The sequence below is a fragment of the Nuphar pumila genome, chromosome 11 (assembly GCF_984573655.1).
Source record: "Nuphar pumila chromosome 11, dmNupPumi1.hap1.1, whole genome shotgun sequence".
NCBI lineage: Eukaryota > Viridiplantae > Streptophyta > Magnoliopsida > Nymphaeales > Nymphaeaceae > Nuphar > Nuphar pumila.
This window is the reverse complement of record NC_143259.1, coordinates 56,824,932-56,897,020: the sequence shown is the minus strand read 5'-3', so window position 1 is coordinate 56,897,020 and position 72,089 is coordinate 56,824,932. Positions and strand designations below refer to the sequence as shown.

The 72,089-nt window shown below is 37.0% G+C and overlaps 1 protein-coding gene across 2 annotated transcripts; it reads left to right on the top strand.

Moving 5' to 3' along the window:
* The first annotated feature begins 20,775 nt into the window (after positions 1–20,775).
* Positions 20,776–69,839, top strand: LOC149822381 (serine/threonine-protein kinase PCRK1-like). 2 transcript variants are annotated; one of them, XM_089980730.1, is made up of 5 exons: positions 20,776–21,033; positions 21,639–21,790; positions 50,458–50,718; positions 67,488–67,610; positions 69,142–69,839. In XM_089980730.1, exons 2-5 carry the CDS (start codon positions 21,677–21,679, stop codon positions 69,520–69,522), a joined length of 879 nt encoding a protein of 292 aa, XP_089836856.1. In that variant the 5' UTR covers positions 20,776–21,033; positions 21,639–21,676; the 3' UTR covers positions 69,523–69,839. The 2 variants fall into 2 exon arrangements, with proteins under 2 accessions (XP_089836856.1, XP_089836855.1); XM_089980729.1 differs by having other exon boundaries at positions 20,776–21,790.
* The last annotated feature ends 2,250 nt before the right edge of the window (positions 69,840–72,089 follow it).

Genomic DNA, 72,089 nt, shown 5'->3' with positions numbered 1-72,089 from the left:
CACCATTGACATTTGGACATTGAACCACGTACAAAAACAGTCCTAACTGAACCTAACCTACTGTTAAAATACATAAAACAATAACAATTAAACTAAATTATAAAATCTAAGAAATAACCTAACCTAAACTCACTAATACCCTAAATAAGATATCTAACTGAATATACACTCTAATTAAACATAATGTATAATATCTAATATCACTAACTAAATTAACTATCTACTCTAAGATTAATTCTAACCTACTAAAACAACTACTAACCTACGGTTAGGCTCACTAAGCTAATAACTAACTAGGTTAGTTATCTAGGGTTAACTAATTAACTACGATCAGTCACTAACTATTGTTAACCTGATAACTAGGGTTAGTCGACTAAGGTTCACTAAGGTTAACTAGGGTTTAGTTGGAAATTCGACTAGGGTTAATTAGGTTAACTAATTACCTAGGGTTAGTCTAACTAACGAGGGTTAGTTAACTAAGGGTAGGCTAACTACTTTTGGTCTACTAAAGTTGACTATAGTTAGATAAGGGTGGTTAGGGTTAGGGTTAGGGTTAGGGTTAGGCTAATTACTAGAGTTAAGGGAGGAGCTAGGTGGCGGTTTTGGATATGCTTGAATAGGGTCCACGCCACCTTAGGGTTACTTCCTAACTAACTAAGGTAGAGGTAACTAACTATGGGTAGGTACCTAGGGTCAAGCACTAACTAGAGTTAGCTAGGGTCGACTAGGGTTTGCTATGGTTGACTAACTACTTAAGGCTAGTAACTAGCTAGGCTTAGGTATTTAACTAGAGTTAACAACTTAACTATGATTAGCTAGGGTTAACTAATTAGTACTAAATACTAACTAAGGTTAGTTGAGGGTAAACTATAGTTAGACTAGGGGGTCGGTTAAGACTAACTAGGGGTTTGACTAAGCTAGGGGCGACTAGGGTTAGTAGTTTGACTATGGTTATTCGAGGTGAACTAATTAACTAGGTTAGTTACCTAGGGTTAGTTAGTATTAACTAGAGTTAGACTAATTAAAGGGAGTTAGGGTGGCGATTTTGAATAAGGCATTGACTACACGCCACTCTAAATTAGGTTAATAACTAATTGGTATTTCCTAATACACTAAAGTAAACCTAGATTAATTCCTAAATTAAATATACACTAGAATTAACTCCTACCTAAATAGGTATACACGGTTTTTACAAATCTACTTTAATTCAATAACTTACTCTAATTAAATACACACAATTTTCTAAAATCTAATTCTAATGCTACATTACTAATTTAATTAACACCTAATTAATGCTAATTCAAATAACGAAAGTAGTAAATAGGGCTTTCAATGATAGACCATGAATTTGGTATGAGTTACCTCCTCTCATTATTACCTTAATTGCACTTAGGGAAAGTGTTTGATTTCAAAAACCGTCCAACCATTTAAGACCCACACGTTTTTCCAAATTGGCATTAAAAGCTATTGAGTCCTTTTTGAAAACCTTCCAAAATCACACTACACGATTTTGACTAGTCTTAAAAGAAGAGATAGCATTTAACTTCTTGCCAAAATCGAGTAAACCATTTTGGAAACCTCCAAGCATTAAATCATCTTTTTGAAAACATTTCTCAAAGCATTAAAAGCTAAAGATCCTTTTTGAAAACCTTCTTCAAAGCCCTCTACACGTTTTTGGGTTAGCTTTAAATGCACATTTAGAATTTCAAATCTTTCCCCAAAAACGTGTAGACATAATTAGAAGGACCTTTGGAATTCCAAAGGTTTTCCAAAACTCATGTAACCCTATTTAAAAGGCCCTTTGGAATTCCAAAGGGTTTCCAACTTTGAAAGTATAACTCATTTATGGTTGGGTTGGAAAAGATAACCTTCTTAAGTGCTATTCACGAATTGGGAATAGGTGTCTTCATACCAAAATCGAATTTCAAAACAATGACTCAATTGCCCTTCTAAATTTCAACTCCATCTAATTATTTTACTATGCTAAACTATAATTAATCTAACTAACCTAATATATATACAAATCAAACAAAGGGTATGCATAAGAAATCACGAATTTGAAAAGTCTATTGAATTAAACACTACACAAAAATCAAAATACTAAACCAATACTAAATTAACTAAAATGAAAATCGAGAATTGTAATTACTCTAACCTATGACTTAAAGCTAAAATCAAATATGAAGTACCTACTTCACGAATTAAAGAAATAAACTAATGTACCTAGTACACAAAAATCGACAATCCTAAATTAACATGAAAATAACTAAAATAATTATAAAGAATCTAAACACTACATTATTACTAACATTAACCTATGATTAATCGTAATATCAAATACGTCTAACTTGAACCTAACCTACAGAATTTTAATCAAACACAATTAAATAAAGTACTTCATGGAATCTATACAAAAATAACTACTAAATGAATTTGAACTAACATCATAAGATGAATTAAAAAATCTAATTACACTACCTAATACACGATTAAACTGGACTATTTTTACAACCTTGTTGGACCTCTAATGGCTGCCCTAAATTTGAAGAAGATGACTATACTCACTTGAATAACTAAATATCTAATTTAACTACTAACATAACACCAACTATAAATCTAATTTAAACTAAGCTAACACATGATTATGACAATCTAAATTAAGCTAAAAACACACAACTAAACGACTAACATGATGGGAAGTAACTCAAAACAGAAAACGCTGAACCAGAAAAACGATAACACAGAAATTTATTCTAATCCATTAATTAAAACTAAAACAACAATGAAAACTATAATCTAAACTAACTATCATAATAAATCAACTTAGATCTACACAAGGAATTAACTAAACACCTAATCTACCTACATAAAATTATATAGAAGGCATACTACAGCAGATTGAAATCTAATAAGCTAACTACATAAATCGCTATTTAGGAAAATCAAACAATTAACTAAGAACTCACACCCGACATCAACTATGATAAGACCTACATAATCTACTGCTACTAAAAACACTTTCAGACCTATTACTGCTGGGAAACATGATGGAAACCGTAGACACACAACAACAAATATTGGATTACACGCACACACCCAAAAGCCATCGATGAAATGAAAATCTATTTTAAACAAAGCAACCCACCTAAACACACTACGTGCAGGCTTTTGCACGACAAAAACGCTATACTAAGGCTGACGAAAATACAGAAAATGCAGCACACATAACTCACACACATGCTAGGTTTTAGCTAGAAGAGAAGATAGAAGAAGACCTACCTTGAGGGTGATCCGAAGACTGAGGGGAAGAAGAGAAGAGCGGACTTTGCTTGGCTTCGCACCGTTCGGAACCTCGTTGATGCTGGAAATACACCATGTCACCATGTCCTACAGCTGCAACACGTTGGAAATCCACCGAAGATGGAATCTGAACCGATTCTCGATCGGGGGGCGTAGAAGACCGGATGGAGGTAGAGCCGGCCCTTCTCGTTGGAGTGTTTCGCACTTCCAAACGAAAATAGATGTTTTCCACCTCTGCTACACCTGCAAAACACAGTAACAATGGAGATTAAACAACATGGAAGATAAAGAAATGAAAAGAAAGGAAAGGGAGACAAGGTAGAAGGCTTGGATCTCAAGCTTTTCGCCCTGTCTTCAATGGAGATGGAAGGAGATGAGGGTTGAGAAGGGGGCTGGAGTTAGAATCGTGCCCCTAGGGCACGAAAACCAAAGCAAAGACAGGGCTGGAATGGGTGCCCCCCTCCTTTTGACGTTTTGGCTACTTTTGGTCATTTTACAAAAACAGGATTAAAAACAGAATATTTGTTGGGCGCCTCTTTCTGTAGGGGGTTTTTAGAAAATGTTTTTACAAAACTTAAGTGGGCTGGAGCTGGGTTAAATCTATGTAATTTGGTCCAGATTCAAGGTCCAAATGGGCATCTGGATCCAGATCTTCTAATTCTGCTTCGAGATTTGACCCGTTACACTGTAAATGCCATAATTCCTTCGTTTTAAGTCCGATTTTGTTGAAATTCGAACTTGAACTTTCTAACATCATTATGCACCTAAGTGTATGCTCTTAACCTATAGATGATGCATTTATGCAGTGAAAATATGTTAAGAAAACGTATAATATATGCATCATCAAATACCCCCATGCTAGAATAATTGCTAGTCCCTAGCAATACACTCTACCATGCAATGAAAATATGGACTACCCATTTAACATGAAAGCTCTTATTAAATAAAATAAAATAAAAAAAAAAAAACTAACTCACTTTCGTAGGAATCACGGTTGCATTTAGCTTATGCAACAAGCCCTTTAAACCCCTGGGTTACCCCAGTGGACGAGTAAGGTCTCGTGAGGGTTTGCAGAGATGCTACCCACAAACATCAAAATCATGCATGAATAATTTTTCAGAAATGCTAGACAATTAAGAATTTATTGCAAACAAATATTTCATGTAATCTACATTTTCAAAACAAATTCAGAAATTTCTATGCCACCATAGTAAAAATCATTTTTCTTTCACTTCTCTAAACTTGTAATTATTTATGAATTTTCTCAGAAAATTAAGTACTATCATGTTTTACTCAGTTATCCTCACCTGTATATTTTCTGCACAGTAATTCAGTAATTATTCTTAAGCATTGAATTTCTCTCTTTAAGCTCATTCTTTTTCTTTTGATATTCTATTTTTTACTCTTTTTCATTCTTCTAAATTGAGCACTATTTCGAATATCCAGCTTTCGTGACCCATGTAGCAAGCTTTAGGTCAATGACTCCCAGACTGGCCAGCCTTAGAGCACCAGATACAAAGTATCCCTCAAACTTAATTGCTCGAGTCACTAAACCTTCAATTCTAATAGTTACGTATAGTTTTCCTCTCATCACGTGCAATGTCTCTATCTCTTAGGCTTTCTATGCAGTCCATGTAACAAGTTTTCGAATCGATGACTCCCAAACCAGCTGGCTTTAGGGCACAAGGTGTAAAACACCCTTCAGACTCTACTTACTCGAACTACAAAGGCCACAGATGTCGACTAGATAAGAGAATGATCTCCTTCGTTATCCATTTCGTAAGAGACTCAAACATTTCATCTCGTGTCTGAGTTCTACTACTTGGATTCACGAACTAATCAACAACTAAACGTAGCTCTATTCTATTAAGCTTATTTTTCAAAAACATAATTCAATTGCTCACTTCTCTCATAAAACACACTGTGCATACTTATACTACAGTGATTCAAAACTTTATAACATGTAAATACTATCTTTTCTTTAAACTATTTCATAAACAACTACTATATTTAAATCAGATAAGAAAAAAAAATTCACATGGGGCTTATACATTTCTAAATTGTCAGATCATGCAGAAATACAATCATAAATGCTACAACTTATTCTTAAAGACCTACTTTTATGAGTTTTATGCTATCAGACATAAAGAAAAATTTTAAAATTTGTGTATCAAAACCATCCCTCCATGCTTGAATGACACTGTCCCTAGTGGCATACAGAATAATGCAATCATGCAATGCAGATGCACACTACAAAACAATAAAATGAATAAGGAGAAAGGATTGATACAACCTAGCATACTCAAACTTCTGAAGTTGTCGATTGACTGGACTCTGCACCACCACTATGCATGTACAAATGCATAGCTTTCTGCTCATTTGGTCAATGTTCTACTCTTGAAGGCTTCTTCATATCCGATTACTTGAACTCATACATTGATGGATCAATTTTCATACATGTAAACAATGAAATTCAAATGAAATCAAAATAAAATTCAGAATAAAATACATGATGACTAACTACTTTATTTTAATATACATATGATACATCCAATACTATAGTTAATAATCTAAGAACACTAATACATAAAACAACTAGACTATGTTAGACTTATTCTATCAATGCAATTAATAACCTAAATCTAGATCTAAATCAGTAAAACACTAAACAAAATAGCAGCTAACCTATGTTAGAATTAAACTAAGATAATCAATTTAATCTAAATCAACAAGTTAGCAATTACTCTACTTTACTCTATGTCAGACTAATCTAATTACTTTACGAAATAAAAGATACATCTACTCTAAATCAGAAAGTTAAACAACTAACTGTTTTAAACTATATTAAAGCTATTTAATTAATCTATGAAATGAAAGACAATCTAAATTAAATAACTAAGTCAATAAACACAGGAAATCACAACTATTTCTCTAAGAATCACCTATCTAATTGATCATTGAAGCATGGAATTAAGTGAATCTCAGGAAAAAATAGCAAGTGAACCTATATTTGTTTAACTATGTTAATTCTATACTAACTAAAACAATTAAAACAAACTAAACTAAACTAAACACATATATTAATAAAATGATATCTCAGAAATAATCAGAATAAATCGCCGTTCCCCGGCAACGGCGCCAAAATTTGGTTGTTCTTTTGGAGATGATATTTTTAAAACATATTTTTGCACTAAAATCAAGGGAAAATCGTCAACCAAAGATATAAAACCGACTTTCCACCGAAGTGGCGAGTATGGGTCGAATCCACAGGGAACGGGATAATTCTGAAATACTTCTAAAATAACACTTTATTAATCAAACAAAGTTTACAATTTATGTCAATGTTTACAAGTTACATTAAACAACAATCTAACTATGAAAATAAACTACAATAGGCGGCTAAGTCTTCTGCAGGTCTCCAGGGGCAAAATTGTCTTTTCACATCAAGTGCAGTCGCATATCACAATGGAATTGCATCTGTTAACCTGTTTTAACTTAACAACCTACATAATAAAAACAAAAAGTCAGTAACTAAATCAAGAATTCATCTAAATTACATCTATAACTAATTCTAAACTATTTCTACATTAAACTACAGTTAATTTAAATATATAAAACTAAAATTATACTATCTAAGTGAACTAACTAAGCTAAGCAATTCTAATTACTCTAAATACTGTTAATATACTAACTACAATGTTAGAAAACAGTAAAACTACACGAAATCAGACAAATAGTTAAAAGACTGTTTTGTCCCTAAAGAAGGCAAAAATGGATTCTGACAGCTTTTCGCAAAACGACTGTTTGAGGGGTCAAACGACTTACAAATTTCGTCAAATAACTTCTATTCTGTAAAAGACAGATCCAAGAAACTGACACATTTTACAAAAGTGAAAAATACGTTCTGGATCTCCAGAACAAAGCGTTTCAAAATTGGGATAATTTGGGAAATCGCAGGACCCGAAATTTCAAAATCCGAAAAAGCTGTTTTCATAATACGCTTAAAACACAAACCAAATCAACTTGGATCGAGCTGAAATTTGGTCTGCAGACAGTTAACACGCCAAAGTGGAGAATAGAACAATATTTTTCAGAAAACTCACGAAAAATCCACATGCGATGACGAGTGCACGATCGGGTAAAAATTAGGGTTTTGGTTCAGTGTACTATTGATCCCTTTGAATCCACCATTGACATTTGGACATTGAACCACGTACAAAAACAGTCCTAACTGAACCTAACCTATTGTTAAAATACATAAAACAATAACAATTAAACTAAATTATAAAATCTAAGAAATAACCTAACCTAAACTCACTAATACCCTAAATAAGATATCTAACTGAATATACACTCTAATTAAACATAATGTATAATATCTAATATCACTAACTAAATTAACTATCTACTCTAAGATTAATTCTAACCTACTAAAACAACTACTAACCTACAGTTAGGCTCACTAAGCTAATAACTAACTAGGTTAGTTATCTAGGGTTAACTAATTAACTACGATCAGTCACTAACTATTGTTAACCTGATAACTAGGGTTAGTCGACTAAGGTTCACTAAGGTTAACTAGGGTTTAGTTGGAAATTCGACTAGGGTTAATTAGGTTAACTAATTACCTAGGGTTAGTCTAACTAACGAGGGTTAGTTAACTAAGGGTAGGCTAACTACTTTTGGTCTACTAAAGTTGACTATAGTTAGATAAGGGTGGTTAGGGTTAGGGTTAGGGTTAGGCTAATTACTAGAGTTAAGGGAGGAGCTAGGTGGCGGTTTTGGATATGCTTGAATAGGGTCCACGCCACCTTAGGGTTACTTCCTAACTAACTAAGGTAGGGGTAACTAACTATGGGTAGGTACCTAGGGTCAAGCACTAACTAGAGTTAGCTAGGGTCGACTAGGGTTTGCTATGGTTGACTAACTACTTAAGGCTAGTAACTAGCTAGGGTTAGGTATTTAACTAGAGTTAACAACTTAACTATGATTAGCTAGGGTTAACTAATTAGTACTAAATACTAACTAAGGTTAGTTGAGGGTAAACTATAGCTAGACTAGGGGGTCAGTTAAGACTAACTACGGGTTTGACTAAGCTAGGGGTGACTAGGGTTAGTAGTTTGACTATGGTTATTCGAGGTCAACTAATTAACTAGGTTAGTTACCTAGAGTTAGTTAGTATTAACTAGAGTTAGACTAATTAAAGGGAGTTAGGGTGGCGATTTTGAATAAGGCATTGACTACACGCCACTCTAAATTAGGTTAATAACTAATTGGTATTTCCTAATACACTAAAGTAAACCTAGATTAATTCCTAAATTAAATATACACTAGAATTAACTCCTACCTAAATAGGTATACACGGTTTTTACAAATCTAATTTAATTCAATAACTTACTCTAATTAAATACACACGATTTTCTAAAATCTAATTCTAATGCTACATTACTAATTTAATTAACACCTAATTAATGCTAATTCAAATAACGAAAGTAGTAAATAGGGCTTTCAATGATAGACCACGAATTTGGTATGAGTTACCGCCTCTCATTATTGCCTTAATTGCACTTAGGGAAAGTGTTTGATTTCAAAAACCGTCCAACCATTTAAGACCCACACGTTTTTCCAAGTTGGCATTAAAAGCTATTGAGTCCTTTTTGAAAACCTTCCAAAATCACACTACACGATTTTGACTAGTCTTAAAAGAAGAGATAGCATTTAACTTCTTGCCAAAATCGAGTAAACCATTTTGGAAACCTCCAAGCATTAAATCATCTTTTTGAAAACATTTCTCAAAGCATTAAAAGCTAAAGATCCTTTTTGAAAACCTTCTTCAAAGCCCTCTACACGTTTTTGGGTTAGCTTTAAATGCACATTTAGAATTTCAAATCTTTCCCCAAAAACGTGTAGACATAATTAGAAGGACCTTTGGAATTCCAAAGGTTTTCCAAAAATCATGTAACCCTATTTAAAAGGCCCTTTGGAATTCCAAAGGGTTTCCAACTTTGAAAGTATAACTCATTTATGGTTGGGTTGAAAAAGATAACCTTCTTAAGTGCTATTCACGAATTGGGAATAGGTGTCTTCATACCAAAATCGAATTTCAAAACAATGACTCAATTGCCCTTCTAAATTTCAACTCCATCCAATTATTTTACTATGCTAAACTACAATTAATCTAACTAACCTAATATATATACAAATCAAACAAAGGGTATGCATAAGAAATCACGAATTTGGAAAGTCTATTGAATTAAACACTACACAAAAATCAAAATACTAAACTAATGCTAAATTAACTAAAATGAAAATCGAGAATTGTAATTACTCTAACCTATGACTTAAAGCTAAAATCAAATATGAAATACCTAGTTCACGAATTAAAGAAATAAACTAATGTACCTAGTACACAAAAATCGACAATCCTAAATTAACATGAAAATAACTAAAATAATTATAAAGAATCTAAACACTACAATATTACTAACATTAACCTATGATTAATCCTAATATCAAATGCGTCTAACATGAACCTAACCTACAGAATTTTAATCAAACACAATTAAATAAAGTACTTCATGGAATCTATACAAAAATAACTACTAAATGAATTTGAACTAACATCATAAGACGAATTAAAAAATCTAATTACACTACCTAATACACGATTAAACTGGACTATTTTTACAACCTTGCTGGACCTCTAATGGCTGCCCTACATTTGGAGAAGATGACTATACTCACTTGAATAACTAAATATCTAATTTAACTACTAACATAACACCAACTATAAATTTAATTTAAACTAAGCTAACAGATGATTATGACAATCTAAATTAAGCTAAAAACACACAATTAAACGACTAACATGATGGGAAGTAACTCAAAACAGAAAACGCTGAACCAGAAAAATGATAACACCGAAATTTATTCTAATCCATTAATTAAAACTAAAACAACAATGAAAACTATAATCTAAACTAACTATCATAATAAATCAACTTAGATCTACACAAGGAATTAAATAAACACCTAATCTACCTACAAAAAATTATATAGAAGGCATACTACAGCAGATTGAAATCTAATAAGCTAACTACATAAATCGCTATTTAGGAAAATCAAACAATTAACTAAGAACTCACACCCGACATCAACTATGATAAGACCTACATAATCTACTGCTACTAAAAACACTTTCAGACCTATTACTGCTGGGAAACATGATGGAAACCGTAGACACACAACAACAAATATTGGATTACACGCACACACCCAAAAGCCATCGATGAAATGAAAATCTATTTTAAACAAAGCAACCCACCTAAACACACTACGTGCTGGCTTTTGCACGACAAAAACGCTATACTAAGGCTGACGAAAATACAGAAAATGCAGCACACATAACTCACACACATGCTAGGTTTTAGCTAGAAGAGAAGATAGAAGAAGACCTACCTTGAGAGTGATCCGAAGACTGAGGGGAAGAAGAGAAGAGCGGACTTTGCTTGGCTTCGCACCGTTCGGAACCTCGTTGATGCTGGAAATACACCATGACATGTCCTACAGCTGCAACACGTTGGAAATCCACCGAAGATGGAATCTGAACCGATTCTCGATCGGGGGGCGTAGAAGACCGGATGGAGGTAGAGCCGGCCCTTCTCGTTGGAGTGTTTCGCACTTCCAAACGAAAATAGATGTTTCCCACCTCTACTACACCTGAAAAACACAGTAACAATGGAGATTAAACAACATGGAAGATAAAGAAATGAAAAGAAAGGAAAGGGAGACAAGGTAGAAGGCTTGGATCTCAAGCTTTTCACCCTGTCTTCAATGGAGATGGAAGGAGATGAGGGTTGAGAAGGGGGCTGGAGTTAGAATCATGCCCCTAGGGCACGAAAACCAAAGCAAAGACAGGGCTGGAATGGGTGCCCCCCTCCTTTTGACGTTTTGGCTACTTTTGGTCATTTTACAAAAACAGGATTAAAAACAGAATATTTGCTGGGCGCCTCTTTCTGCAGGGGGTTTTTAGAAAATGTTTTTACAAAACTTAAGTGGGCTGGAGCTGGGTTAAATCTATGTAATTTGGTCCAGATTCAAGGTCCAAATGGGCGTCTGGATCCAGATCTTCTAATTCTGCTTCGAGATTTGACCCGTTACACTGTAAATGCCATAATTTCTTCGTTTTAAGTCCGATTTTGTTGAAATTCGAACTAGAACTTTCTAACATCATTATGCACCTAAGTGTATGCTTTTAACCTATAGATGATGCATTTATGCAGTGAAAATATGTTAAGAAAACGTATAATATATGCATCATCAGTAAACATCATAGTACGATTTAGCAAACTCAAGTATAAATTGTGGTAACTTCATAAATCATAAATACATATGACTACTGCTTCAAACGTATAAATCGTTATTGCATCAAACGTACAAAGCGCCCCTTCAAACATACAAATCGTTGTAGAAATTGAACCATTCATAAGTACATATCGTTGTAAATCATAAATCGCTACTACATTAAATGTATAAATCGTTGTTGCTTTAAATATATAAATCATGAATCATAAATCATAAATCACTACTGCTTTAAACGTATAAATCGTTGCTGCATCGAACAAATTGTTGTAGAAATTGTAGCTACTGCTTCAAACTGTATTAAATGTATAACTCTTTGTTAATTTCAAACTTACACATCATTGTAGAAATTTAGCCTTCATAAGTACATATCATTGCCTTTCATGACTCTTGTTTCAGTATGAAAATAGGTGTTATTTCGCATGTATAGTACAACCACTTGTAAGACTTAGCATTTGGATTTACAAATCGATTTGTTTACATAACGAAAACTTACACAAAACTCACCTTCTAGGACATAAGTTTTGCTAATTGGACAGTGGAGGAGAAACACCTAGAAGGTAGATGCAGTCGATGGTGGCAACGATGCTCCGACTATGCTCCGACGGCAGCATACGACGGCAAAGGGTGCTCCAGCGACAGCAGACGACGATAAAGGCTGCATCGTCAAAGGGAGCTCCTGATCTGGAACATTTAGGGCGACATATTGCGAGGAGATCCTGTTAAAGCAGAGGAGTTTACTCCTTAGGGCAAAAATGATGATGATTTTAACCCTTTCTGGAGGGAGGACATTTTTGTCCTTTACTCAAAACATCATTTTATGGCGCCAATGGCGGGAAAGGGTACTTAAGTATTTGCAAACTCTGGCGGGAGGACATTTTTGTCCTTTACTCGAAACATCGTTACATGGCGAGAAAAGTCACTTAAGTCTTTGCAAACGCACCAGACTTTGATGCTAAGTGATGCAGGCACACATGGGGAAACAAGCCCCACGTGCTTACATACATGGCGCTCATTCAGACCTGAGAACACGCACCTACGTGTTTCGGGGGGGGAACATATAACCTGCTTCGGCTCCTTACCCACGGGGATATCAAACATTTTATCTATATAAATATATATATATATATATATATATATATATATATATATATAGAGAGAGAGAGAGAGAGAGAGAGAGAGAGAAAGAGAGAGAGAGAAAGAGAGAGAGAGAGAGAGAGAGAGAGAGAGAGAGAGAGAATATAATAGTGGACGTGCAAGTCATCCATTGTTGTCTGACGCTTTTCTGTTGCTGATTCCACACAAATTAGCAGCGATGATTTTTTTCCATTACAAAGAAAATTAGTAGTGTTCAACGATAATTCCTATTTTTTCACCTAGGCAGCTAATGACCTTATATCTTACAATATCGACTCGTGTCGTCGATCAAATCTTTAACAATTGTGAGAAGCGTAAATAATACTTTGTGGGATAAGGACCCATAGACTTTGAGTCAAGCTGAATTGAGACAAAAAAGTAAGCTATTAAATGGCTCAGTGGGCCGTGTATCAAATCAATCAAGAGGCCCAACTTTGTTGACTATCATTGATTGTGTTCTGGTGCAAATGGGATGGAAGCAGGCTGGATCATCATATCGCCAAAACTGAATTCAAACCCAAATTTTAAGCAACACCAGACTGAACTAAATCTGTTGAATCGATTTATGGATTTTAAATAGTGGTGCTGGATTTCAGAGAAAAATAAAAGAGTTGGAGAGAAGGGTTTTGCTTGAAGAATATGCAAACACGTTGAAAATGTCTGTTCATATAAGCATAAACCTATATTAGTAACTCCCCAACATTTAAACCATAAAATATACACTATTTTTTTTTTAAATGGAGTGAATAATGTAAACCTTTATCGACGACAATGCTCCAATCACACTAAGTGTTAGGGGACTCGTCTGAGCGCAAATGCGAGCGTATATTAATCCACTAGAACGAAGTTCGCAAATAAATCAACCAAGGACAAGAATTCTTTATAAAAAAATATATAAATACAACAGAAACATTCATTTTGGTCTCAGTTGGAATTTTGATTAGGTTACAGGTACTCTAACTCAATTTAGAACTGAATTCATTCCCTGTAAGAGACTTGGGTCTAAGTCCAAATCGTGAATCAGTTTCAACTGAAGGTGCCAACGGGTCGGGTTTGGTTCAGACCCAAGTAGAATTAGACTTAAATCAGATTTTTGAGTATGGTATCAGGTCCTGACCCGAGTCTAATCAGGTCTACTATAAGAGAAACCATACTCGAAGACGATAAGAACTACATGAACTAGACCTTGACCACACCCGATAAAATAATATTTTTTTTATCATTTTTACATTAAAAAATTATGGGTCTTAATCGAAAATTGGGTTGGGCCCATGTCTATTATAAAATTTTACAAACTAGACTCGGGTCCTTGTATTAATCGAACCTTCGAATCCTCTTATTTGTCACCATACTCGGGCCTTATAAGGTTTGGTCCAGGTAAGGTTCGGATAAACCCAACCTTTTGACACTCCTAGTTCCAACTTAAAAATTCGAATTCAAGATAGAAACAAACATTTGCAAATCATAAACCAAATTAAATCCTTCATCAATTAAATGAATTATTTGCAAATATTAGATTTGAAGGCTCAAATATTTTCAAAACACATTAACATATCTTAGTAAATCGTAGGTTATTGTCTAAAACAAATCTCGAATATAAAATTGTTGGTTCTTAGTGCCACTTGTAACATTCTGTCATCGTCAGAGCTCGTTCACTTATCACTTGAATGTGTATGATATAAGAGTCAAACTCATCAAGTCTCAGTAGGATCACAATAGCATTACATGTATATACAAAGACAAGTATACATGTAATCATACATCATTTCATAGCACATACAACACAAGTCATAATCAACATACAATCAGAGTAACAACTATAGCAATTAAATTCATGCAATATGTTATAGAACAAGCACATATCCATGACTAAGCATTTGAATTATTAAGGGCATAAATCAAACAAACCTCAGCCTTAAAATATGTTAAAGTATATAAATCAATTCATATATGATTGCAATCACACATGATACATATACAAATGCATAATGCATGAGGTGTCTTTTATCTTTCTTTCTGACACCCACTTTTAAATGTATGAACATGCTACTTGCAAATAATTTAGGTTTCCTTCTAGCCCTTTGTGGGTACTATCAGGTAAAAACCAAAGTACAAAGTAATATTAAGGGTATTTTCACTAAAACAAAAATTGTATTTTATTAACTTGGTGTGCACATGTTTCTCGAGCCATCATTGGTATCATCACCTTAGATAACCACTGTCAAAGAATTATCACCTTGGACGATGCTGCTTTCTTGGCATCATCACCCTGGCCAACACTTGGTATATCAATAACGCTAACAGTTGAAGCAAAGCACACCATTCATGGGTGTCAAATGGTGGAAAAAGTCCTCTACTACTGTGGATGATGACACGAACCTCAATATCGAGCTCTTGAGAAAAACATCATGAAATTCAGTACCACCCTGTTCCTCGTGATAATCGTCCAAAGATCCCATCTTCTTAGAGGGCAACCAAGGAAAAAATTATTAGCACATTGTTTGAGTATCCTTTTATATCTTTAACTTTTTATATGTTCTTTCCACGTAAAATGATTTTAGATTAATAATATTCATAGCATGCACTCTTGCTACATGAGTTATATATACAACTCAAACATGCATATCATTTTATACAACATTTGATTGAGGTATATTTCTGCTTAGATACAACAATATACCTATTATGTGTCAATATGTGCAAATATGTGTCATTCATCATATGCATCATGATAAAATTAAAACTTTACATTATATATATTTTTTCACAAAATATTGTACTAGCACACAACCTCAATAGGCCCACACGTTGCTCAACAACATGCCACAAGGTCCATATGGTTTATTTCTGAAACCATCTCATGTATTCAAACAAAATAATTTCTCAAATCAGGATTGATAACATAGAATTTACCTATTAATATAAATTCTGCCATAAATTATATAAAATGATCTAGGCTCTAGGAATTTAAGAGAAGATTTTTACATATGTTACATACATACAGTAAAAACCCAAACCTTAACTTATTACAGATCAAGAATTATTTTTTTTGTAAATTAGGTTATTTTCTGTTTACAAAACAGTCTTGTCTAGTTCTGACTTTTTAATAAAAAATTAGTCATAAATCATTCAAAACAAATTAGATGCTGATATTTTTATTGTGAGTGGATTGATATGTCTGATTGAAGCTCACAAAAACCCAGAATTAAATTTTATTTCCATCATAGAGCTAACAATCTCGTAATATTTGTTGTTTCAGTTATTTGACAAAACATGTTCTCAAATATTATAGATTTTAGATGAACTTTCATGAATTTTTATTTTCAAACCATGAGGAATCAACCTTCAAGATTTTAACCGTGTGTTCTTCCATATCTAGACTAATGGACCTTAAATCTCAGCCTCAAATATTGAGTATTCTGAAATATTTACAAAAATGAGTTGTCTCCACAGACTTTATGTCATGATAAGATTTTCTGTGCTGACTTGCAGATGACATATCTCTTAATCCATGACTCATCTTAGTCTGAGATTTTAATTGAGATTAATTTGATGTGTATAAAATAATTTTACAAATTTTTAGAATTTATAAGTTTGCGGTTTGGGAGAACCAAAATTATTATTCTGATTGATAAGATTAAATACATAGAACATAATACAAGAATCAACCAAGAACTTCATGCTCTCAACAAGAACATTAAAAAAACTCATTCAACAATTTTTAAATATACTAAGAACATATCAGATTCATGCATACAATCATGAAATCATGCTGTAAATATATAAATGAACCCAATATCCAAAATTATACATTTTTCAAAAGAGAACATATTTTCTATTTACAAATCAAGATCAACTTTCGAAAAAGGATTTTGGGTTTTAAAACCTTCATACATGGTACAATATCAGTTCTTACATGAACCCAAATTGATATATGTGCTGATATATATCCAAAAATTATTTTACGGTGTGCTTATGTATCCTAACACTATACACACATGCAAAGTTATGGTGTACTTACCTTAAAATCGATAAATCTATGAATACTCTCCCAAAATAGTCTTCACTGAACCACTTCTTCCCACTGCTGCACACTTTAATGGAGGTATAGCAACTCTATACCAGCTTCTATGGAGCCCTCTCAGAGACTAAAAAAAGAAAGAGAAATAAAGAAATATGGCCAAAATGTTTTAGGGAGAGGAGGAAGGCCTCTCTTAAATAGTTTCCTTATGTGGTCATCTAACTAAGAAAGTCCCATGTAAATCTTAGCTGCATTTAAATTTTATTTAATTTTAATATTAATTTATGAATCCTAGATAATTAAGATTCCTAATACAATAAAAAAATTAACTAATTTAGCTAACTAGGTATTTTAATAAAATAAAAAAACTATTAATAAAGATCTAGATAGGCTAAAAAAGGAAGTAGGTGGGGACGTCCCACCTTGTTGACTTAGCCTTGAATCCATGTTAGTTTGGACCCCATGATTCAAGAGAGCCCACCTAAGGGTCGTCTCACTCTATAGATTCTACTTACCATATCTAAGATCCATGCAAGTATTCAAATTGAAATTCAAATTGCAATTAACCAAATCTAAATTAAAATTCAAACCGATGAATTTCGTGTTTATTTATAAAAAATTATAAAAGCCTTAAGGTGTTACAATATCTAAAGAGATATATTTAGATCATATTTTATGATCCATGTCAAACACATGTAATAGTTCAGATCAAGCATAAAACACCTAAATTATAAATTTTGAAAGGTTTTAAAGGTGACCGACCTAACATAAAAAGAAACAAGATGATCTCCATTTTTCATATATATATATATATATATATATATATATATATATATATATATATATATAGAGAGAGAGAGAGAGAGAGAGAGAGAGAGAGAGAGAGAGAGAGAGAGAGAGATAATTTGCTATGCCTCATGGGTAAAGAACACCCTAATTAGAACTCATAGGGGAGGTTGGTTTGTCCAAATCTGACCTCAAGGATTAAGCATGGTCACAATAGTAAAAATCAACCCTTGGACCATAGTTTGTCGAAGTAAAAATATGCTTTTTTTTTATATTTGAAAATTTGGTACAATATAAGCAATTTATTTTTAACCTTCTTGAAATCTGACATATATGTCAAAAAAATATCATCCTAAGGACAATTTATACTAAACTCAATATGTAAATTACATGAGATGGGTTATATGTCTAAAAAATTTAAAAACATAAAAACATTATATTTTTTCACTAGAGTATTCCTGGACCATGATGATAACCAACATTACCTCTATATGTATATTGTCACATATTAAAGAAACAACTAGATTCATTAAAACGGAAGGGGTTTATTTATTTTTTTGGTAAAGCATACAAATGCCAAATAACTACTAACAACAAACTAGGAATTCATGGATGTTTAGGCTGACCATCAACCAGTAAAGTGAAGAGATCCTCTAAAGGGATCATCAACTAGTTACATCATACCACCCTGTGACTTACCCCAATAAATGTGCAGGGTAGTCTTGGGCGCCACCCTATTTTTTCTCGGTGAGGGTTCCCTCATCATATATAGAGTGAGTGGTAAACGGATACGCGGCGAAAAAAATGGCTGAAGTTCTCGCACCTTTATTTGTGATGTTTTTGTCATCGCTAAAGGTGTTTCAGCGAGGTATTTTTGCTAAGCGTCCATCACGACACATGATGGACGCTCAGTGCACGTCCATTTTGGTCACGAAAGTGGTCAGGCAGCTACCTCTCTCTCTCTCTCTCTCTCTCTCTCTCTCTCTCTCTCTATATATATATATATATATATATATATATATATATATATATATATATATGAGTAATGCACCACCTTTTCGTTCTGTCATTTCAAAAATAATTATTGTGATCGATAGGTTTTGTTTAGTGAGAACCCGTTTTTGGATCACCCAAATCTGACATGTATAAAGGTTTTTTGGGGCTCATAAAAACATATTTTTTGTCAAAAAACAAATGGTTTAAGAGTGGATTCCTGCTACTAAACTGAGCATGTTAAACGATTCAGATCTATCATAAAACACTTCAAAACTAGGGGGCAGAACAATAAATAGGACGTAATCTGTTTAGTTCTCCCTCTCTCTTTATATATAAAAATGGATCCGTACTGAATTTCTTTTGCAAAATATTTATAATAAATATAATTTTTTATGTGGTAAAGTTTTCTTTAAAAAAAGTGACATTTTTTTCTGCAGGTTTCCTCAAAGTTTTATTTGAAAGTGATGCATTGGAACGGAATTCTTACTGTTCTTAAAAATTCTTTTCCTGTAACTAGGGTCGAATGAGATAGCTGGATGGTTAGGTGACAATTTCAAGACCAAAGTGCCTCAAGTTCGAATCCTGGTGAGTGCCCCAGGCTGTGAGCCTGCCATTAGAAAAATCCTCAAACCTCCTCCGCTAGGGCTAAGATTAGTATATGTAATATGGACTAATTTCAGCCATCCAGATTCATCAGTTGGACGGTGGATGTAGATCCTCTGACATTGTATATAGCGGTGTCAATAGGCCTGGTTTACCAGACCCGACCCGACCCGACCCGAACCAAACCCTATAGGATCCAGGTATAGTGATAAATAAGAAGACCCGTTTAAAACCTGGGTCAGGACCCAAAGGTCCCATTAATAAATGAACCTGCTGGGTATAGTTTGTGAAATTTTATACCAGACCTGAACCCGACCTGGGTTGCGATTAAGACCCATAAATTTTCAATGTAAAAATGCTAAAAAACATGGTTTTATAGGGTATGGTCCAGGTTTGGTCCATGTAGTTCTTATCGAGTCTGAGTATGGTTTTCTTATAGTGGACCTGATTATACCCAAGTCCAGACCCGATACCATACCTGAAAATCTGGTCCAAGATTAGTTTCACCCAAAACCAAACCCTACCCGTAAACACCCCTAATCGTATAAGCTCCTCTTTGCACTTCATCCAGTCGTAGAAAAACTTTGGTGCTCACCATGGCCTTATTGCCTCTATTGAAGAAAAACATACCGTTATTTGATCCTTATTCATAAGCCAAATGATCGAGTAGTAGAGGATTCGAATCTCAACACCAGGCAGGCAGGATCATCAGGATCTTTCTCATTCAAATTTTCTTTATTGAGAGAGAGAGACTCCGGTCAACCAACATTAGTGATAAGGTACCAACGGGGGCTCTGCTTGTCTGGCAGCAGCGGTCAGTACACAGCACTTTGTGTTGAGAAGTTGCAAATTCCAACCTCAACCTCAACCTCGACCTCAACCTCAACCTCAATGATATGGTTGTAAAACTGGTAGGAGTCTGACTAACCCAGCTTTTTATGTGGTAAAAAAAAAAAAATTAGTGGCCCACAAGGGTTCAGCTCAGCTGTTAGAGGCAACTTGTGAATGTCACCAAATTCAGGGTATGTTACAAGTTGAAAAACCACGGGTGGCGTGGCGTCCCTTGCCCCCAATGTCTAAGCTGGGTGTAGTTTATGGTGGGCAGGGGGACCTTAAAAGAGAAGATCAGGTGCAACATGATTGCACAAAAATTATACATTAAGCACTCGATCACCGTCCATCAGGTCTTAGGCCCAAGATGGAGGGTGCAAATATTTGTGCAATCATATTGCACCTGATCTTTTCACGGGACCTCATGGGTTTTACGAACGGGAGGACAGCCAAGGTGCGATCGGTGATGAGGGTTTTTTCTTGGATTATCCAAAAAAAACAAAAACATTAATGATAAGGAAAAATCAACATGTACCAATCGGGTTGTTTTGTTCAAGAGGGAAAAGTTGAAAGGAACTCAACCTGATTTAACTTCACGTAGGTTTTTTTGATGGTACAATTAATCTTTTTTCCAAATCATCTATCGAAATTTTACTTTCTTTGGTTGGTCTTGAGTTATTTGACTTGGATAGCACAGATAAAAGTTTTCTTTTCCTCCCTCCCAACTGCTTTTCATGTTCAGCATTTCGTTTTCATAAATAAGGAGAGGAAGCCCGCCATCCTCTTTCGTGGTCGTCTGTATTTTTTTTCCTTTTGCTATCTGTTCATATTAATTGCTTGGCCTTTTGTTTCTTAGGATTCTTCTTTTCTTTCTCCCGACCTCCTTCTTTGGTTTTCTTTGCTTTGTTGGTGAGCTAATTTCAACTCGTCCTGTTAGCCTTTTCTGTTATTGGAAAAAACCCAATAAACTGTACCCATTTTTTATATTGGGGATTTGGGTACGTGAAAAAATGTTTTTTTTTTTGCTTTTTGTATGTGTGTGGAAGATCTGTTGATGTGGTTTGGGGGTTTTAAGATTGTGAGTGTTGCAGTTGATTGCCATTCATTGTGTGTTTGATGCTTTCCCTTGTTTTACTATTAGTCACCCAGAGTGGATTTTGCCTTATTTCCTTTTTCCTTTATTGGATGTTTTATTGTATGATTCTATTAGTCGTGGTGTGTAAAGTGTTTGTTGGGGCCGGAAAGAATTAGGGTTGGGGTGCCACTTAGTATCTGCAGGCCTGATTCTGGATTCTGCCTATTGTGATTGCCTCATTCTGGTCCTTGATTCTTTAAGGGGGAGTTTGGTTTTCAAGGTTTGGGGCTATGGGGTGCTTCCAGTTTTCTTCTAGAGAGAGGAAGGAAGAAAGCAAGAGTATAAGGTCGGCTCCGGCGTCCACTCAGTACAACAGTGGGGGTTCGACCGACCATGAACCTAGGGGATCGGGGTCTGACTTCAATTCTCAGAACACCTCGGATATTAGTGTTGAATCGTCGGGGAGGAGCATGTTTCCGAGTTTTTCTCAAAGGCCTAACAGCAATCTTCGTGTTTTCACGTTCTCAGAGATAAGAGCTGCGACAAAAAATTTCAGTCGTTCGCTTATGGTAGGAGAAGGAGGATTTGGTTGTGTGTACAGAGGAAGTCTCCGATGTTTGGATAATCCCAATTCGAGGCAGGAAGTGGCTGTGAAACAATTAAATAGAAAAGGCTTGCAGGTTTCCCCTCCCCCTTTGAATTTCATTTTACATCTTATTTTGGTTACATTGATGTTAGAAAGATTTACTGAAAGACTTCTTCATCTGTATTGCAATGAAATTGTCATATGTATACCCCATATATGCTGAATTTTCTTATCAATGTTTCTCGTGTTCTATGTGAAAAGTGTTTGTTTGTCCTTTCATTTTCAGATCTATTATTTTGCATCCATTTTTTATTGCAAAAATCTGGACTCTTTGTTAGACATGGCTTTTGCTTCTTGAATTGCATGATGGTTACCCTTCTGGAATTCCAGTTTTTTAAACTTTGAATGAAACTAAGATGAACTTTCGTGGTCGATTCTTGTTCTACCACAAATTGTCTGGTCTTATGCTTCTGATGCTGTAAGTTAACGGGAAAGGCAGAGAATCAGAAATCGCTTCATGGGGTTCTGTAATGCTCTGTTTTCATCTTGACCTGCTTTTAGAATCTCTGATTAGTGTACTTTATCACTGAATTTCTTCTTGGGTCTATGTTGATTCTTTGAAATTTTGATCATCTTGTTAACGTCTTCCTTCTACCTTCTGATGAGTTGCAGTGCTACCACTAGTAAAGTGTCGGCAATTGTAGCCTAGAGTGCTTCTTTGTATGGTATTTAGATATACATACTTCAATATGTAAAAGACCTATTTCTCATTCATTTTCTTCTTTTCCTCATCAATCACATTGAAGCTTCCACAATTTTATTTTACTAATAGCACACACTGGCATTCCCTATTTATGTCCTGCACCACGCTCTTCTTTGAACAGATAAATGTCCAAAAAATGTGATTTAGATGGCCTTTTGAAGTCATAATATGAAATAGTTTCTGCTATTTGTTCATTAATTAGAAATGAGTCCAGTGGATCTACTGTTCTATACCCGAAAAAGTTGGAAATTGGTTGGATGATATATAAGAGCTTTGTGGTTTCTGTTTGCCGAAATGTTTCATTATATATTCTGGAAGAATAAATGTGGTTACGACTACTATGGAATCTGTATTGTGAGGTACTCAGCTGCAGTGATCAATGCAGTCACTGTTGATCTCTTCCGGAGCATTGCTCATTCTAAGAAAGGAAATGACAAATTTGATTAACTAGCACATTTTATGGTGTAGGTGCTTTATGAATGTTCAAAGGATCGGTTAAGAAATCACACTGTGATTCCAGATTGTCAGCAATGAGCTTACAGTTTTATCACAGCATTCCAGTGACAGCAGCTTGTGCTCAAGTTTCACAATAATTTCAGATTGTGTGTGGGTGTATGTATGTGTGTGTGAGTTTGTGTGTGCATGTGCTTGCATGTCTAAGTTTTGTCATGTGGGTTATCTGGTAAATAGGGCGTCACCATTTAGAAGTGACTATAGTAATGGGGGAACCCATTATTTGTTCATAGGGAAATGAACTATTTGCAAAAAATAGCATATTGTGAGTGGGATGGTTATAATTGTAAAAGTATCTTCAACAAGATACTATGATCAAGACCTTAATATTCTTGATGATAAACACGTGCACAATAAGAACTCTTAGAACACTTGTGCACCAAAGCACAACCCACTAAATCTCACAAATGCACAAAGGCATAAAAAGAATAAAAAACACTTTATTAATCACATGGGCTTTGACCCAAAGCATACATTAATATAATAGAGGGAGGCCCTTTATATAGGGCAAGGGAAGACCCTTGGAGGGGCTCCCACATAGTCGTTGGAGGGGCCCAACGACTAGTGTGGGCCCCCCCAAGGTACTTGAGTACATTGAAAAGAAAAAAAGAAAAATGGGAAAGATAAAAAAAGAAAAAGGAAATTACAAAAAGCATATTCAAGAATTGAATATGCGTAAACTGTGTGAAAAGACTGAACTACCCCTACGGCTGATAATAAATAAATATTATATATATATATATAATAGGTAGATACTGTAAAAATATCTCAAAAGAGATAATGTGCAAAATAAGCGCCACCTCCACAAAGGAATATGTGCACAAAGGCACTAGAACACTTAGAACAAAATGTACACAAGGCACAAATGAAGAACACAAATGCCAAAATATAAAGAATTTTATTGAAAAATTGGAGAACATTGCTCCAAGCATTGTATACATTTATGAGGGGGGGGGGCACCCCCATTTATACTAAAGAGGGACCCTTGGAGGGGCTCCCACTAGACGTTGGAGCCCCTTCAACGGTTAGAAATCTAACTGTTGGAGGGGTCCAACGACTAGTGTTAGACCCCCTCAAAGGGTTGACTAAGTCAACAAGAAAGAAAAGAAAAAGAAGAAAGAAGGAAAAAAGAAAAAGGAAAAGAAAAGAAAGAAAAAAAAAGGAAAAAGGGAAAAAGTTTACAAACATATTCACTAATGTGAATATGCGCAAAAGGAGAAAAATACCGAAATACCCTTGGGGGTTACATGATGTGAAATATATATATATATATATATATATATATATATATATAATGATAGATACATATACATATATGTATCATACATATATTATATGTATCTATCATTATATATATATATGTATGTATAAAAAAATAGAGACACAATTTAACATTCTCCCTCAAACTTAGGGCGCAATGACCGAGAGTTTGCCGAGAAGAAAGTTGAATCTTGGAGAGCAGAGCGCCTTGGTGAAGAAATCTGCCAACTGATACTCTGAGGTCACGTAAGGAAGATCTATAAGTTTTTGCAAATATGCTTCTCTAATGTAGTGGTAGTCCATCTCAATATGCTTTGTGCGTTCATGGAACGTGTGATTTTTAGCAATGTAGATTGCACTCTTATTATCACAACATAACTTTGTGGGTCCTTGAACCTGAATCCCCATGTCTTGTAGCAGTTGATGAATCCACACAATTTTCATGGTTATAAAAGCCATGGCTCGATATTCTGCTTCGGTGGATGATAGAGACACCTTCTGTTGTTTCTTACATCTCCATGAGATCAGGGATTCACCTAAAAAAAATGCAAAAATCGGTAGTGGAGTGACGATTATTTAGGTCACCTCCCCAATCAAAGTCAATATATGCAATTAAATTTTACTCAGAAGATGAGGAAAGAAAAACTCCTTTGTTTAAAGTTTCTCTTATGTATCTGACAATTCGGAGAACAACACCCATATGGACGGATGTAGGAGCATACTGGAATTGGCTTGCAGTGTGCACGACATGCGAGATATCTGACCTTGTGATGCTAAGATACATTAGAGACCCCACAAGTTGCCGGTATGGAGTAGGATCCTCCAAAGGAATCCCATTATTGATTTTCATTTTTGATCCCACAATTTCAGGGGTCTCATAGATTTTATCGTCAGAAATACCTAATCTGTCAAGAATCTCACACGCAAGTTAAGTTTGAGACAAGAAATAGCCTCTATGAGAGTAGACTACCTCTATACCAAGAAAGTATGTCAAATACCCCAAGTCTGACATTTCAAATCTTTCTTTTAAAGTGGTTTTAATACTTTTGATGCCCTTTATGTCACTACCTGTTATCAGCATGTCATCAACATACAACAGTAAAATCACAATTCCTACATTAGAATTTTTGACAAACAGAGCAGTGTCAGTGTAGCATGAAGTAAAACTATCTTGAATCATAACTTCATTAAATCGATCATACCAAGCCTTAGGGGCCTGTTTTAAACCATAGAGCACTTTTTGCAAACAAAGGACTTTTCCCTTCGGTACGTCCATACCAAGATGAGCATCCATGTAAACTTCTTCGTTAAGATCTCCATTTAAAAAAGCATTTTTAACATCCATTTGGTAAATGAAACATGCAATGGTGATCAAACATCTTAAAGTGACCATTCGAGTAACGGGGGCAAAGGTTTCTTCGTAATCAATGCCGTATTCTTGACTATATCCTTTTGCGACAAGGCGGACTTTATATCTTTCAAGAGTGCCATCACTCTTGGTTTTGACTTTAAAAACTCATCTACATCTTATTGATTTCTTTCCTTTTGGAAGATATTGAAAGACCCAAGTTTTGGCTTTGTTGAGGGCTCTAAGTTCGTTATCCATGTCATTCCTCCATTCTATCATTTTCTTAGCTTCTTCAAAATTCCTATGTTCTTGGTATGAGTGAATGGCACTAAGACATGCCCTATGTTTTAGAGAAAAAGACTCATAGGATATAAATCTAGAAGGATTTTTTCTAGATCTTTCGGTTCTTCGAGAGTGGTTGGAAGGTTCACTAGGGTCACTATACTTTTCTATTGCACTTCTAAAGGTACTTTTATCTCTATGTGTATAGGTAATTGGTTCAACTATCATTTCTTTTTCATGTTGGATGGGTTGTGGAATACTTTCACTTATGTCCTTATCCTCATTTAATTCATCATCGCTAAAAAATTTCTTGTTTCTAGATAATAACTCAAACAAAAAAGAGTAATCAGCATTATCTTCATCAGTTTTGTGTTCTTCAAAACCACTTATATTTTCTAAAACTGTTACATTTCTTCAAACATATAGTTTGTCATTTTTAATATCATAACACCTAAATCCTTTTTGTGTTTTTGAGTATCTCAAAAACGTACAAGGAATAACTTTGGGAGATAGTTTATCATTCTTGTTGGTGAGGACAAAACATTTACAAAAAAAAATTCTTAGTCTATTGTAGTCAGGTTCCTTTTTATACAAGGTTTCAAAATGGGATATTTGATTCAATTTTTTGGATGAAAGTCGATTTATGAGGTAAACCGATGCAAGATCCACTTCGGCCCAAAATCTTTTTGAAATTTTTTGAGAAATGAGTAAGGTCCTTGTAGTTTCTATTATATGTCTATGTTTTCGTTCGGCTAATCCATTTTGTTGAGGTGTTTTTGGACAAGATCTTTGATGAACAATCCCATTATTTTCAATATAACCTTTGAAATCATTTGAAAGATATTCTCCCCCGGAATCAGTTCTAAAAATTTGTGATTTACTATTGAATTGATTTTCTATTATCATATGAAAAACCTTAAAGGTAGAGAAAACCTCATGTTTATGTTTGAGGAAGTAAATTTAACTATATCTTGAGAAATCATCAACATAAATAACATAATATGAAAAACCTTCCTTAGACATTATGGGTGCCGGTCCCCATACATCCGAATGCACAATTTCAAAGGGCTTAGATGAAAACATAGTTCTTTGTCCAAAAGGTAAGTTTCTCATTTTACCAAGAATACAATCATTACAATTGAAATTGTCTTTACATAAAGTTTTAGCAAAATGTAAATAAGAAAGCTTGGCAATATTTGGATGCCCAAGGCATTTATGCCAAACATTTATATTTTTATGTTGGGCAATATTACAAAAAGATTGTTTTGGAATTTGAAGAAATTCCATAAAGTATAGATCTCCCTTCCTAGAGCCTTCCTCAATCAACTTTCCGGACCGACGATCCTGTATCCAACATTTATTTGATGAGAACTTGATATCACACCCATGATCCGATAGTTAACAGATGGAAAGCAAATTTAAATTTAGTTTTGGGATAAATCTAACTTTAGGAATAAAAAAATCTTGTCTTTCAAAATCTCTAATTTCTTTTATTTCAAGAGAAGCCCCATCCGCAATAGAGAATTTTTTTTTTTTTAGTATTTAGAAAGTACAAAAACATTTGGAGTCATATGAAATGATGCACCCGAGTCTAAGAGCCAAAGAGTCTTATCGAGAGGAGAGAAGGTGGTCATGGCGGCTCCGGAAACGGATTCCTTGAGGAGAGGTTGAAGAGCTTCCATGATTTGATTTAGAGACAAAGTAGCATTGTTAGAAGTTGAAGGGCTTTCCTCCTTGGTTGGTTGGAAAGTTGTAGACATAGCCACCATCTTTTTCCATTTAGGACATACCGGTTAAATGTGTCCCGGTTCTTTGTAAAAGTAGCATATGATCTTACTATAATCTCTTCTTTCATGATGCCCACCATTTTCTCTTCCTCCTTGATTTTTGTTGAAGTGAGGGGGTTTATATGTTTTGACATTATTCTCCGGTCTTGAGACGGCATAAACACCCTCATCCTTAGAAGGAATGGCCAACACATTTAGATTAGTTTTATTTATCCCCAATCTAGTTTCTTCTCCACTTAGTTTGGTAAGCACATATTCCAACGGAGGACGAGAAAGAAGACAAAAGAGATGACCTAGTTTGTTCAAACTCGGGTCTAAGCCCATTTAAAAAGTTGAAGAATGATCCTCTTCTAATTGTTTGGTTCTCAATTCAATTGCCTCTCCACTCCCTTTCGGTTCTTGGAGAGCAAGTTCATCCCAAATCGTGGATAACTCGACAAAATATTCTCTAACGACCATTTCCCCTTGTTGAAGAGTTAACGCCTTCTTTTAGAGATAATATTTATGGGACAAATCTCTTGAAGTATACATTCTTTCAAGATACTCTCATAAAAGCTTTCTTTAACTTCAAAATATTGGCATTTATTTTCGTTTTAACGGAAGAAAAGAACCATGAAAGAATTTTGTAGTTTTTCATCTCCCATTGTTCATGCCTTTTGTTGTATTCTTTAAAGGCTTTTTTTTTCTCTTCACCATCAAGAACTTTTATTTCACCCCTCTCAAATGGTGATCTTAGGTTCGGGTCCGGGAATGGTTCCTTTGACGTATCCCCAAAGACCTTTCTCTTTAATGTGAGCCTCCATATTACCGGCCCAAACATGGTAGTTGGAGTCATTTAAGTTAAAACCAAGTAAAAAATGAGACTCTTTTTCACCCATTAGAGAGGAAAGAGTGGAGAAAAAATACGTACCACAAAGGGACTTTTAAATCTTACTTGACGTAAAATCCTTCTAAAATAATGAAGGAAGAGAAGCCCCCACGCCTTTCACCAAGAAACCCCCATGCCTTTCACCAAGAAACCCCCCATGCCTTTCACCAAGAAACCAAAGGCATGCTTTTCGAGGCACTTGCAAATGCGAAGAATCACATGATCTTCAATCTTCAACCTTGCTTTGATACCACGTGAAAATATCTCAAAAGAGATAATGTGCAAAATAAACACCACCTCCACAAAGAAATATGTGCACTAAGGCACTAGAACACTTAGAACAAAATGTACACAAGGTACAAATGGAGAACACAAATGCCAAAATATAAAGAATTTTATTGAACAATTGGAGAACAATGCTCCAAGCATTGTATACATTTATGAGGGTTGGGGGGGCACCCCCATTTATACTAAAGAGGGACCCTTGGAGGGGTTCTTACTAGACGTTGGAGCCCCTCCAACGGTTAGAAATCTAACTGTTGGAGGGGTCCAACGTCTAGTGTTGGACCCCCTCCAAGGGTTGACTAAGTCAACAAGAAAGAAAAGAAAAAGAAGAAAGAAGGAAAAAAGGAAAAGAAAAGAAAAGAAAGAAAAAGAAAAAGAAAAAGGGAAAAAGGGAAAAAGGGAAAAAGGGAAAAAGGGAAAAAGTTTACAAACATATTCACGCAAAAAGAGGAAAATACCAAAATACCCTTGGGGGTTACATGATGTGAAAAATATATATATGTATCATACATATATGAATATGTTTCTCTTTATTAGGGATGGCAGTGGGGCGGGGCGGGGCGGGGCGGGGGACAAGGTTTCCACCCCCGCCCTGCCTCAAAATTTTATCCTCCACCCCTGCCCCGCCTCCGCGGCGGGGATGGATTTTATCCTCCACCCCTGCCTCCATCCCCGTTTCATACCCTTCATCCCCGGTCCAAACGGGGATGAGGCGGGGCGGGGATATTGCGGGGAAAAGTGGTCGGGTCGGGGATTAGGCGTGGATCGTGGCGGGGACGGGCGGGGCGGGGAAAAGTGCACGTCCACCCCCGCCCCGCCTCCGCAGTGGGGATGGATTTTATCCTCCACCCCCTCCATCCCCGTTTCATACCCTTCATCCCCGGTCCAAACGGGGCGAGGTGGGGCCCCGCTTTCCCCCGGTCCACTGCCATCCCTACTCTTTATATATATAAATATATGTATACAAAAATAGAGACACAATTTAACAAATACATATACATATATTATTGGATTACAAGATTCAATTACATAATTTAACACCCCCCTCAAACTTAGGGCAAGATGACCAAAAGTTTGCCAATGAGGAAATTGAACTGCAGAGCACATAAAGCTTTGGTGAAGAAATCTGCCAACTGATATTCTGAAGTTACATATGGAAGATCTATAACTCCTTTCAGATATGCTTCCCGAACATAGTAACAGTCTATCTCAATGTGTTTAGTCTCTTCATGAAAAGTATGATTTTTTGCAATGTAAATTGCACTCTTGTTATCACAACATAGCTTGGTGGGCCCTTCTATTGTGATCCCCATGTTTTCTAATAGCTAATGCATCCATACAATATCCATGGTAGTAGTCGCCATGACACAATATTTAGCTTCTGTTGAAGATATAAACACTTTTTGCTGCTCCTTACATCTCCATGAGATCAGCGAGTCTCCTAAAAACACACAAAAACTAGTGGTGGAGTGACGGTTATTGGGGTCACCTTTCCAGTCAGAGTCAGTATAAGCAATTAATTTTAATTCAGAAGAAGAGGATAAGAATACTCCATTGTTCAGTATACCCTTTATGTATCTCACAATCCGCAAGATGACACTCATGTGAACTGATGTTGTTCCATGTTGGAACTGACTTGCAGTATGAACTGCATGAGAAATATCTGGTCTAGTAATACTCAGATACATCAATGATCCCACAAGCTGCTTATAGGGGTGAGATCAGAGAGAGGAATGCCGTCATCAATCTTCATTTTAATTCCTACTATAGCAGGAGTTTCACAAACTTTAGCATCCGTAATACCTGACGTGTCAATAACCTCAGATGCAAGCTTAGTTTGAGACAAAAAATACCCTCTATGAGAGTATGCCACTTCAATACCCAAAAAATAAGTTAGAAATCCTAAATCAGACATTTCAAATCTATCCTTTAAAATTGATTTTATGCTTTTAACCCCTTTAGTATTACTTCCGGTTATTAACATATCTTCTACATACAAAAGCAGAATGACAATCCCTGCATTGTTTTTTCTAACGAACAAAGCAGTATTAGTGAAACAGGATGAAAACCCATTTTCTAACATTACGGAGTTAAACCTATCATACCAAGCCTTGGGGGCTTGTTTTAAACCATAAAGGGCTTTTCGAAGGCGAATCACTTTTCCTTTGGGAGTTTCCATTCATGGTGGAGCATCCATATATACCTCTTCATTTAAATCGCCATTTAGGAATGCATTTTTAACATCTATTTGATAGATGTTTCGTTTGTTAATTGAGGCAACGGTGATGAGGCATCGGACAATGATCATTTGGGCCATAGGGGCAAACGTTTTTTCATAGTCAATCCCGTATTCTTGACTATATCCCTTTGCAACTAACAGAGCTTTATATCTCTCAAGAGATCCATCCCTTTTAGTCTTTACCTTAAATACCCATCTGCACCCTATTGCTTTCTTACCCATAGGAAGAATTTGAAATTCTCAGGCTTTTGTCCTGTTGAGAGCTGAAAGCTCATGTTCCATTGCTTTCAGCCACTCATCATTTTTTTTGGCTTCTTCGAAGTTCCTGGGTTCTACATAGGAATGAATGGCGCTAAGATAGTCTCTATGTTTAGGAGTAAAGGAATCATATGAGATGAACTTAGAAGGCATCTTTCTATTTCTTTTAGTTTTTTTATAGATTTTCATCATTTGTTGAATTGGAACCACTAGATTCATTGTATTTTTCAATCGCACTCTTAAAACTATTTGTCTCTATGGGTATATATTATGGGGTCTCTCGATGCCCCTTCATCACTATGTTGGGAGATAGGAGGATGGAAGGGAATATCTTTTTCGTCTTCTTTATCATTGGCCTCATTAAGAGTGAGTTCATCGTCACTATCATCATTATGAGCTAATAATTCAAATAAAAAGGAGTAATCCATGTTTTCTTTCAAAGGTTCACTTCTTTCAAAACCATTAACATTTTTCAGAAAACTCACATTTCTGAAAACATATAATTTATCATTCTTAATATCATAACAACGAAACCCTTTTTGGGTTTCAGAATATCCAAGAAAGGCGCAAGCATTGGCTTTCGGTGAAAGTTTGTCGTTCTTGTCAGTAAGAACAAAGCATTTGCAATCGAAAATTCTCAACCGATTATAGTCAGGTTCTTTGGTATACAACATTTCAAAAGGCGAGATATTGTTCAAGTTTTTCGAAGGTAGCTGATTTATTAGATAGACAGACGCTAAAACAACTTCAGCCCAAAAACCTTTTGGAATGTTTTGAGAAATAAGTAGAGTTCGTGTTGTCTCTATTATGTGTCTATGCTTTCTTTCGGTTAATTCATTTTATTGAGGGGTTTTCAGACAAGATCTTTGGTGAAGAATACCATGACTTTCAAGATAATTTTTGAATTCACTTGAAAGGTATTCCCCACCAGAGTCAGTTCTAAAAATTTTTAGATCCCCATTGAATTGATTTTTAATCATCATATGATAGGTTTTAAAAGTCGAAAAAACTTCATATTTGTATTTAAGAAAATAAATCCAATAATATCTCATGTAGTTGTCAACAAAAATGACATAATATGCAAAACCTCTTTTTGACAAAACAGGTGTCGGTCCTCGTACATTAGAATGGACAATTTCAAAAGGTCTTGTTGTAAACATAGATCTTTGACAAAAAAGGTAATTTTTTTCATTTTTCCAAGTATACAATCGTTACAATTGAAATCACTTTTACATAGACTTTTAACAAAAGGTAAATGAATTTTTTTTACAATATTTGGATGTCCAAGTTTCTTGTGCCACACATTAATATATTTTTGTTGGACAACATTATAAAATAGGTTCTTTGGAATTTGAAGAGACTCGACGTAGTAAAGATCGCCCTTCCTAGAGCCTTCCTCAATCAACCTCCCAGACCGGCGATCCTGAATCCAACATTTGCTAGATGAAAATTTTATATCACACCCATGATCCGAGAGTTGAGAAACCAAAAGTAAATTTAAGTTTAATTTAGGCATAACTATAATTTTTGGAATAAAAAACCTTGTTTTTCAAAATTTTCAATTCTTTTTACTTCAAGAGATGTTCCATCCGCGGTTGAAACAAAGGATGGGGAGTGATTATTTGAGTAATCGAAAAAAGAACTCATACTTGGGATCATGTGAAATGAAGCACCTGAATCTAAAAGCCGCGATGTCTTATCAGGAGCAGAAGAGGTTGACATGGTGGCTCCAGAAATAGCTCCTTTGAGAAGAGGTTGAAACACATCCACAATTTGTTGCAATGAGAGAGCTCCATTTGAAGATGATGAACACTCTTCCTTTTGAGGTTGGGATGTGGTAGCCATGGCTAGTAATTTCTTCCATTTTGGACATATTGGCTTGATGTGCCCCGGTTCCTTACAAAAGTGGCACAAGAGCTTGCTATAATCCCTCTTTCCTCCTTGACCGCTTGAACTTTGGTTTTGATTCTTGAAATGAGGAGTCTTGTAGGTCCTTAAATTGCTCCCGGTCTTAAAATGGTATTAACACCTTCATTTTCTTTATTATTGAAAGGTGTTGCTAGAACATTTGGGTTATTCTTACTTATACCCATACGTGTCTCTTCCCCACTTAGTTTAGTAATTACATCTTCAAGAGAAGGGGAAGTGAAGGCGGATAGGAGAGACGATCGGATTTGTTCAAATTTGGGCCTAAGCCGATTCAAAAAATTGAAAAAACGATCTTCTTCTAATTGATTGTGCCTAAGCTCAATAGCCTCTCCGCTCCATTTGGGTTCAAGCATGGCAAACTCATCCAAAATGGAAGACAACTTCGCGAAATACTCTCTAATAGTCATTTCGTTTTGTTGAAGGGTCAAGGCCCTTTTTTGAAGATAGTATTTGTGGGACAAATCCCTTTAAGTGTTCATTTTTTCAAGGTATTCCCACGCTTGAAAAGCATTGATTCTTGTCTCCACGGACGAGAAAATCCATGAGAGGATTTTGAAGTTCCTCATCTCCCATTCTTCATGTTTTTGCTATAATCTTCAAGAGCCTTGGCTCTTTCTTCCCCTTCAAGAATTTTTATTTCTCCTCTCTCTATCAAGGTGATCTTAGGCTCTGGTTCGAGAATCGAGCCTTGGACATAGCCCCAAAGCCCTTTTACTTTAATATGCACCTCCATATTTCCGGCCCAAATGTGATAGTTGGAGCCATTAAGTTTAAAACCGAGAGAGAAATTAGAGTCTTTTTCACCCATTGGAGAGGAGAAATGAGGAAAAAAGATACGTACCTCAAGAGATTTTTCTTCTAAAGTATTGGATGAACGAAAGGATTCACCCCAACCACCAAATATTTGAGGGCATGTTTTTCGAAGCATCGGAAAAATGTGAGAATCCACACGATCTTTCTTTCTCCAACCTCACTTTGATACCATGTAAAAGTATCTTCAACAAGATACTATGATCAAGACCTTAATATTCTTGATGATAAACACGTGCACACATGCACAATAAGAACTCTTAGAACACTTGTGCACAAAAGCACAACCCACTAAATCTCACAAATGCACAAAGGCATAAAAAGAATAAAAACACTTTATTAATCACATGGGCTTTGACCCAAAGCATACATTAATATAATAGAGGGAAGCCCTTTATACAGGGCAAGCTAAGACACTTGGAGGGGCTCCCACATAGTCGTTGGAGCCCCTCCAATGGTCACAAATGTGACCGTTGGAGGGGCCCAACGACTAGTGGTGCCCCCCCCCCCCCCCAAGGTACTTGAGTACATTGAAAAGAAAAAAAGAAAAATGAGAAAGATAAAGAAAAGAAAGAGGAAATTACAAAAAGCATATTCAAGAATTGAATATGCGTAAACTGTGTGAAAAGACTGAACTACCCCTACGGCTAATATTAAATAAATATATATTTTATATATATAATAGGTAGATACATATACATATATATTATATATATGTATATGTATTACCTTATATATATATATAAAATATATATTGGATTACAAGATTCGATTACATAATTTAACAATAATAACTAACTATTAGACCTGCTTTACTATATGGTACGGAATGTTGGGCTGCCAAAAGATATCATATTCAAAAAATGAGTGTAGCTGAGATGCGGATGCTTAGATGGATGTGTGGAAATACAATAAAAGATAAGATTCAGAACGAGGAGATACGTAAGAAGGTAGGTGTTGCACCCATTGAAAATAAGATGCGAGAGAATCGTTTACGGTGGTTTGGACATATTCGGCGAAGGCCTAATGATGCTCCAGTTAGAAGGTTGGAGAAATGGGAAAATATATTAGTTAAAAGAGGTCGGGGTAGGCCTAGGAAGACTTGGATGGAGATGATAGGAAAGGATATGAATGCTTTGAACCTCACCGAGGACATGGCATTGGATAGAAATGATTGGAGGAAAAGGATTCATGTGGAAGACCCGAAATGAATTTCTTTTTTTGTTCATATCGCTGACCCCAATTGTTTTGGGATGAAGGCGTAGTTGTTGTTGTTGTTGTTGATACTCCAGAAAAATATGTGCAATATCTGCAGTAGAATGTAGTGAAAATTCCTATGCATTACCTTAGTATATATCGTGCATCTGGTATGTGAAAAGTGAAAACATTAGCAATCAATGTGTGTGGGAAATAGAATCACTGCTTCATGAATTAAGATTGTGGGCCTCTGTTGTTATTATGAAAAACATGATAAGATGGCCTTCTTTGTTGTCCTCACGGTCTTTAGAGTTCTTTCCTTTCTTTCTCTTTATCTTCCTCTGATGAAGTCAATTGGTTGACGAATTCAGGAGTCCGTGGGACCGTTCCATCAAGGTGTCCCATTGAACCGTGACTACTGATAAAGGGAATAATAAGCTTCTTCCAAGTAATGAAATTGGATGAATCGAGTTTCTCAGTAACCAAATGAGAAAGGAAGCATTCAAAGGAGTGGGGGAAGCTATAATGAGAAAACACAGCAAGGGACCAATACAAAAATAAAAGAGATGACAAAGGATAACGAGAATAGATCTCTGATAAAAAAACATGATTTTTTTTTGAGGTGATGCATATAATAGTAACAAATACAACAGATCTGAGATATATGCTAACTTCCTTTTGAATCAAGGATGAATGTCTCCTATTTTTTTGAGATTGGTTTCCTTTTTTTAGGAAACAAAGGACGTCAATAGGATGTCCTCTCTTTTTCTTTTTGGAAGCTGATATGAATAAGAAAAGGAAATAAGAGAAAGCTGCAGCAGAAGTAATCAGCCAAGAACAATGGCAAAAGAGACTCCAACGTAAAAACTTAAAAGGGAATAAGGAAAATAAAAAGAAGCAACAATTATGGCCAGTGTTATAAAAATGTGCCTTGAGGCGCCAAAGGCGTGTTTTTGATAGGTTACAGATTCCAGTTATGTAATCAGTTTCTTAGTTACTTTTATTAATCAGTTTCAGTTTCTTAGTTACTTTTATATGTTATATTTATTAGTTTCTTTACTTTTTATATGTTAATCTCATATATTTTAACTTTTATAGCTTAATCTCATATTTTTTAGTACTTATTTGAGATTTTCTATTGCTTATTGGTTGTTGCTTTATAGGACATTATATTTTTCAATTATATAATTAGTTTTCCAGTTATGTAATCAGTTTCTTAGTTACTTTTATATGTTAGTCTCATATTTTTAGTACTTATTTGAGATTTTCTATTTCTTATTGGTTGTTGCTTTATGGGACATTATATTTTTCAATTATATAATTAGTTTTCCAGTTATGTAATCAGTTTCTTAGTTACTTTTATATGTTAATCTCATATTTTTTAGTACTTATTTGAGATTTTCTATTTTTCATTCGTTGTTACTTCATCAATCAGGCATTTCTTTATTTATTTGAATTTTTAGATATTTTTTTTTATAATTTTTTTAAAGTTTTCAAAAAAAAATTTTGAGGCTTACGCTTTACGCCTCGAGGCTTATGCCTCGCCTCAGTTTTTGGTGGAGCGCCTCGCTACGCCTCAATGCTTTTCACAACACTGATTATGACATTTTTTTTATAATATAATAAAAAACTGGCAAAAGAAGACTTCATAAAACAAAGCAACAAACTTAAGAATCCAAAAAAAATGACAAAAGAGAAGAAATATAGAAGACGACAAGAAGGAAAAGATATTGGGATCGATGATGATCGAATAGAGAAAAGAAGAAGAAGAACTCAAAATAAAGGAAACATATGTAAGGAAAAGAAGTAGAAGGATGCAGCCATGATTTAATGAAACTTATTGACCTGCAATAGGAGAAAAAGTGAGAAGAAAAGGTAGAAGAAGAAGAAGACGCTGAAGTTGAGGAAGGAGACACTGAGACGTTTTGGGCTGCACAGTTTCACGTTTTCATCAATCGTGCATGACCTGGTACTTCATATTTATATATATTAGGTTACAAAGTAATTTGATTATGGACATAACTGTCCTACAACAAACATAATATTACAAGCGTGTCCCAGTAAGCACGTCAATCACGCAAATCCTAGTTTGGGTCTGGATCAGACCCAAACTAATCCAATCCATTTCGTGACACTTAATAGCCCCCCTCAAGTTGTGCATGGTCTTGTACCATGGACAACTTGTTCTTCAAGAACCAGAATCTATTTTTCGTCAAACCTTTGTAAATAAATCTACCACCTGGTCTTCTGTAGGGATGAAATGAGGCTAATCTCTTTGTCTTCAACCTTCTGTCGAATGAAGTGTTGATCTATCTCTATATGTTTTGTCTTACCGTGGAAAATAGGATTAAAAGATATTTTGATGGCACTTTGATTATCACACAATAAGATAGATTTCGAGATCCGTTCCTCCAATTCGTTCAACAAATGCCTTGTCCAAGTAGCTTCAGCAGTTGCAGCAGCCATTGATTGATATTCAACTTCGGTTGTCTTTTGTTTTCTACTGCTCCAGGATACTAAGTTTTTCCCAAGAAAGATGTAATACCTGGAAACCGACTTCCTTTCATCAGGATCTGCTGCCCAGTCTGCATCACTGTAGATCGTGACATCATGCATGCCTCCTCTTTTCCAACTTTTCTTATATACCAACCCATCTCCAATGGTACCTTTTAAATACCTCAGCACTCTCTTGACTGCATCCATGTGTCCTGTTCGTGGCTCATGCATGAACTGCGATACTTGATTGACAGAGTAAACAATGTCAGGGCGAGTAAAGGTAAGATATTGAAGCATACCGACTACACTTCGATATCTTGTAGGATCTGGGTACAAATCTCCATCCTGTAAACTAAGCTTTTGATGTAAGACACTCGGTGTAGACAAAGGCTTGCAATCTTGCATACCAAATTTCTTCAACAAATCTAGTGTGTATTTATGTTGTGTCAGTGTCAGGCAACCATCCTTTCTGTCTACCTCGACTCCAAGGAAATAACGCAAATCTCTTAAGTCTTTCATCTTAAACCTTTGACTTAAGAGTCTCTTTATTTCTTCAATGTGGCTCATCGAGTTCTCTATAACAATAATATCATTAACATATATCAACAACAGGGTGGTGATGCCTTTACTCTTGAATATAAACAATGAGTGGTCCAAGAGAGATCGACAAAACCCATGCTTATGTATTTCTAAGGAGAAGCTTTCAAACCACCAGCGTGAGGCCTACTTCAAACCATATATGACTCTTTTTAGTCTGCATACATGTGTGCTTGGGTCTCCTTCAGCATATCCTGGAGGTTGTTCCATGTAAACTTCTTCCTTCAAGTCTCCATGAAAGAATGCATTTTTGACATCTAACTGACTCAATGTCCATTCATGTTTGATAGCTAAAGACAATATAATTATTATTGTCCCCATTTTGACCACCGGACTAAAGGTTTCGTCATAATCTTGGCCATATTCCTGTGTAAACCCCTTAACAACAAGTCTTGCTTTGTATCGTTCTATGGTGCCATTGGGTTTGTACTTAATTTTATAAACCCACTTGGAATCAACAACATTTTTGTTAGGAGGTTTGAAAACAATTTTCCACGTTTGACATTCATGAAGTGCTTCCACTTCTTCATTCATGGCCTCAATCCATTTGTTTGATTTCACGACTTGATGAAACCCTATGGGTTCATCATGCTTATCAATTTGAGATAAAAAGAGTTGAAGATCCATAAAAAAATTGTTGTAGCTGACCCACCTGTCAATAGGGTGTTTGATTCTATTTGAACTCCTCAGGTTTCCAATGGACACATAAGTATCTGGTTCAATGTGAGGAACAAGAGGAGCGCCTTTTTCTCTTCGCACATATACATACCCTTTAAATTTATCCATAGGATGAGATTGTGGGTTTGCCCCTTCTTCAGCATATGAAGCTCCACCGACCTTATCACCAGATTGAGGTAAGCATGCTTGGCCTGAGTCAATGTCATCTTGGTCAGCCGACTGTGTTTCCTGAGTACACTGTGATGAGCAATCACCATAAACACTTGCAAATAATTTTGCATTCATCCATGGATGATAAACTTCTTCTGTAGGAATTCTTTAACAAGTATTAAACAATACATCTCTAAAATTATTCTCATCAAACACAACATTCCTGGAGATTTTAACACGTTTAGTCATAGGATCATAACATCGATACCTTTTGTAATCATCGGCATATCCCACGAATCTACACTTGAAAGCCTTTGGTTGATTTTTTTTTTTGAGAGAATCATCAATATGAACATAGCAAGTGCATCCAAACACACGCAGAGCATCATAATCAGGCTGAATGCCGAAAAGAGAAAAATATGTTGAACTATTTTGTAAAACTGTCATGGGCAAACGATTTATAATATAGACTGCTGAATGAAATGCTTCTGTCCACAAACTAATGGGAAGATTGCTATCATGCATCATGCTCATGGCCGTTTCAACAATATGCCTATGCTTTCTCTCAGCAAAATCAATAAAATCCTTCGATGTATACTCACCACCTAATCACAGTGAAAATGCAGAATATTGGTAGAGAAATGGTTTTGAACAAAGGCATGGAAGTTGCGAAATATGTGAAAAGTTCCAGACTTATGCTTCATAAAGAATATCCAAGTATAACAAGAATAACTGTCAATAAAGATGAGATGATATCTGCTACCAGAAGAAGAACAGACGGGTGCAGGACCTCAAACATCTGAATAAACAATTTCAAAAGATCTTGAAGCTCTTTTATTTATAGAATCAAAAGGAAGAACATGACTCTTACGCATTTGACAACTGGTGTCACGGGCCAATTTCCTTCAATGGGCCAGCGCGGCGCGACGGTCCTTCCTTATCGCCGCAAGCCTACTCGTCAGCTCGCTTGCCGGTCGCGGAAGCTTGTAATCAGAGTGCAAGAGAGCAAGAGAGAATAGAGGGAGAGAAATTGCAATCACAAGAAGCAATCACAACGAGGGTGAACAAAAGAAAGCTCAACGCATTTACTTCATTCACAATTTTGCCCGCAGGCTATTACAGTTCAAGTATACGGGCTGCCCCTTCGGGGTATTGATTCACCTGAACCGGGCAGCTTACATCAGACTCAACAAAAGCAAAACAGACTCTAAGCGCAACTGTACACTGTAAGTCGCAAGGGAACATGCTCCCCCCTTCAAATCATGCGCCGTCCTCGACGCCATCTGTTTTGTGGTAAGCCCTGACTTCAGCCGGGTAGCGGCTGTTCATTCGAAATGCAGGCTCCCACGTTGGTTTCGCTGTTTCCTCCCATTGCACTAAGTATTTCTTCGCTTGTCCCAAGTAGTTGACCTTGTGGCGAAGGATCTGACTGAGGTGCTTCTCGGCCCGTTGGGCTGCCGGGGCACTCTGCATGATGGGAGCGCGTTGTGGCACACTGCGTTCCGGGTCTCCATCATCTGGATGGAACTGCTTGAGGTTGCACACGTTGAACACCGGGTGCACCTTGAAGTCTGGGGGCAACTCAAACTTGTATGCCAGCTTGCCCACCTTCTTTGTGATGGTGAAGGGTCCCTCATACTTTCTGAGTAGTCCGCGGTGCCGCCCGTGGAAGATGCCTGTGCGATCAGGATATAACTTCACCAACACTTGGTCCTCAACTTGGAACCCTGCGGGCCGACAGTGTTTGTCCGCCCACTTCTTCATTCTCTTTGCCGCTTTGTGTAAGAATGCCTTCGCCAACTCATTTTGCTCGTGCCAGTTGCGAACGAACTGATAGGCGAATGATGGCCTTCCCTTTTCTTGTGTGGCAAGAGTGTGCGGGATCAGTGGCTGCTGCCCCGTGGCTATCTCGAACGGACTGTGGCTTGAAGACTTGCTCTTCTGCAGATTATAACAAAACTGTGCCACATCAAGGAGCTTCACCAAATTTTTCTGATTGGCACTAACAAAGTGCCTAAGGTACTGTTCCAGTATCTCGTTGATACGCTCTGTCTGCCCATCTGTCTGCGGATGGAAGCTTGTTGAAAACAGCAGCTCAGAGCCAAGTAGCCGAAATACTTCACGCCAAAACTTGCCCGTGAAGCGAGCATCGTGATCACTCACAATGCTCTTTGGTATGCCCCAGTGCTTCACCACATGCTTTACGAACAACTCTGCAGTCTTCTCTGCAGGGCACTCCTTGGAAGCTGGGATGAAGGTGGCATACTTTGAGAAACGATCCACCACAACCAAAATAGAACTGAGGCCCTCTACCTTCAGCAGACTAACAATAAAGTCCATGGAGATACTATCCCAAGGACGTTCTGAAATTGGTAGAGGCTCAAGGAAACCGACAACCTTCTGGTTTGTCCCTTTATCCTGCTGGCAGATGAGGCATGTCCGCACATACCCCTCAACGTCGTCTCTCATCTGCGGCCAATAGTAGCCGCGCTCAAGGAGTGCTAAGGTCCGCTCTTGACCAGGATGGCCGGCCCATAGTGTATCATGGCACTCCTTGAGTAGCTCTCGGCGAAGGCTTCCCCACCGTGGTACAAAGATGCGTCCCCCTTTTGTTACGAGGAGGCCATCCTGTAGCCAAAATCGCCGAGTCTTCCCTGCTTGCACCAGAGAAACAAGGTGTTGTGCGGTCGGATCCTGCTGCGTACCCTTGCGGATGCGGCTCAGCAATGCACCCTCCAAATGCACTTCAGAAGACTCCGCGCGCGCAGCTGCCAGTTCAGCCCTACGACTCAAGGCATCCGCCACAACATTGGTCTTTCCAACCTTGTACTCCAAGGCAAAGTCGAACTCAGCCAAAAACATCTGCCATCGAGCTTGTTTAGGCGTCAACTTCTTTTGTGTCTGAAAATAGCTCGTGGCTACATTGTTCGTCTTGACGATGAACTCGGCACCCAAAAGGTAGTGCCGCCAGGTCCTGAGGCAATACACAATGACGGTCATCTCACGTTCGTGCACTGTGTAACGCCTCTCTGCATCCTTTAGCTTGCGACTCTCATATGCGATCAGATGGCCATCTTGCATAATAACTTCGCCAATGGCAAAGTCTAAGGCATCAGTGTGGACTTCAAAGGGCCTCGAATGATCAGGCAGTCGCAACACTGACTCCTTCACTAAGACTTTCTTTAAGCCATCAAAGGCATCTTGGCACGCTCTTGTCTAGAGCCATACCCGATTCTTCTTTAACAAATCTGTGAGGGGCGCAACAATGAGGGAATAACCTTCGATGAAACGCCGATAATAGTTTGCCAAACCGAGGAATGACCGCAATTCTGACACTTTGCTTGGCGGAACCCATTCCTGGATGACCCTTATCTTCTGCCCATCCATACGCAGCACACCACGCCCCACAACGTGGCCAAGGAAGTTGATCTCCTCTTGCCCGAAGAGACACTTCTCTCGTTTGACACAGAGGTCATTCTCCTTCAGCACCTGAAACACTGTTCGCAAGTGCTCGACATGTTCCTCCATGTTGCTGCTGTAGATCACGATATCATCCAGGTAGACTACCACAAACTTGTCTAAGTAAGGGTAGAAGATCTGGTTCATTAAAGTCGTGAACGTGGCTGAAGCATTTGTCAACCCGAATGGCATTACTAGAAATTCGTAAGCACCATAGCGGGTGACGCAAGTTGTTTTCGGCTCATCACCTTCGGCAATCCTCACCTGCTAGTAACCCGATCGCAGATCTAGCTTGGAAAAGATACGGGCACTGCCTAGCTGATCGAACAAGTCCGCTATCAATGACAATATGTACTTGTTCTTCACCGTGACCTTGTTCAAGGCACGGTAATCCACACATAACCGTTTAGAGCCATCATGTTTCATCTGGAAAAGGACCGGGGCACCAAATGGGGCTTTTGATGGACGAACAATGCTTGCGTCCAACATCTCGTCTAGCTGCCTGCGCAACTCCTTCAGCTCAGCTGACCCCATACGGTATGGAACCATTGCAGGAGGCTTCGCTCCCGGGGTCAACTCAATCTTGTGATCGATCTCGCGTCTTGGCGGAAGACGCTTTGGCAATTCCAGGGGCATCACCCCCCGAAACTCCTCCAATAGTGGGGCTAGGGTCGGCGGCACTGCTGCTTATACCTTCCCTTCATCCGCACGCACTGCAACTAAGAATGTCTGCTCCCTATGCTTGACACCCTTCTTCAGTTGCATTGCCGATAACACAGAAGACTTGCCTTTCTGTGTAAGGCTCTGCACAATGTGTGACAGGTCTGACCCCATGATCGTCAACGTGTTAAACTTTGGCAGCATCAACATTCTGGCTTCGCAGAAACTCCATACCTAGAATCACCTTGAAATCGTCCAGGGGCACCATAGAGAAGTTGTCTTTGCCGACCCAACTCCCCACTTGAGTAGCCACATCTCTTGCTTCACCAAGGATGGGCTTGACCTCAGAGTTTACTGTTTTGATAGTCCTCTGCTTTGGCCCAGTTTTCAAGCCCAACCGCTCTGCCTCTTCCCGCAAGACAAAGTTGTGTGTGGCCCCCGAGTCTACCATTGCTGAAGTAGACTTTCCATTCATAATGACTTCTACGTACATAAGTTCCTTACTGACCTGCATGTTCTAGCTGCGCAACTTCTAGCTGTGTTAATCGATCGCATGACCCCCATCCTTGGTTGCATGGTCTCAGTGTCACTGCATTCAGTATCGCTGCATTCTTCCTGTGCAGCATTGGCTTGCCCGTCGTCCTTTACAACGCGCTTTGGGCACTGCCTAGCGATATATCTATCGTCGCAGAACCAACATGTCACAACCGCACCCTTGTTGCTGTTGTTATGCTTTGTGAAGTTCTGTTTCTTTTCGGATTGATGGCGTGTCGACGCCTCACCTTTATCATTGCGTTGCTCATCCTTCTTGCCTCCGTGGTCAGGCTTCTTCCCAACTTTGGTTGATGGGGTGAAAGGCTTGCGCTGAGTGTCAACTAAGCGCTCTGCCGCCACATATGCATCTTCCAAAATACGGGGGTTGCTCCTTTCCACTTCAGACTGTGCCCATGATTGAAGTCCCATAATGAACCAGTTGAGCATGTCGTCTTCTGGCATGTTAGGTATCTCCAGCATAAGCTTCTGGAACGTTCTGACATAGTCTTGCAACGAACCAGTGTGTTTGAGCTCACGAACCATCCGGTAAGCCTGTCTCTGCGTATTTCTTGGCATGAAGTAGTTGCGCAACTCTACTTTGAAGTCATCAAAGGTGTCTATCACACATTGACCCCTCTTCATGTCATTGCGCTTCCGCCTCCACCAAGCGATAGCATCCCCATCAAGTAAGGCCGCTGCAGCCTTGATCCTCAGATCTTCGAGGGTCACATTCTGGATATCCAAGTAGTCTTCTACTTGGAACAAGAAGTTCTCAATGGCCTTGCTGTCGCGAGAACCATTGAATTTTGCGAGTCTAGGTACATTAATCCTTGATGGTCTCTCACCATTTTTGCCATTTATGGTCACCGTTCGCTGCAACGTACGGTTCTTCAACTCAAGATCGGTCACTATAGTCGTCAATGAAGTGACCTGCCCCATTAGTAAGTTCACCTGCTCTTGCAGGCTCGCCACCACATCATTCAATCCATTGAATAATTCACATGCGCGTGAAATCGCTTCATCATGCGAAGTCACATCTTCCACCAGCTTGTTAACAGTTGCAACCAACTCTTCTTGGCCCCGAGGTGAACCCATCTCCTCAGTTTCGGCAACTCCCTTGCCTTTGGTGTTGCGCAAGTGTTGATAAGGCGCCATGATATCTTGCTCACAAATCGCAGCCTGTCGGCGTGTCTGTCGACACCGACTCTGGAGTCCCTTCCTCAGCACGAGAACGGGCTCTGGTACCACTTGTCACGGGCCTATTTCCTTCAATGGGCCAGCGTGGCGCGACGGTCCTTCCTTACAGCCGCAAGCCTACTCGTCAGCTCGCTTGCCGGTCGCGGAAGCTTGTAATCAAAGTGCAAGAGAACAAGAGAGAATAGAGGGAGAGAAATTGCAATCACAAGAAGCGATCACAACGAGGGTGAACAAAAGAAAGCTCAACGCATTTACTTCATTCACAATTTTGCCCGCAGGCTATTACAGTTCAAGTATACGGGTTGCCCCTTCGGGGTATTGATTCACCTGAACCGGGCAGCTTACATCAGACTCAACAAAAGCAAAACAGACTCTAAGCGCAACTGTACACTGTAAGTCGCAAGGGAACAACTGGAGCACCTTTTATTATTTTCCTCAAGAGCTAAACTTGATTTAGGAATTAATTTACTTGATACAAGTTTCTTAAGAAAAGAATCACTGCATGCCTAAGACTTGGCTTATTATATTTAGAAAGGCTAAAAACAGACTCAGGCCCTGACACAGATAACTCAGACTGAAAAGACTTAGACTTCAATAAGGTCTTCAAGACGGAACTTGTATGCGCAAATGAATCTTCCTTGAAGATGTACATATTTATTTTTCGCTCCCCTTCAGCGAATGTCTCCCTCGTTTGAAGATCCTTGACATACACAGAAGATGACTATTGGGAGCAGCTCCAACAACTACTTTGGAGCCGTTCCCAGTACTTCAAAAGTTAAAAAAGTAAAAAGTGAAAAACAAAAAAAAGAAAAATAGATTGATGGGCTGACGCCTATTACAGTGAAAATACCGAAATACCCTTGATGGTATTTTGGTTTACAGTTAAGCACATATATGTATATGTATATATATACATATATGCATATGTATATCTTAAGAGCTACCACATCCCAACCCCAAAAGGAAGAAAGTTCATCTTCCAATAGAGCTCTCGCTTTGCATCAAAATGTGGAAGCACTTCAACCTCTTCTCAAGGGGGCAATTTTCGGAGCCGCCATGACAACTTTCTCTCATCCCGGTAAGACTTCTTGGCTCTTAGATTCGGGTGCCTCCTTTTATATGTCTTCAAGTATTTGCTTATTTTTCGAATATTTAAAAAATTCCTCTCTATCCTTTGTTTCAACCGCGGATGGAACTTCTCTTGAAATCAAAGGAATTGGAAATTTTGAAAAACAAGGTTTTTTTATCTAAAAAATTAGATTTATACCAAAATTAAACTTAAATTTGCTTTCGGTCTCTCAACTCTCGGATCATGGATGTGATATAAAATTCTCATCTGATAAATGTTGGATACAGGATCGCCGTCCGGGAAGTTGATTGGGGAAGGCTCTAGGAAGGAAGATCTATACCAGAGTTACCAGAAGCGCCTAAGTAAAAGGGGAAGCGTGCTTCGGAATCGCGAAACATCGCGCTTCCGAAGCGTGAGGGGAAGCGTCCCCCTTTTTTGGGAAGCGCGCTTCCCTTTTATGGGAAACACACTTCCTATTTATATAAAGCTCGCTTCACCCACGCTTCTTCCTCGCTTCCCCATTTTTCCATTTTTTCGCTTCCCCCTCGCTTCCGGTTCGCTTCCAAGGTCGCTTCCGGTTCGCTTCCTAGGACGCTTCCGAGACGGTTCAGAATTTTCTTCTAAGTGGTCCCACGCTTCCCCGCTTCCTAAATTTTTGAAAGTGCCTCGCTTTCCGCTCCCGATTCCCGTATCGCTTTCCGCTTCCTCAACTGGTAACTCTGATCTATACTATGTCGACTTTCTTCAAATTTCAAAAAACCCTTTTTTAATGTTGTCCAACATAAAGATATTAATGTATGACATAAAAGGCTTGGACATCCCAATATTGTTAAAATTTTCTATTTACCTTTTGTTAAACATCTTTGTAAAAGTGATTTCACTTGTAATGATTGTACTCTTGGAAGGATGAGAAGTTTATCTTTTAATCAAAGATCTATGTTTACAACAAGACCATTTGAAATTGTCCATTCGGACGTATAGGGACCGGCACCGTTTTATCAAAAGGAGGGTTTTCGTATTATGTGATTTTTGTTGACGATTACACTAGATATTGTTGGATATTTTTTCTTAAGCACAAACATGAGGTTTTTATGACATTCAAAACATATCATATGATGATCAAAAACCAATTTAACGGTGACTTGAAAATTCTTAGAACTGACTCTGGAAGAATTCAAAAGATATCTTGAAAGTTATGGTATTCTCTATAAAAAATCTTGTCCGAAAACACCTCAACAAAATTGATTAGCCGAAAGAAAACATAGACATATTATTGAAACTACTCGAACACTTCTTATTTCGTAAAACATGCCAAAACATTTTTGGGCTGAGGCAGTTTTCACATCTGTCTATCTCATAAATCGGCTTCCATCCAAAAACTTAAACAAAATTTCGCCTTTTGAAATGTTGTACACAAAAGAACCCGATTATAATAGGTTAAGAATTTTTGGATGCAAATGTTTTGTTCTTACGGATAAGAATGACAAGTTTTCACCAAAAGCTATCACATGTGCTTTTCTTGGTTACTCCGAAACTCAAAAGGGGTTTCAATGTTACAATATTAAAAGCGACAAATTATATGTGTCCAGAAATGCGAGTTTTCTGGAAAATGTTATTGGTTTTGAAAGATGTGAACCTTATGAAGAAAATATGGATTATTCCTTTTTTATTTGAGTTATTATCTGGAAATGATGATGCTAGTGGTGATGAGTTCCCACATAATGACTCTAGTGATAATGAAGTTGAGGAAAATAACTCTTTATTACACCCACCTACCTATCAACATATTGATGAAGGAACATTTAGAGATCCTATCACATATTCCCATAGAGATAAAAATAGTTTTAAAAGTACAATAGAAAAATATAACGAATCTAGTGGAACTACCTCTTCAAATAAGGAAAATCTACGAAAAACTGAGAGAAATAAAAAAGTCCCTTCTAGGTTCATTTCTTATGATTCATTCACACCTAAACATAGAGCTTGCCTTAGTGCCATTCACTCATATGTAGAACCCAAAAACTTTGAAGAAGCCAAAAAAGTATTGAATGATTAGAAGCTATGGATAATGAACTTAGAGCTCTAAAAAAAGCAAAGACCTAGGAATTTCAAGATCTTCCTAAGGGTAAGAAAACCATAGGATGTAGATGGGTGTTTAAGGTTAAAACCAAGATCGATGGATCTCTTGAAAGATATAAAACTCGTCTAGTAGCCAAAGGATATAGTCAAGAATACGATATTGACTATGAAGAAACATTTGCCCTTGTTGCACGAATGGTTACTGTCAGATGTCTTATTACCATTGCTTCTATTAAAAAATAGAACATCTATCAAATGGATGTTAAAAATGCCCTTTTAAATGACAATCTTAATAAAGAAGTATATATGAATGCTTCTTTAGGAATGAATACTCCTAAAGGAAAAATACTTCATCTCCAGAAAGCACTTTATGGACTAAAACAAGCCCCCAAAACTTGGTATGACAGATTTAACTCTGTAATGTTGAAAATTGGTTTCTCCTCATGTTTTACTGACACCGCTTTATCTGTCAAAAAATCCAACGCAGGAATATTAATATTGCTTCTATATGTTGATGATATGCTAATAATTGGAAGCGACTCTAAAGGAATTAAGAGCATAAAATATATCTTAAAAGATAAATTTGAAATGTCTGACTTAGGATTTCTGACCTACTTTCTGGGAATTGAAGTTGCATATTCACATAGAGTTTTTTATCCCAAACTAAACTTGCTTCGGAGATTCTTGACAGGTCAGGTATTACAGATGATAAAATTTGTGAAAATCGTGCTATAGTAGGAACCAAAATGAAAATTGATGATAAAATTCTTCTCAAAGACCCCACTCTCTGCAAACAACTTGTAGGCTCCTTGATGTATTTTAGTATTTCTAGACCAAATATTTCTCATGCAGTTCATACTGCAAGCCAATTTCAATATGCACCAACATTCGTTCATATGAGTGCAATTCTGCGGATCATCAAATACATAAAGGGATCGTTGAATAAGGGAGTATTCTTATCATCTTCCTCTGAATTAAATTTAATAGCTTATACTGATTCTGATTAGGGAGGTAATTCAAATAACCGTCACTCCACCACTGGTTTTTGTGTGTTTTTAGGAGACTCACTAATCTCATGGAGATGTAAGAAACAATAAAAGGTATCGTTATCCTCTACCAAAGCTGAATACCGAGCCATGACAACTACTACCATGAAGATTGTATGGATTCATCAGCTACTAGAAGATATGAGGATTAATGTAGAAGTGCCCACCAAGCTATGTTGTGATAACAAGAGTGCAATTTATGTTGTCAAAAACCGCACATTTCATGAGCGGACCAAACACATCGAGATGGATTGTCACTATGTCCGAGAAGCATATCTGAAAGGAGTCATAGATCTTTCATATGTAACTTCAGAATATCAAGTAGCAGATTTCTTCACCAAATCGTTGTGGTCTCCGCGATTCAACTTCCTTCTTGGCAATTTTTCGGTCTTTATGCCCTAAGTTTAAGGGGGGGGTGTTAAATTGTAATCCATAAGACAATGTATTTTCTAATATATATTTTATATGTATAAAAGAAGATACATATACATATTTATTTCATATATATGTATATATATCCATCTACTTATATATATAAAATATATATTTCTTTCTTGTATTAGTTGTAGAGGTATTTTAGTCATTTTACACAAATTCATGTCGTTGAATATGATTGTAATTCTTCCTTTTAATTTTTCTTATTTTTGTAACTTTTTTTTTTTTATTTTAGCTTTTTAATGTACTATTTCTGTACATTGAAATCAGCCCAACGGCTCTTATGAGTTGCTAAGCTTATAAATAAGGGTTGTGAGCCCATTGTAAAGTAGTGTCATATAGAAAGGAGTTTTGTTTCCTTACGTTTATTTATAAAAACAGTGCATTTGTTGCACTTCCCTTTTTTTGTGGTGTAAAGCATTTAAATACTATTTTATGCTATCATATGTCTTGAAGTATTTGAAGTATCAAGTTATTTGAAAACTTGATTGTTTGCAAGGATCTTTCACAAAGGATCTTTTACAAGTTATACATATATTAGCATGCACACATGCATGCACATACACTGATATATAGAGCATGGTCATAAGTATTGTTTATATATTGGATTTACCTGATTCTTTTTGTGTTTCTTCATTTGGATGACTTAGTCTCCTTTGAAGCTGATAATCATAATGTGTGCTTTTCTGGTTGAACTTTTTTAATAGGTGTGCGACCTTGGTAAAAAAACAATGTAGCTTTCTGAATAAATGTTCTCCTGCTTATTTAATGGTCCCGTTATTTTTTTAATGGTCATCTTTTATTTCACTGTTTATTTCTCAGGGCCACAAGGAATGGGTAACAGAAGTAAATGTCCTTGGAGTTGTTGAGCATCCAAATCTTGTCAAATTAGTGGGTTATTGTGCTGAAGATGATGAAAGAGGAATCCAGCGGCTTCTCATTTATGAATTTATGCCCAATGGAAGTGTTGAGTACCACTTATCTTCTCGTACATCTACGCCACTTCCATGGTCTACACGGTTGACGATAGCCTTGGATGCAGCTCGTGGTTTAACTTACCTCCACGAAGAGATGGATTTTCAGGTATGTCATTTGTTTTAATTGGTCTATCTCAAGTCTAGATGTTTCATTTCAGTCCCATCTATGGACCTGTAATGCAGTTTGCATCATACTATACTACAGAGTAATGTATAGATTCCAGACTATTTATCTCCCAGACTGTCCCAGACCTCTTTAAAAAACATACTTGCATGCTTTTTTTGCTTAATCCAAACATGTAGATGTGTTTATCATTACTAATTCTCTAAAAATCATGCTTTGGATTGAATAAATTTAACAAGATTTCTTGAACTTTAGTTAATCAATTTTTTGTGTAATATGAACTGTTGATGTTTTTTTGTTGAGCTAAAAGCACATCTAAACATGAAAATTGTTTAAACTAATATATGTTTTCTACTAAATAAAGCATAGAGATCACATCTATGGATTTAGATTAAGCAAAAAACACATGCAAGTATGTTTTTTAAAGGGATCTGGGTTAGTTTGGGAGATAAATGGTCTGGAAGCTACACATTACTCTTATATATAATATGATTTCTGTGTAATTATGTAGGAAAGATATGGAAATCCATGGTGTTTTTGCATGTGGAGATGACTGTTTTTGCATGTGGCCGCAGCTAGTAATGAATGTTATTGGAGAGACCAGAGAACTAGCCATCCATGGTGGTCATGTCTGAGGGAAACAAAAGAGAAGAAATAAGAAACAGAAAGCACAGATAAACAAAAAGAAAGGAAAATAGAAAAAGGAAGAAATATGCCAAAATAGCATATTGATGATTCACTGAGATCATGATTATAAGAAATATCCATCAAGCAATGTAAAGTGACTATGACAACCTTTTCTTTTATATCCAAGTTGGGAGAGAAGCCCATGCCTTTTTCAAGTATATTAAGTACCAAAGTAACTCGCATGGGCTGCTTAGTGGACAAAATAAATGTCGCCAATTCTAATAAAACAAAAGCAAATCCACATGCTGTAATTTGATGGTCACTTCCATTGAAAGGGGTGGATTTACATTAGATATTGATCTTGGCCGTCAGTATCATGCCTAGGTGCATATTTCTGCAACCTATTGCCTAGCAACGCCGAGGTTGTAGGTCAGTTCGTCTAGATGGTGGTGGGCCATTTGAAAACTGCCTGTGTTTTTTTTATTTAGGTTTGCGAATATGAAAATTCTAGTTCAATAATTTTATACAGATTTTAATTGGCCTTAACTTAAGACTATTAATTTTTATATTGGTTTCTAGGCAAATGCCTAGATGTTGCATAGCTGCACTTAGGCACCTATGGGAGGCTAATACCTCTGCGTCAATTATTACTTCCCTATGTTAATATTGATTTAATGGCTCATAAGGTATGTTTCATGTCTTGACACCTTGCCTTAGTTAACTCTATTTGACTGTTACTATCATTTCCCATTGGATTTGGCCAAAGAAACCTTACGATTGCTGTCCTCTTCTGTATCTCTTGCTATATATGCAATGGTACAACAATTAGAATAGTAGAACACTTGATCAACACCTCATAGATGGATGCTGGTGGTGCTAACAAAGGATAGGTGGTGGACTTCCTAATCAAAACAGTTGCTTATTTGTAGATTAGAAATTCAATAAGATAGCAACAATCTGATTTATGGAAGTTTGGTAGGTTATCCATTCTTATTATTTGAGGGATTCTTAGCTAAGGCAGGGCCTGAGAATATGATGATTTTGGCTTGATTGATGGTAGTGGAGGAAACTCTTTTGATTCAGTTTTCCTGGCACTTGGTGAGAACTCCATCCTCAATTCAACTAATGTTGACTTTGGAAGATTGATGAGTTGTTTCAAGGGGAGGATTAACAAAAAGAGAAACTTGAGTTATGGATGGATCTATGCACCCTACAAGGAGGAGAACCTTGTGATGAAATAGTTTAGAACAGAGGCAAATGAAAGTTCTGCATGAGGGCATATTACTAGTATTCAATAGGCAGTCAAGTCTGAGATAAAGTCTCTTTTACTGGTCTTGATAAAAGGAAGGCTGCTATGTAACGCCCCAAATATTTAACTTGAAAATTTTGGAATAAATTTTTTTTTTCTAAACAACAGCGGAAAACTTTATTAAATCCTTATTCAAATTATTTGGGCGGGTTACAAGTAATAGCACAGACTCAAGGCATTTAATTAAAATAAATTCTTGCATTGAAATACTACAAGTTATCATTTACAACTTGATGATTTATTACAAGTCAGGAATCCTCAGGACATCCGAAGAAGATATGGTCACATAGCACTGTCCGCAACGATGACCACAATTGCTCGTCATACCGTTTCCTGAAAAACATTAATTCAGAAAGAGTCAGACTACCACGTCTGAGTAAGAAGCATAATATCCATATGAATGTGCACAGTGTCATGTGTACAAGTATATGTGCAACAAGTTTAGATAGAACTAATAACCATTTAACAATTGATAAATGTACAGGTCAATAAAGTCGAACATTTCATGATATATTCCATCAACATCAAAGCACGATCCATCATATGCATAAACCATATTCATTTAAGTAATAACTTTTAAACTAATGTGGATGTACACCTGACCTAACTAAAGCATTTCATGTAAAGTGTGCATAAAGCACAAATATCACTATTCAACACATTGTTAATAAGTTATCACAGTTTCCATGTAAAGGAAAACCAATTTGAATCATGCTCTACAGGACTTACTCCAACAATTTCAACATCAAGCAGTATGCAACTACTTGAAGATTTTTCTTAATGCACTAACTTTATGTTTCATCTTGTTAATTACCCTGTGGGTACGCACAGGCATTCGACATCGTAGCGGACCGAGACCACACGGGGGTCTATTATTTTATAACCCGTGTGACTAGCCGTACGGATATCCAAAGGGGACGGTTCACGACCGAGAGAGTACTCCCCAATGGCTAGAACTAGAATTAGGATGCACCCTGTACTTCTGCAGAAGAGTTGGATCTACCACCTAGGACAAATTGATAGTCCTGGCCCCCCTAACTCCGAGGACTGGGGACCGGGTGAGACGTCTCGCTCTCACCAAAACAAAAATTGTCCCACGGAGCTTGTACCATCTACCCTCTCCAAGGTAGACCATGGGTCCGCTAACATACACCGTCTTTCAGGTGTACCCAGAGCCCTGAGAAACCAGTAACATATACCGTTTTCAGGTATACCCAGTATCCCTTTTCATTATTACTTTTATGTGTGTATTTTTCATTCTTCTTTTGTTTGGATCCACTAACATACACCATCTTTCAGGTGTACCCAACACTATGGGGAAAATCCAGTAACATATACCCTCTTTCAGGTATACCCAGAATCCCAAATATATAAACTGGTAACATATACCGTCTTTCAGGTATACCCAGAGTCTGGAGTTTTCATTTATGTCACTGTGTATTAGTTAAGCTGTGTTTTTGGTACTAGGGTATACATATCGTACCTCTCTGGTTGTGCCGCAACATGGCATAAACCAATTTTAACAATTCATAAGTGCTCGTATGGCACTATCAGCTTGCTGCGAAGCTGCAAGCTCGATTTTAAGCTTTCACATGATCATGACGTGAAATTGTCCATGTATGCAAACTTTTGCAGAACGCATAGATCTGCTAGCACATAAACATGTCCTAACATGAAATCTTGATTCAATTATATGCAATTCTCATAGCATCATAGGTGCCTAGATGGCATCACAAGGATTTGACATGCTCAGTTTTAATTTGTAACATTGTGCCATTGTAGTTTTTCTTCTATTAGTGCCATTATAATAAAAATGTGTATTTAACCACAAGCCACATACAAAACCACAGGCGATGTAACTACATCATTGTTATCTTGTCAAATCCTCAATACATACATTCTTAATACGTACAACCATGTCCCAGTGTGTGTACACGGTGATAGCAACAACCATTTGAATTCCCATATTAATTTAGGTAGTCGAACAAAAATGAGTATGTATATAAGATTGATGACTTTCGAATTCAAGCCCTTATTATCTAAAGATTGCATAAAAACCCTCATTGCTCAAAGGGATTTATTATATGTATTTTTATACTCTTGAAACCATCATCTGTATGCGACTATTCATCAACATGTAGTTGCCATGCTATATCTAATATTAAATATTGGAAGGTCTCTATAGAAAATCCCTGTATGAATACATATATATTTTTTTTAACCTAACTCGGGTCAGGTTTAGGCATTACCACATCCGACTTAATGTGCAACTAAGTGAACAACCCGAATTTAATTATCAATCGGATATAAAATTCCTACCAAACCAAGGAAATACATATATTTTGTAAGTCAAGCTAATACCGCAACAACCCCATAGAGATAACACGTAGTGTTGTAACGGTTTGCAGCTCTCAAGCCAACCTAACACTTACTCTGACTGTGAACCAAAAACATGGCAGCACACCACCCGAGTAGGGTCGATAGAGTCCCATGGCATGTCGTGGGCTTTCCAGCGGTGCCATTGGCATGAGTGGTGCTGACAACACCAGCAGGAGCAGCGTGTGCTGCCCTGCGAAGTGGGTCACGACCTGCCCTTACCACTAGGGTCAGACCCAAGATGGCACTTACTCAGACCATGGATTTACCAAACTGACGTTGGCTATTTCATAGCTAATAGGGTTTCACTTCTCTCAAAAAATTCTGTATACATTTAATCATACTTACCTTGGTCCAAACGATGCACTTACACCCTGTCAATATTTTTACAAGGGGAATTTGCTTATTCCTAACCGAACGCGTACAGGTCGATTTATCCCGACCTGTGGCCTGCTGTAATATGAGAGCAACTCCTACTTCTAAGCATTTGGACCAGACGTTTCTGGTGTTAAACCCCCCCTTAACCTGTGTCGTGGATATGCATGCTGGGGTGTATAACCACGTAGCCCGATAATAAGAGACAGATATATATTTTTTTTCCACTGGTGAACCCAGATAACTACTATCAAAACAAATCTCATAAATATGAATGTTGCTGAGATACTATTATGCAACTACAAGAACCAAGTCTCAGTGCAACAAATCTATTGAATACTCACCCACGCACACGTACCGAATTTGAGAGGGAAATATTTTTTTTCATTAGCGTTAAGATACTTTGGGTCTAGACCTAACAGATCTGAATTTCATTTTTGTATATTGCACATACTCTGTTCATTTATACATTGAAACAGATTTCAATGTCTCGTGCCACCCGTATGTACTCAGTTTAATACATCACTGTATTGGTTTGAGCATTATTTTCTAATAATCATGTTATAAGTTTTGTACTCAATATTATTACGTTGGTGGTTGTTGGGAGATGTCACCATTAATAAATTACAATAAAAATTTGATCTTACCTCTTTATTTCTGATTTTCATAGATATATAATTATTCTCACCCTGATAATATGATAATGTACAATTTATCACCCGATGAGATATGGTCATGCATATCTATTTGCTGTTTGCCCAAATCTAAGTAACCTACATACTAGAAACATAATAGTGCACACACTATGACACTATGAGCATCTAATCATGCATTTTTTTTTTCTACTGGAAAATATCTTGTTTTCTAACATGAACAAATCCATAAGCTTGACTAATAATTTCATCACTAATACGTGCTGATCAAAAATGAAACTTTTAGCAACTTACCACATGGGAAAATCGACAACCACTAACTACACGTTTTATGCCAAACAATGACATGGCTGAATAAAAATGAAAATTCCAGAACTTCAAAACCAATAATGGTATAGAACAAGATTAAGCTATCAAAACAAAAAGACTAGATAATAGCTGTTAAATTCCCTGTTATAGATTCTTTAAGTTAATGGCATTAACAGCTTCTCAGTATGATGATTGTAGATGTTTATTCACCTAGACACTTGCATATTTTCTGCATATGTCTAGCCTCATCCAAGGCCAACTTTTTAGATCACCTATCAGTCTGGAACATGACTAAGCTGATTTGCAGCATAGGCCTTTTTGGAGCTTACAAAAGCGATGGCGCACCAGAAAGTTTTTCACCCATTATTCACTCACGCACAGGCTACAAAGGAAAGACAATCTGAATGCAAGGATCAGCGATAAACATGGGATACATGTAATTGACCATGCAGTAGCCATTACTGTGCGAGCATCAAGTTAGACTAGCTTATCTCATACCAGATTAGGAACAGTTTGTTCTACATTCTTCTCTGTAGAGAAGTCCAAAAACATCTCAAGTTTCCAAAACATGGGTTTTCTTTTTCCTTTAGTCAACGTATTAATCCACACCTGGCTTCTAACATGAATTTATTCTTTTAAGTTGCACCACTCTACAAGAATAACTTCCAGCCTACCTTGTGAACACCTTGAGTGGATCACTTTCAAGGTACTCTACTCCACCACATTCTAAATGAGATATTTTTTTTTTGAGCTCCAATTCATATGAAATACTGCAAAACCTAATTTAGAACATGAAATAGAAAATTTTGACATTACAATACATTTTACATTTTGTTCCTTTTCCATGTTCTCACAACTACTAGGAATCAGAAGGTAAGCCTAAGTAAGGCGATCTACAACATCCAGTACCTATAATCACAAATAAACTTTAGTCACATATATACTATATAGGGGCATGACGTAATAATAACTAAAACAAATTGAAACTGGTATGACTGCGCATCTCAGGCTAGGCTCAGAGAAAGCTTATCATAATATCTTAGATGCAAATTGAGAGTAAGATGCAATCAACATACGTGTCTCACAAGACACCAAACACATGCATAGTGATACAAGGCCCCTTACCTTGTGAAGATAGAAAAACCTGTATTTGAGCTTTGTTCGACCTCACACATTTTTTTTCTCTCGTAGTGACAAAAACAACATGGTTCTCGTCTCTAATGGTGGAGGAGCGACTCGTTGAAGACCATAGTTCGGAGGTTAACTTGCTTCTACTCCTCACGTGCATCGAATGATCCCTTGCAAGGTTTCCCTCAGAGCTAATGGAGGTGAGGTTAGAACGAAAATGGAAAAACCTCGGTTGATAATGGAAAACGTGAAGGGATAGAAAGATTGATCTCCAGAAGGTCGAATTTTGTAAAGTCTCACCAACTACCGTTTTTTTTTTTTTCATTATAGCCTGCCCAAAACGGCAGGCCATCTTCCATTCTTGATGCTGCCTCTTCACCTTCCTCATTAAAGGATTTTCCCAAACGTTCTTTCCCCCTCCCAAGTTCATTATTGATTAAAAATCTTATTAAATTTGGTTGGGGCTTTCCCCTTTGGGAAAAACGCCCAGTCCACTTCGTGTGCCACCCCATTCCACATTTAAAACCGTCTTAAATGGGAATGGGTAACGTCCTCTCTAATTTCAATTTCCAAAAATATAAAAATATATTTTATTTTTATAAAAACAACCCTCTTTGTCGGTGCACAGGGGGAATCGAACTCAGGTCTCCACCATAAGGGCGAACGTTTCCCACCAGTGTACCATGATGTTTTTCGTTGCAATAACTTGCAACATTAATGTATTTAATCTCGTTGTGGCTGAACTATATTACCAACCAAAAACGTTTTCTACATAAAAAGCGTTATGTTACCTAGGGGATTTGAACCTGTAACCTCCACTCTGTAAGCCCATTGTCCTGACCAATGCGCCAACTCCTCTTTAGATGTTCTTTCTTGCAACTTAATTTCTCTTATCCACTTATGACGCTCCGTCTAAATCATAAACGTTTTTCTTACGCTTTTACCGTGTCTCGAACCTAAGATGTCTTGCCTCTTGACTCATTAACCTTTAAGTATGTTTTTTTTTTCATGGTCATCTCGTTCAATTACGACATCGTTCTCTTGGGAGTTCCAAATTCGTACTTATTGCATTTTTGGAACTGATTGCGATTTAACTATTTTTGGATCTTGATTGCAATTTGACAAAATTTGGATCCATTAAGATTCAATTGGATTCTAATTGGATTTCGGATCCATCCAGGATCCGAATCCATACGTCGTATCCAAATCCAAATACTGGATCCATTTGATCCAGTTTGGATTTCAAGATCCATTTGGATCGACTCTATATCATTTTATCGTATTTATTTCAAAGGATTTTATCCTTTACTTAGTTTGATAATTATTGAAATTTTGCGGGTTTTACATGCTAAGTATGAGCATTCTTCAAAGGGTGTTAAAATATGGTATGCGTATGGATCTGGATCCAGATCCATACGCACGTTATGTTTTAACTTTTAACACATGCTCAATGCCATTTCATTAATGGCATGTCTGTAATTTTTCTAGCATTTGTATTTTTCCCTATTTATAATGTTTAGGGCTGGGAGGTTGGGTTAACGTGCGCCACCCCCAGCCATTGTGAATCTCCCTCTTCTCTCTCTCTCTTTTCTTAGTTCTTGCAGTGAAGGCTGAGCCCACAGAGAATCTCATATGGTATCAGAGCGCGGTTGCGGAACCCTACCAGTCAGCTGTTCAGCGAGTCCTGGTAACTTCTGAAGGAACTGTTTTGATACATTTCCTTGCCCATTCCTCATTCAATTCTTCCTTCTTCACGGTAACTTCTGCACTTGTTTTTTTTTTTCCTGATTTCTGGTAACTCTTGCAAACTGTTTTGATACAGTTTTTTTTTTTTGATTTCTGGTAACGTCTGCAGCAACATTAACGACTGCAGTTTTCCCTCTTTAACTGCAGTTTCCCCTGCGTCTGCAGTTTTCACATCAACGACTGCAGTTTTCCCTCTTTAACTGCAGTTTCCCCTCTTTGATTGCAGTCTCCTTTTGATTGCAATCAAATCTACTGCAGTTATTCAGTATTTTTTTGATTTATTTCCTCCTTGATTACAGTTTATTCCCTCTTTGATTACAGAAGTTCCCTTTTCTATTACTGTTTAATGATTTCTTTGCAACGCCTATAGGCAGGTTATCACAGTCTATATTCTCGACCCTAAAAAAAAGGTTTACGTCTATTAATATCACGGGTGCATTCCTTATTAAAGTTCTATTGATTGATTAAGTGATCTTCAATTTTCTTCTCTTTCTCTTCATTCGTCTTGTTCGTTTATTCATTGTCCCATTGATATGGATTACTCTTCGTCATCTACCTTGTCCTCCGGTCCCTCTGCAAATTTCTTGAGTCAACTTGTTATAGAAAAACTTACTCACTCTAGTTTTTTGACCTGGAAGAGACAAATACTTCCTTTTATACGGAGTCAGGATCTCGATGAACATCTGGATGGTTTGGTTCCTATACCCCCACGGTTTATTTTGCAGGAAACCACCAATGAGAAGGGTGACACAATTACTATTTCCTTTAAGAATCCAGAGTATACAGTCTGGAGGAAGCGAGATCAATCTTTGGTTGCTTATATTACGTCAACACTGTCTCAAGAAGTGTTGGTTACTCTTTCAGATGATTATACTGCGGCAGATCTGTGGAGTAAGTTGTCTCAGACATACTCTCAGATATCAGAAGCTCGAGTTATGTACTTAAAAAATGAGTTTCAAAGTTTGAAGAAAGGCTCCATGCCAGTCATGGAATACATAGGCCGCTTGAAGAGTATTACTGACCAATTGGCGGTTATTGGAAGTGCTATTTTAGATAAAGATAAAGTTCAACAACTCCTCAATGGATTGGGCCCTAATTTTGACATGTTTACCACAACTTTGTCATGCCTTCCTCACTTGCCTACTTTTGACGATCTTCAAGCGAAACTTCTCTAGCATGAGATGATTATGAAACAAAGAGCAGAAGGAAATGAATCAGTTTGTTCTCATTCAGTTTTGGCCATGGACACTTCTGTCGGTTTTGGACGAGGAAATGGAGGGCATCAAGGAGGCAGAGGCTGCAGACGTTTTGGGCAGGGAGGTTGTGGTATCTTGCCTACACCTAATATTTCTGGTGTTTTTAATACAGGGAATCAGAGGAGAGTGCCCACTTGTTTCTTATGTAATAAAAGAGGACATGTGAAAGCTGATTGTTGGTTTAATCTACAAAATAGAGGAAAGGTAAACAAAATTGAAAATAAGTCTGCTACTACTGTGGACACGAAAGCGCCATCTACAGATATGCAACAACTTTTGTTATCAGCACTGTCACAGATGACGATCAAGCAAAATGAACAAGGAGAGTGGTATGTTGATTCCGGCGCTGCCACTCATGTTACGGGTAATGTCGGTAAGTTATCTCACTTATTGCCTTATTCTGAAAAAGGTAGTATAGTTACGGGAGATGGAACTTGTCACTCCATTAGTCATACTGGCAGCGCACATATCCCTATGTCAGAGTCCTCACTTCACTTGTCTAATGTTCTCCTTGCTCCTAATATTAAAAAGAACATTGTTTCTGTAGCTAAACTTGTTGACGATATGAATTCTTTCGTCGAATTTACTCCCTCTTCTGTTTATGTTAAGGATCTACGAACGAAGGAGACGTTCGCTAAGGGGGAGCGACAAGGAAACATGTACATCTTCAAGGAGATTCCCTCAATGTCTTCACCTTCAGCCCCAGTCCTCCAGTTGAAGTCGTCCAAGCATTCTTCAGTCTCTTCGCCTTCAGAGTCTTTGCTTTTCCCTTCGTTGGAAGTTTTTAATTCATCTCATTGTAATAAGCCAGACATTTGGCACAGTCGTTTGGGCCATTGTAGTCGGGGCTTCGTTGAAAGTCTTGTATCTGATGGTCTTCTTCCAGAGTCTAGTTTATGTTCATTTTTAGATAATAATAAATGTTCCTCATGCGAACTTTGCAAAAATCATGTTCTTCCGTTTCATATTATTAATAAAAGGGCTTTAAAGCCATTTGAGATTATTTGTTCCGATGTTTGGGGACATTCCTTCTCTTTTCGGTAGTCGTTACTATGATATCTTTATTGATTCTTATTCCCGTTATACTTGGATATATTTCTTGAAACATAAGCATGAAGTTTTTCAAGTATTTCGGGAATTCCATTCGATGGTCAAAACAAAGTTTTCCTGTGATATTGTGCACTTACAATGTGATGATGGGGGCAAGTATTCATTAAGCGAGTTTATTGCCTTTCTTCGGGATAAAGGAATAAGTCGACAGGTTTCTTGCCCTCATACACTTCAACAAAATGGGGTTGCGGAAAGGAAACACAGGCATATTGTCGAGAGTGCGATGAGCATGTTACATGATAGCAATGTGCCCATTAGTCTATGGACAGAAGTTTTTCATACATCTGTTCATGTCATAAATCGTCTTTCTATGGCACTTCTGGATCAGCACTCTCCATATTATACTTTATTTGGGCAACATCCTTCTTATGATGAGTTGAGTGTTTTTGGTTGTGTATGTTATGTACATATTGATTCATCTCTGAGAAATAAGTTTCAGGACAAGGCCGTTAAGTGCAGATTCGTTGGGTATGCGGATGAATACAAAGGCTATCGATGCTATGATCCTACTACAAAACGTATTAGGACCTCTAGGAATGTTGTTTTTGATGAACAAAATTTTCAGGTAAATGACTCTGAAGCGTTGCCATCTCGAGAAGTAGAGGTATATGATCCATGGATGAGCACAGATCTTTTTGCTAATACAGAAGAAACTTGTCAGGCGAATTGTACTTCCTTTGGCTTGAGCCGGGGGTTGGATGACTCACAGATGCGTGTTGAACCAACCCCAGTAGAACGCTTCTCTGGACAAATATACACTAGACGAGACAAAAATATAAAGCAGAGGAATGTGGAAAGCATCACTAATGATCCGGCTCAAAGGCCGTCACGCATTAGGCATCCTATTCAACGATGGGTGAGTTATGAGACCTTTTCTCTTGATTTCCAGTTGTTTATGTCTCAGCTCACAAAACAGGATGAACCCACTTGCTTTAATGAAGCTCTTCAATCTCGTCATTGGACTGAAGCTATGAATGAAGAAATGGAAGCACTTCACGAGTGCCAGACTTGGGAAATAGTACCTCGGTTAGAAGGAAAGAATGTAGTTGGCTAAAAATGGGTTTATAAAACAAAGTATAAGCCTGAAGGAAGTATCGACAAATATAAAGCACGACTTGTTGCTCGGGGATTCACACAACAATATGGTGAAGATTACGATGAAACTTTTAGTCCAGTAGTCAAAATGGGTACAATTCGTGTCATCATATCCCTAGCAGTCGGCCGAGGATGGAGGCTTAGCCAGATGGATGTTAAAAATGCATTCTTGCATGAAACTTTAAAGGAAGAAGTGTATATAGAGCAACCTCCTGGTTATGCCGAAAAGGATCCTACTGCCTGGGTGTGCAAGCTAAAGAAATCTCTGTATGGGTTGAAACAGGCGTCCCGTTCTTGGTTTGAAAGTTTCTCTATGCAAATTCAAATCTATGGTTTTAGAAGATGCTCTCTGGACCACTCGCTCTTTATTTACCAAAAGGCAGGCATCGTTATACTTCTTCTTATATATGTTGATGACATTGTGATCACTGGGAGCTCAGATAATCATGTGCAAGACGTGAAATAGTTTTTAATGAAAACTTTCAAGATGAAAGATTTAGGGGAGTTGAGGTACTTCCTTGGTGTGGAAGTTGACAGGCAACAAGACACATTGACACTCATGCAACAAAAATACACTTTTGATCTTCTAGAAAGAGCCGGGATGACGAATTGCAAACCAGTCAGCACTCCGAGTGTATTACATCAAAGGCTGAGCTCTGAAGATGGCCATCTCTGTGTCAACCCAACAACGTATAGAAGCCTTGTGGGGATGCTGCAGTACTTGACTTTTACCAGACCTGATATAGTTTATGCTGTCAATCAGGTAACCCAGTTTATGCATGCTCCAACGGAAGGTCATATGGAAGCTGTGAAGCGCATTTTACGATATTTAAAAGGAACTATAGGAGATGGACTTGTTTATCGCAAGAACGATAACCTGCATAGAGGGCATGAACTCATCACTTATACAGACGTAGATTGGGCAGGGGATCCAGATGAAAGACGATCTGTCTCTAGATATTGTGTATATATTGGACACAATTTAGTGTCCTGGAGTAGTAGAAAACAAAAGGCAGTGGCATGGTCAAGTACAAAGGCTGAATACAGGTCGATGGCTGCAGACACGACAGACGCTACATGGATTAGACACTTATTGAGTGATCTTGGAGAGACAATTATTCAATCATTTCTTCTATGTGACAATCAAAGCGCAATAAACATTGCATGTAATCCTATTCAGCATAGCAGAACGAAGCACATTGAGATTGATCAACATTTTATACGGCAGAAAGTCGAGATGAAGGAGATAGAACTACATCATGTTCGAACAGAAGATCAAGTGGCAGACTTGTTTACCAAGGGGTTAACAGGACAACAATTTTGGTATTTGAAGAGCAAGTTGTACATGCTCCAAGACCACGTACAACTTGAGGGAGGGTGTTAAAATATGGTATGCGTATGGATCTAGATCCAGATCCATACACACGTTATGTTTTAACTTTTAACACATGCTAAATGCCATTTCATTAATGGCCTCTCTGTAATTTTTCCAGCATTTGTATTTTTCCCTATTTATAATGTTTAGGGCTGGGAGGTTGGGTTAACGTGCGCCGCCCCCAGCCATTGTGAATCTCCCTCTTCTCTCTCTCTCTTTTCTTAGTTCTTGCAGTGAAGGCTGACCCCACAGAGAATCTCATAAAGGGTTCAAAGGAAAAATACCAAGTCAATTCGTCACACATTATAAAGCCATAAAAGTGCTTTCCCACAGTTCCACCTCCTTATGTGAAGGGCTCAAATGCATAATGGCAAATTCTTGGCAGGTATTTATGGAAAAATGAAGGGATTGGGGCCACAAGGACCTTTTCTGTTTTGTGGCTCAATAAAAGATCCAAGCAATTTCTTTCCTTTTAAAAACGCAAAAAGATGCAAACAATGGTTGATGGTTTGAAGATCGTGGTGAAGGCCATATGATTGCTTATATTGTAAGAAAGGAACCTGCACTACTTCTGTGACTTGATCTTGCAGGTTGACAATATCCTTATAAAGATAACCTGGTATGGTCATGTGTACCTCTCCAGCTTGGTTAAATGTGTACTTAGATTGATTAAATCGCAAAGGCTTAGGTTCCATCCAACTCTCAATTGTGATAGTTGCTTCTACTTTTTTTGTGGCTAACTAATGTTGATATATGTAAATATTGTGATATTTTCTCTCTCTCTCTCTCTCTCTCTTATAATGTAACTAATGTTGATATTTGTAAATATTGTGATATTATTGTAATATAGTGGTAAAATGATTCAAAACGGAAATATTGTGATATTTTCAAAATAGAGTCAATTTAAGTTTATTTCGATATTATTGCAATGATATAAAATAATTTTTTATTGATATTAATTTTTCTGTAAACTAATTATCCCTTCTGTTGGCTATGTTTCAAAAACCGTCATACCTTTTCTTTATACTTTTGAAACAAAAGGCTCAGTGTTTTCTTTCCTATCTTTGTATTGTTCTTTATATTAGATTTCTCAAAAGTGTAGATTTTTCCAAGATTTTTAGAAAATCCTATAATATGCTGAAAATATGCTTGTTGAGATATCACTGAGGCTAATATTTGTGCCTTGGGTATGTATAAATTATAATTTTCAGATTCTCTGTGGACAAAATAATATGATTTAGAGGGTTGAATGAGTACATATTTGTCTGTAATCTGTCAATCTACAATGCATGAAGTGGTGTTGCACAAATTGCTGTGTTTCTACTTGTTGATCTTCCACACTTTAGAAAGTGTAGCAAATGTTATGGTGCTTATTGGAGATGTTTTGAGCAGAGTCTAAACAAGGGCATGAGTTCTTGGTTTATGATATAATTTCCAGGGCAGCTAATTGGAGGTTCCTCATTCTAGTGAACTTTCTATAGTAACTAGTTTCTTTTTGTCATGGGGTTTTTGTGTCCAGTCTATTGTATCTTACTTTCAAACAGGATTATTGTCACCACATCAGTCTGATTTTGGTGGTTGCACCCAACCCCTGGTCCAAACATATGCTAGGCATGACTTGATGCATTAAGAGCTGGGATCAAACACCAGGCTTTGGAATCATTTCTATGTAAAGTTGCTAATTTAGACCAGGCTTTGGATAGTATGATTTTTTTTGAAGATGTTGGTTGGTAGGCACCTCTGACAGCCGCCTTATAGTTTAATGTTTTGTGACCAGTGACCAGTGCCACCGTCGTGCTATGTGCAACTTGTTGGAGCATATTGGTGGGTGACTTGGTTGGTGATCAGAATCTATGTTTGGATAGTATGATTTTTTTTGAAGATGTTGGTTGGTAGGCACCTCTGACAGCCGCCTTATAGTTTAATGTTTTGTGACCAGTGACCAGTGCCACCGTCGTGCTATGTGCAACTTGTTGGAGCATATTGGTGGGTGACTTGGTTGGTGATCAGAATCTATGTCTGGGTTGATTGAACAGGAGAATGTCTATCCCTGGTTCTACCATTCGTGGATAGTTAATTGGGCAAAGATAAGAAGGAGAACGTCGCTTAGTGGGAGATCATGGCTTAATGACCATTTTTTGTTGGATCATGCTACAGTGAGCTGCTAGGATGATATATTTTCTTCCTATGCATAAGGAATTTAGTTGAAAGAGGAACAGCCTACAGAAGTTTTGATTGTCATTGTCGTCAATACATTGATTGGCAAGTAGTTTAGGGAAAGGGGACATGATTGGGTAATTTTATCTTATGTGGAATGAGACAAATGATTATTTAACATGTTTTTGCTTTGATTGTTTAATTTTTTCTTTTCTTTCATGGTATTTATAGATCAGCTAGCAAAATCTTTGCTTTTATAGGGAATCAGATCATCTTAGGGATGTACCCATCAATCTTGCATAAAACAATAGGTATTGCACTCTATTAAGATGTTGAACAGCTTTGATCTAGCGGCATATAGCGTTTGAATCGAACTTGAGTTCATTTGCAAGCAGTGACACCACTTTCTTGGCAGCATTTAGTGAAAGATCTCTATAGACATAGTGGAACAAAGCTTTTTCATCTGGCCAACAGGTTTTTTGTGGATTCTGTTGGTTCCATTCTGTAGGAAGTCTTGTTGGGACTGCTCCTTGTCATGATTTTCTTATGATATTTATTATGGGAAATTTGTGTTATTCATTGTTAATTCTCATCAAAACATCATGATAATGTGTTATTTGATTCTTGCAATAATATCATGAGAGCATAAAAAAACAATGGAGATATTTGTGAGTTTCTTACCATCTTTTCCTTCCTCCCCATCCCCCAAAACACACATGCACATGCACACATATATATATATATATATATATATATATATATATATATATATATTTTATGCTTCTCTCAGCAACTCCATCCTAAAAATATTATTGTGCGTAAATCAGGACTTGTCTACTGATTGCTGCTTATAAGACCATCCTGTTTGATGGGGAGAATTTTTTTTATTATCATGATGTCTTCTGCACCGCTAATTGGAAACCATAGAATTTTACGTATGGTGAGCCTGCTAGATTTTTTTTGCAGTTTTGCTTGAACCTTGGTTATTCTAGATTCATCTGCTAAACATATGCTACCTTTTATTCTATACCTTCTTTATGCTATTAGTTCTCCTATGATTGCCAATGTACTGCATACAGTATTTTTGACCTAAATGCAACTGTGATTCTATTTGATACCTTTAATAACTTCTAATGTTCATAGAAAAAACTATACATGTAAGAAACTTCTTATTCATCGAGTACCAGTATTTTGGTCTTGTTTGTTGATATCAAGTTTCTATCTTAACAATGCAGATTATCTTTCGTGATTTCAAGACTTCTAATATTCTGTTGGATGAGCAATGGAACGCAAAGTTGTCAGACTTTGGTTTGGCCAGGCAAGGGCCTGGGGAAGGACTTAGTCATGTTTCAACAGCGGTAAGGATCCCTTAGTGATTTTACTACCAGTTACTTGATTCTTTATTTTGACTGCTGCAGTACTGTTGTTGGTTAGATATAAATTTGAGATAGTGGCCTTGTCTATATTGGTTTTGTACATTTATGCAGGTGCTAAAAGCTTCAAATGAATACTGATTCAAACAAATTTTATGCAGTTTAATTCCATCTTTGAGATCTGTGTTTACCTTATGATTAGTCTTAGTTGTGACATATTTATGAATTGCTGAGTTGGTTGTTTTCTAGTATATATTTTTTTTTGTGAAAATTTTGTGCATACTTTCTCCAACCTTTTTCACTCGACCACTTAATATTTTCACTCAAATAAGTTCTGTTTTGCTTTACTATGATAAACAAATTTCTAGCTTACAAACTCTCTATGAAACTCATGCCCTCTTACTAAAGTTCTTTTATTACGTGTGTGATGCATTCTTCCATGGCACAACACTAATGAGATATCATAAAACCAACAAGGGAAAATTATTCAGTTGGTGATAAAACTTGGGTTTATTTGTCAAGCTGTCCATTTGTGATATGCACGTTCATGAAACTAATGTGAGGGTTCACTTTATTAAGCTTGTATTTAGTGCAAAAATTATTGAAACTATTAAGATGAAGCTAATTTTGTCACAAGGTCTCTGATGGGTTAGCAGCCCAAATTCAAGTGCTTCAAATGCCATATTACTTACAGCCATTCCCCCAACTTAATTTGGAGATTTCAATGCAAGAGGTAGAGAGAAAAAAAATCAAAGTTTCTGTCATGAAATAAGTAACCGATCAATCATAGATTATACTTTTCATTGTTCAAGATATCCTTTGGTCCGATATCTCTATTCTGCAATAATGAATGTAGTTCGTTTATGCATTTTGTGTGCTGCTTTTCTCATGGCAGCTCTGGCTACAACACTATTGCATCCCTGCATTTGCCAATCTTTAACTGAGAATGCTTTTGCTGCTAGATAATAATGTATGAGGCAAGTAGGTGCTAGAATAAAGGGAAGTTACTATTGTGCCGAACATTAACAGATTTTAAAGGGTGGTTATCTTAGATACTTCTGGTGGTGCTATCCACTATGCGAGGGTGAACTTACTCCTCTAAGATTGTAGCCTCCAGTATTTCGCGTTGTGTGTCTGTAAATGTGTCTATTCTAGTATGATGTCATGCTGTATTTTATGCCAAAGACCATGCTAGTCATGCAAATGAAACACAAAATCCTGCTCAAGAAATCAATGTACTGATGATCCCCCAACCCATCACTCGTATTGTAGGATATTTATCGAAAAAATTGGTGAATCCAGATCAAATTGGTTTAGGAAATCATGTTACATTGTATCATTAGTTCTTCATTTATTTTTTGTGCGCATGCATGCTAACATAGGCTTGCAGGATATCATACACAGATCTTGTAAACCCTACGTTTGATGTTGTGTGGGCGCATCAGAACGTCATTTGAGCCTACTTGATGACTTGATGTGTTGATTCCCAACTTCAGCTTTTCTGTTCTCTTTGCAGGTGGTTGGGACCATTGGCTATGCTGCTCCAGAGTATCTTCACACCGGCCGCCTCACAGCCAAGAGTGATATCTGGAGTTTTGGTGTTGTACTTTATGAACTCATAACGGGGAGGCGCCCAGTGGACCGCAATCGCCCAAAAAGTGAGCAAAAGCTTTTAGAGTGGGTCAAGCCATATGTATCAGACAGCAAGAAGTTCCATATGATCATTGACCCAAGAATTGAGGGACAATACTCCCTGAAATCTGTGCTGAAGCTTGCAACAGTGGCAAATAGATGCTTGATCAGACAGCCGAAAGCACGTCCCAAGATGAGTGAAGTGTTGGAGATGGTGAACCAAATTGTTGAAACTGCAAAAACCGGGAATCCTCAGTGGACTTGAGAGTTCTGTGAACAGCCTCATGTCTGAATCAAGTACTGAAATCACCGACCCAAAGAAGGATTTGGATGCAAGAACCATGTCTAACGACCGATCAATTTTGCGTATGTGGACGCCTAAGTTGATATGGTCTTGTTGATTGCTTCGGTGCAGTCAGTTCAAGCACCATTTCTGCTGTTCTATTCAAATGGTTTGGATAAGTTGTTCACATTGTGTATTTCAACATTACAGAAGATGGGGTATAAGTATATGTATGTATGTGTACATATTCATCTGTTTGCCTATATGCATTTTTTAAACAGACTAGTAGTTGAGATGGAGATTACCGTGCTCTTTTCATTTGAGGGAATTGCATGTGGGTGGATCTCTCTCTGTCTCTCTCAAACATGGTACCTGAAGAGTAGTCTGAAAGGCAAAGTAACAAGAGTTTGTTTCAACGCTATGAGGCAGTTTTTTTTTGTCATGTTCTCTTCCTCCGGTGTTTGTAAAGCAGAGAAAATATTTGCTAAGCTTATTCATTTAACCTTTTATTTATGCGTTTTTGTCAACGATTTAGAGATAAAAATCAATGCCTCATATTACATCTAGATATTATAATAAAGTATTCAAGTTTCATAACTGATAATTCAATGGAATGGTCCATGTATCTGTCGATTCTTAAATTGACTGAGTTACCAATCTGAGAGAGAGAGAGAGAGAGAGAGAGAGAGAGAGAGAGAGAGAGAGAGAGAGAGAGAGAGATGCAAACATGCTAAATGGGATTTTTGGGGTTTTCTTTTATTTTTAAATTCTGACCATACAGATGCAATCCATGTATTTGATTTTACAGGAATCAGCTCTTGGAGCATTAGATTCGTAAACATGGGTGTATTTTTATAAGATTTGAAAAACCAACTGTTCAAAAGCTTTGTAAATTTTTGAGAATCCAAATATTTTGTTTTTATTGAAGACGCATGATCTGGGCCAAATGCTAGTAAATTGACCATGCTAAACACATCTATTGAAGAATTGTGAAAAAAACACTGGAAAAACTGAAAACCTCATTTAGCATGTTTGCGTCTCCATATATATAGTTCACGTTTTTTTTGTGCTTTACAAAGGAAATTAGCAGCTATCACAACCATCACTAATTCCCTTTTTTCTGCCCAGGTTATTACCAGCCGCCGTGATCACTGCTAATGACCCTATATCTCCACAAATGAATGAACGAGCATAGGGATGGCACCGCCTCTCCCCATTTGGACTGGGGATGGATATGAAACGGGGACGAAGGTTAAAATCAAAACCCATGCGCGATGGAGGTGAGGATGAACTTACGCTTTCTCTCGCCCTGCTTCGTCCCCAGTCCCCGTTAGTAAAATAACTAAAATACCTTTAGGGATGACAGTGGACTGGGGAGAAATGGGCCCCCACCCTGTCTCACCCCGTTTGTGTTGAGAAACTCTATTTTGACGTCACATAATATGATACACTGTCTTATTTGATTTCATATAATATGATTATATGTCTTCTTGAAAAATGTTATATAATGACTGGATATGTTTTGCCATATATCTAACGAGTATTTGATGCAAGGATATCTCACTCAAAAAGGATGGAGACCTCCTGTTCAAGTACAACTATGGTGCAATCATACTCCTTGAAGAAAAAGCTTGTTGAGCCATGCACTCCTAAAGACCATTTAAAGAGATCGGCTTCCTCAAGTTGAAGATTTTTTTCTTCTTTAGAGTCATATGTAACAAAACCTTCAGAAGCATGCATATTGCATATTACATACTCATTCATAAAAGCTATTTCATAAAAGTATACGATAGTTTCAAAAAGCTCCTTTTTGAAAACAAATAATTGTACCTTCTTACAACCCTTTATGAAAAAGGTATTTTGACATGATTTCAAAATGTAATAATTGTACCTTATATCATATACAAGACAACTTGAAAAGTAATGATTTTAAAAGTAGGAAAAAGACAAAACATGAAATCGGCTACACAAAGAAAACAAATATAATATTGGTTTTGAAAAGACTCTAGTTACCTTCTTTAAAGAAATGATTTCAAATATAAGAAAAAGACAAAACATGAAATCGGCTAGACAAAGAAAACAAATATAATATGTTTTGAAAAGACTCTAGTTACCTTCTTTAAAGAAATGATTTCAAATATAGGAAAAAGACAAAACATGAAATCGGCTACACAAAGAAAACAAATATAATATTAGTTTTGAAAAGACTCTAGTTACCTTTTTACAAACCCATAGAATGTCGACTTACTTGAAGTCATCATTCTCTTTGTATAGCATTAAATACCTCCTGTAAGAAATCCTTGTTAAATATCCTTCTCAAGAATGTCGACTTACTTGTAGTCTTCATTCTCTCTGTAGACTTTGAAAAACACAACATAAAGAAAACTCTTGACATGACTATGTACAAATAAATATCTCAAAGCATTTATTGTACTTACACTAATTTAAAGTAAAGAAGTACTTATGTACCACAAATCATTAATTAGGATAAAGACAAAACTACATGACAGCCTACAATCCAACGTTCAATGTACTATTGTAAGAAATAG

Excerpts from the sequence above, each read along its gene's own strand:
- LOC149822381 (XM_089980729.1), top strand. The coding sequence starts at position 21,401 with ATGGGGTGCTTCCAGTTTTCTTCTAGAGAGAGGAAGGAAGAAAGCAAG. Across the intron at positions 50,719-67,487 it reads ACGAAGAGATGGATTTTCAG|ATTATCTTTCGTGATTTCAA; the intron begins GTATGTCATTTG and ends TTAACAATGCAG. Across the intron at positions 67,611-69,141 it reads TTAGTCATGTTTCAACAGCG|GTGGTTGGGACCATTGGCTA; the intron begins GTAAGGATCCCT and ends TTCTCTTTGCAG.